The sequence below is a fragment of the Cupressus sempervirens genome, chromosome 1 (genome assembly GCF_028749045.1).
Source record: "Cupressus sempervirens isolate cs-2001-9-10 chromosome 1, ASM2874904v1, whole genome shotgun sequence".
NCBI classification, from domain to species: domain Eukaryota; kingdom Viridiplantae; phylum Streptophyta; class Pinopsida; order Cupressales; family Cupressaceae; genus Cupressus; species Cupressus sempervirens.
The window spans coordinates 83,271,304-83,343,392 of NC_143118.1; the positions used below are offsets into that span (position 1 = coordinate 83,271,304).

Sequence of the window (72,089 nt, forward strand, 5' to 3'; positions counted from 1 at the left end):
TTTTATTATTATTTAATCACTAAGGTACTTTGTTAATGATTAATTATTGAAGGCGTCAAATATAAAGTTATTTTAGGATTAGGACCAAGACAGTTCATTAGAGTATATTAAATGATTATTTTATTTGGGCACCCATATCTAGACTTCTTCTAAGTCAACAACAAAGCAAATAATTTAAATGTTTTAGAAGCCAATAGAGATCAATTAATTCTTGAGGAATATATAAAACATCAAAAAGCAGATCAACCTCATTCAATGATGAGCATTTCACTTTGCAAATTGTTGTCTTTCGGATTTGTTCAAGGGTTTCAGAAAACCAGGCCCTGAGGAACATGCACTTCTTCATTGTTCCAGCATTCTGAGGTGGTAAAAGATCCATTTAAGTTTGCAATCAGAATTGGCTTCATTCAGAAGCCATATGTGTACATAATTGGTGAAGCTTTGAGAGGTTGAGTGTCAAATCAAAGGGGTCATAGCTGTTGTTGGCAGCATTGCTAGAGGGCAGACTATTCACATTGCAGGTCATACCTTCCCAGCAATTTGTGATCTGTATGCATGGCATGGTGATTCTCCTTGGCAGAAAAAGCCTGTAACTTTGTGCCTCCCTTTGTCCAATCTTGGACGTCTTGCATCATAGAAGGTTTGGCTTACATTTTGTGGGGGTGAAATCATCAATTCGCAAGCTGTGCGACTAGTTCCAAATTTTCTGCATATTCGCAGACTCTCTCCAAAATTTAATAAGTCAATATTCTCTGCATTGTATTTATCTCTCTTTTAATAAGAAACATTTCCAGCTCTTAATTCGCAAGCTGTGCGACTAGTTCCAAATTTTCTGCATATTTGCATACTCTTTCTAAAAATTTATAAGTCAATCTTCCTCTGCATTGTATATATCTCTCTTTCAATAAGAAACATTTCCAGCTCTTAACATTTGCAATTTAGTTTCAGATTTTTCCTTTATGCAAAGCATAGTTTGTTTATTGTCGATTATCATCAAACCCTCCAAAACCAAAAAAAATACAAAACATTAAAAAGCAAAAAAAGAATTACATCATTTCAATTTGGGATAAGATTGAACCAGCGGGGGTCTTTACAAATTCCCACCACTGTAAGCTTTTCTGTCAAAGAAGGCCTGGAATATCGAGCATAGAGATTTAAAAAATTAATTAGTCAATTAAAAAATCTTAGGCTGATTCCATGTTGAAAGGGTACAGTTAACATGGCAAACCGCAAAACAACTCAAAAACAAAATCTAAATGAAACAGTCATCCATCTGCAGTTAAAGTAAAGGCTAAAAGTCCAATGCCAAGTGAGAAAATTATGACAATGGCGGCAAACCCCAAAAGGGCTTGTTTTGTCGGATTTTGATCTTGAACAGGATTATTCAATTCATATAACATCTCCCGTACCTTGTCTAGATCAGCATCTTTAGCTGCCTGAACCAACCTTCCTTCTATTTGAGCAAGTTGCTCTAATCTCAATGTTTTAGATTGATCCTTTGCAGACCAAAAGAGATTGATAGTCCTCCATAACAAAATCCCCACATATATAGCCACAATACAATCAACACTATAGTGATGTCTCTCACGTATTTCCCTTTGCGTGCTATGCAGTACTAGAAACCATATTCCTGCCGACGTCCAGCCTGGGTATGCTTCCTGCAAGCAACAGTTAGAGCATGATCTTATTAAGCAACAACACAAAAAAGTTCGAACTGGGTAATGGAAGGATGCTCAAGAAAAAGACATACTGTCCAGGCCATTGCTGTAAGTACGGCAACAAGCATGTGACCACTATAAATAAGATCATTGCAGCCACCACCAGTTCTCTTAAGAGTGCTGAACCATGATGTACCATCACCTGACAGCACTGCACTTGATGGCCTCAAAATGTTGACTAAGAATTTCATCCGCCCCCATTCTGGTATGATTTCAGCTGGATAATCACCAATGGGTGCTGCAATGTTTCACAATTAAATAATTCAGTCACTTGAAGCATGAAAAAAATTGATAGAAACTCAAGTGAAAGTTTCTCATCCTATGATGTAAATAAGGAATCAGTTTTGGAAGTGTTTCTGGTAAGACAATTAACAATAAGACATCATGATATATATATGATTAACATTGAACAATAGATGCATGCTCATCTGATTCAATCTTTTCCCCAAAAGAAGTTCTCCAATTCCAATTCAAATGGAGGTTTGCAACTAAAAGAGTCATTACTTCTATTAAAATTGAAAGATTTATAATTAAATGAAGTCAGAGAGTACAAAACGGCAAGTATTGCTATTTCAACGTGTTTTCCTGGAGTCTGGTAACATCCCAGACATTATTCTACTGTTCTCTGCATAAATGTCATCTCATGCCTAAACTATCTCATAAAGCATACACCAGAGTGAAACCGTCACTATTAACAAGAATTAAAAATACAACAGCAGCTTGACAGAAATAAAACTACCACTGTTACACGTCCACCAAACTGTGCAAATCAACAGTTTTCAAACTGCCATTGACAATTACAAAACTGCGCCTCCATAATTCATAGAGACTTATAACTTGTTGAGATCATAACTTTTGCTTAGAGGCTATAGATAGGGAGCTCTTTAAACAAAATACACAGCTATTCAAGAGTAATACAAATATATGGTGATATCAAAAGTTTGATGAAGTATAACCCATGTTTCACTCTGTGCAAGTTGATGGTGTGCAATATTGTCATTTGTAAGTTTTTCTCTCTTTTACTTATCTTGACATGTGCTTTAGTCGGAGAATTTTAGTGACTTCCAAGCGTGCATCATATCAAGTATGGGATCTGAGCATTATCAAGCAAAAGGCACATGGATCAACTATGGATGGTTAGATGATTGGTCTTGGTGTCATATTTGTAATAACTTACAACAGTCATTATCTTTGACTTCTTCTCATGTTTCAGGAGTGGAATGCGTCAAGGAGGGATGACATATTATGCAACTAAGGATATGATATTATAAAGTATTTAAGTGGATGGAGATTCAAACATGTGGCACACATCTCTGAAGTTGACCATATTGGGTCATATGATTAATTTGTGTAATTAATTATATCAAGAGTTGAGTAGGCCTTCTTTAGGATTTACCCTTCCATTGTATTAGTAGGAGGTATATATAAAGGGGTGATTATCATTGTAAGAGATACGTATGATATATGATATTATATTTGCAATCTCTAGGAAACATAGCATGGAGCAGCTTCTTCCATAAGGAGTGTTGTCTGGTATTACCCTACCAAGGGTTTACTAGATTTTTCCGTATATTGGATATCAGGACATATTGGCCCATGTATACCTCATGTCATGTAAGAACATGTGTATCTTATCAACTTTTTAGGTCAAATCCAAAAAATTCAACCTGAACCGAAACCAATAACTTAGATAAAAACAGAACAAGTACCCAAGATGTCCCCATATTTCTCAAGCCAAGTGGCAATGTCCCCATTTTTCCACTTGCATTTAGGGAAGTAAATAGAAAACAAAACAATAATTAAGCATAGTATATAGATACACATATACATATATATACACACATACACATTATAGCAAGATGAAGTCACTCCTAAATTCTCCCAGTGCTAGTATTTTTGAAACAAATTTGCAAGCTTCAAGATCAAATTAACTATAAAGGATGACATGATGCTAGCTAGGTGGGAATATGTAGAAGATCCAAGGTGTTAACGTAAGATCCATAATGCCCTATATTGATTGGGCTTCGGTAAATTCTTCCTACTTAACCATAATATTCTTGTCCCCTTGAACTTTAGCACTCACTGCATCATTAAACTCTATAGTCTCATCATCATCCTTTGCTGCAGTGTACTTCCTTGTACTCTTCCATTAAAGAAAGCGGGGTGAATTCTTGACTATTCTTCTCACTAGGGGAAAACGTGAAGGATGTCAATAAGAAGAACACACATCAATCAAGGATGCAACCATACACGAAAGCATCCACATTAATTCAACCACAAGACATTGGGTTTAGGCTAGGACTATTTTGCCCCAAAGAAGATCATTTAAGGACAGCATTTTGCTTGGAAACAGAAATGCCACCAATTCCCCCCAAGATTCATCAAATTTTATAGTTTTAGGAATCAAATAATAACTATGGAATCATAAGGTCCCTCCGTTACGCTGATAAGCCCTTTGAACTAATTCAATCAAGGCATGGCTGGCTTTCAAATGACAAGGATGTTGTTAATACAGAAACTGCAATAACAAGCTTGGAATGCTTTTTTTTTTCAGTCCAATTATGAATTATGCATATTGCTCCCCTTTCACATTCCACTGTGCTTTCTAAAGTTTTGGTTGGCAGAAAAGGGAGAAGTCTTGGTCCTTGGCTCAACCTTCATTTCGTTGTGAAGTATAACCCATGTTTAACAATAAAGTCAAACTAGATCAAGTGCTTATGGTGGACTTGGGTGATGAGGTAAGTCTTAAATTTCGCTGCAACATGTAAAGTTTCTGCAAATTTATATGATCAGACTTTGATAGTAACTTCTGTATTGTTTGCTGTTCTTGATCTTCCTTCTATCTGACTTGAAAAGAGATGTCAATATCAATTGTTATTGTGCAATGTATTTGTCTCAGCAAGTATTCGAGTATAGGCAGAATTGCTTAAAGGAGCAGACTTATTCTTCTTGTGTGCCCTTTAACTACAACCACACCTTGTATAAATATCTTAACCAAAGGGCATGTCCCTTGAAGGGACATAACCCCATCTAGGTCGGCCCAATCACTGCATTCTCATAATCAGCGCCCAAGGAGATATTGTTTTAGCAAACAAGTATAACTAAAATTAGTTAAGATAAATGCTTAACACACAATCATCTAGAAAATCGCCGATCATGCCTAGTCAAGGAGCAATGTATTTATAAGCCATCATAAGGTATTATATGAAAGATAAGGTCTGTGCGATCTGCACACTCATATCTGTATGATGATTGAAGTTATAATTTTAACACAACAGGGAGCTTTAGTTTGTAAATTTACAATTTCTGACACAATTTGGTGAAATTAAATGATCAGCACTAAAGGATGGTTCTGATTAGTGTGCACTTCCTATACAAACAGGGATATTCTTCTTAAGAGTGGTCCCTAATTTTGAGACAAAGCATAGTGAGGATTAACTTGGTTTCTAGAATTCAATCCTCAATCGACTTCTCTTCCCAACTGCCCAACATGGGTCAAGTTCCCCAGTTTTCCCCTATAAAGCTAGTCTAAAACTTGACTTTATTCTATTGAAGACTCCCTGGGAAAGCTTATTGCTATCCCAGAACTAGATAGATGTTCACTCACTTCATGTGTCGAAATTTTGGTTGGGATAGATTTCACAAATAAGTTCGCCTAAAGAAATTTATCTAAGAGAGGGGGAAATGATTTGGATACAACACATTGATTATGAAGGTTTACCCTTCAAGTTTAAATCTTGTTTGCTAGGGGTCATTCTGTGGTTTGGTATGAGTATAGACATCAATTGGTTGAGGCTGTTGTGGTTTTGCATGGTGTGGCTATTGAGGATTTTTCCTATTCTAATTCCTCTAATGATGATTCTTCAATTGCTCTAGAGATTCCTCCCAAGTCTCCTTCTGTGCAGGCCAATGTAAATAGTGAGGCACCTCCTTCTACAATGGTGGGTATCAAAGTGCAACATTCCTCTCCTAACCGGTAGCCCAACAAGTCTACTAGTTCTCCCTGCTGAGGTTCATTCATTACCTTCTTAGGGTCCTAAGGATTTTGAAGAATGGATCTCTGTGGTTAGACAAAGGAGGAAAGTTCTCTAGGTAACAATGAGGACAGTAGGATGATCCTACAGTCACATAATAAAAAGGGTTAAAGTTGTATTGCTCATATGCTTCTCTTCAGTTTATGCTTGCAGAAATACAAAAAGCATTAAGAGCTTGGGAAGGGAGCCTCTTTCTGTGACCTCTCTTGCTCAGATCCAAGTTGAAAATTCTTAAGTCTACTTATTAACTAACAAATTAACTAATATATTAGTTAATTTGTTAGTTAATAAGTAAACTTAAGAATTTTCAACTTGGATATATATATATATATATATATTTTTTAAAGACATCCATTTTAAAAAATTATATATTTGTTCCAAATTTAAATAGTTTTACAGATGTATATGTATGTATACAGTATATATATGAGAGAGAAGTAGAGAGTTGAGGTTTAATTTTACTAGCCTCCCTCCACCATTTGCAAAATCCACATAATAATAATCCATTTTGGAAATCAATTCCCCTGTACCCTATCCCAAAATTCATGGAAACATTAACAAAATGTTATACTGAAACAAATTTAAAATGGTATTTCAAAAGGCTAAAAAAATTGGACATGATTTTCATGGATTTGCTCACCATTACTCATATCTTCTTGAAGCAGCTGACGAATCATATTAGGATCAGATGCATAAGGCACATAATATTTCTGTAACCAAGGATGAGGATGGTTAGGAATTTCAAATCGAGCAGAAGCACACCACGGTCTTGCAGAAGGCAGGATTGTTGAGAGAAACGTTATAACCCTTAGTAGTCGGCCAACAGCCATAGTGATCATATACCTGGCTCCAAGCCCTAAACCAGGAGCTTTAACACAGTCAAACAAAACTGAAAATGCAAGCATCAGGAACAACATCAAGTAATGATGTAAACCAATAAGGGGAGCCCTCAACACTTGCACCACTACTGTTGGAAGCTTTTCATTCAAAGCTAAAAATAGCCACTGTCCTGTGTCAGGAAGAGGAAGTGCTGTCCTGAAACCAATAAAAATAATTATACATTAAAAGCCATTCAATAAGGGAAAATCAGAAACCAATAGAGCAACTTCAGCACTTAACTAGGAGAAAAAAAGAAAATATTGAAACATTCCATGAAACAGAAGAAAAAGAAATAAATAAGGCCACCAAAATGTTTTCCTGAGTTCATGGTCTACAGATCCAATGAGGACAAACAAGCATTTACTTGCATCAGGGTGGGACAAGTCTTAAAAAGACCCTATTTATTTATTAAATACCAAGTAAGATAGATTTCGCACATGCTAATGAATCATAGATTTTCCCCCATGGCTTGAAGAGAATTGAAGTGTCAATTCTCTTCAGGGCTTTCTGTTAGAACTATGAATAAACATAATAAACAAAGGATTGCTAACGTGTCAACCATAGACTTGCATTTCTCTGTTCTATGATAGCTTCATTAAAAGCTAAAAGAAAACATCTATGTTGTACCATTAAAATCATCTATTAGAATATTCTTGTCGGTTTATTTTTGTGAAAATCCAAACAAAATGATAAAAAGTGTAGGGGAAAACCCTGACAAACGTAGACCCCTGTATTAATCTCAACAGCCAAAAAAAAAAGGCAAAAATTGTCACCATATAAGCATAACTGGGAACTTTGGGAGTCCAGATCAAGAATTAACCATAAATGGGAAAGGGGTCAGCCCAATAACATAATAAAGAAGGCAAAATAATTCTTCTTAATTTTGATGGATCTAGGAAGATCATTTCTCATTCAAGGGTCCAAAACTTTGATACCTACCTATCTTTTAAACCTCATAATGAAAGAAAACGTCATCAAATTCATCATCCTACACTTAGTTGTTTCTCACAATTGGTGGCACCATGGTCTGATTTCACAAGGCCATCAAAACATAACATCCTATAATGACTTCACCAACAAACTCATTGAGAGATTTAATAAAAAATTCTTGGACCCGCATTTCAAAGAATCAACCCGATCAAGGCAACAAGAGACCATGGAGGACTATGTGACAGAAGTCCAAAAGCTCTATGCCATGGTCCCCGGTATAACCGAAAAGAGATTCAAATACCTGTTTACGGAGGGACTGTTGAACTATCCGGGGCTTAGTAAGTGCCTTTAGTCCTACCACTCTCCAAGATGCAATCCTAAAAGCCTAACGATTTGATACCACTAATACAAGGGATAAAGGTAACTTTAAAAATAAATCATCAAGAGATAAATCCTTCTATATGGAAGACAGGAAAAAAAGAACATTTCCTCCCAGAGATGATGGTGAAAAACTTTGAAGAGAAAATTTATGTTAGAGGTGCAAGGAAAATTGGGTGCATGGATATGTTTGTAAGCAAGAAGAACCTCAAAAGAAAGATCTGTTTAAACTGCAAAGAGAAATGGAGGCCAAAACATGCATGTGGAAAAAGAAGCCAAGTACACATTATAGAGGCATTACCTTACAAGGAAGCAGGATAAGAAGTAGAAGAAGAAAAAGAATATTGAAGCAAGAAAACAAGGTATGATAAGGAAGATCTTAAAAGTATCCAATCAAAAAGAATGAAGGACAATAAAGCAATAGAGCTTTGTGGAGGAGAAAATGTAGTAATTATGACACCCTTACATCCTCAAGACCTAGAATGAGATTATACAATCAATCTCCACAATTAAAAATTATCATATGTCAACTTATCTCTTCATTAGACCCCTAAGATTTCCTCGTCAAGCAAATGGAAACCTTCATAGAACATCACATAGATCTATGTCATATTGCTAAACCTCATCATATGTGAAAAGACTCACCCTCGCTTCAACTCACAAAGATATCCAATGTGCAAACATATGGCCAACCTAATTAGTTTTTCCAAATACAACTACCACTATTATAGGATGGCCTTGATAGTTTTACACGAAAGATGAGTGAAAACTTGTCTTAAATTAAACCTTGCCAGATTGCAAATATTAGCTATAACTTATTACCTTAGTTACCGAGTTGTGCACCCTATCCCTTCCTTCAGAATCAGATCCGTTTGGGTTTGGATCTTGGTGTGTGGTGCGCACAGATGCTCAATCAAATGCCTCCCTAAGAAAGAAGTATTTTCTTTAATTTTTACAAAAGGGGACATGACAAATCCCCTGTAATGTCCCCATTTTAGCAGTTGACCAAGTGTGTGTGCGTTAGCCTTGTTCTACATGGTCCCAAGGGCTAATGAAGGGTTTAATGGGATCCTGGAGTGTTTTGGCCTAGTCATTTCCAGTTTGGGCCAAAACGAAGTTGATTTACTCAGTTTCAGGCATACTTACTATTTTTAGTAAGTCGGCAGGACACAGTGCAAGTCAATTTTGGTGATTGGATTCGATACTCCTCGATGAGAGCTTTCCGATGAGCTATCACTAGCATTATTCGGAGTCCGATTGCTAATACATTTTAATGCCTGGAGTTTTATTAAAGTAACGTCTAATTTAATTGTAAAATATTAAAGTGTTACTTTAATATTTATTTTATGGTGATGTGTACCCAAGGGAGACATGAGGGGTATTTTAATATATGTTTTATATATTACACATCTTTTATCCCACATTGCCCAAATGAGTTGAGCGGACCCTTGGAAATAGAATAAAAAGAAGCATTTGTGGCTTCATTAGGCAGGTTGAATATGAGAAGAAATTGGTGTGTGAGTTGCAGCTCCGTTCTTGGCATTTGAGGATGTCTATCCTCTCTTGTAACATTCTAGACGTCATTCCCTTGGGGTTTGGCCTTTGGAATTCTTTGTTATTGGCTTCATTATCAGGCAGTTTAGTTGCATTTCTGACTACAGGCAGATTTGGTATTTTGCTCATATCTTCTTCACTACTTGTCCGACGCTTATGCCGCTTGGAGGGAATGGTATTATGAAGGTAGTGGACTGATTGAAAGACAAAGTATTGTAGCAGCAAGTTCGTAAGCATGGGCTGGAGTATTATGTCAATACTGCTGAAGTAATTAGTGAGTTGATAAATCTGCCATGTATTTGGTTTTATGAATTCTGAAAATAACATTTTATTAGCAGCAGTTCATTTCCACTTTGCATATCATTGTAGTTTCTTTCTTGTTTATGTTATATGATACCAATTCCATGCACGAAACACAACAAACAATAAACGTTTGATTTCCGGAGTTATAAGGGGTTTAAAACATTAAACGGAGAAATAAGAAGTTGAATGCAAACTGTTTGACATAATTCCTTTCAGCAATTTGGTTTAGTTTTTTGGGACATCCAGGGGTGCCCATTACAGTGGTATCAGAGCTATAAGTCCTGCCATCCTGTGGAGTTCTTATAGGGAATTTGGAACAGCCGGATAGAGGGAAAAAGTAAGTAAAAAAACACAGGCTAAGCATTTATGTTTGAGCATAGGACAGGGGTCTTATAATTTCCGCGATACCAGAGCAAGACAAAATAGGATTTCAGACTTGCAAAGCAAACAGTCTAGTACATCCGTACAGGTGGACATTGAATCCAACCATATAGACACAGAGGAGATATTCTTTGATCAGGACAATAATATGGGTGATCGAGATGACAGGAATACAGGATTAGGCGGAGGCAGAAATGCTGGTCCAGATCAGGGGGAGGTACTGTTCAGACAGTTACTGGATACATTAGAGCAGGGGTAGCGTATGCAGCAGGAGCAGAATAGGCGAATGGACATGATGTTGCAGCTCATGGCTAGACAGATGGGTGTCAATATTAATCCAGGTGATGCTAACAACAGAAACAATAACGAGGGAAACAATAACAACGAGGGAAACAATAACCATGGAGGCCAAGGCAACAACAATGGTCCTGAGAATAACATTAATGGTAATAATGGACACGGCAACAATGGGAATGAGGCTGATAACTTTAGACACGTTGCACGCCCAGCGCGGGCTGCGAGCTCGAGACCTCTTCTACCCACTTTCCCACCCAGAGATCCGGTTCAACCAGTAAACGAACCGCAGATTATCGAGTTACAGGATCAGTTCAGGAGGGACTGGGAGGCTAGTGGACCGGAGTTTCAGGCGGATATTTCTCTTAGAGATTATATGGACTTGAGGATGAGACACGTACCTAAAGCAGGAGGGAGGAATCAAAACTTTGAGCTGAGGAAGAAAGTTGGAAAACTTTCTTTACCTTATTATGATGCTTCAGGGAAGATGACTGCACGAGCTTGGGTGCAGAAGGTAGATACATACTTGCAGCTAAATCCTATGCCTGAGGAGAAGGCTATCAAGTATGCGGCTATGCACTTGGATGGCGTTGCACATGAATGGTGGCATCATGGCATGGTGACTTTGGGGCATAATCAGATTACATCCTATGAGGAATTCACCGAAACATTAATTGAGAGATTTGACACTAAGGATCCCGAGTTACATTTCAAGGAGCTAGCACAGTTAAAACAGTCAGATTCTGTGGATGCTTACATTGCCGAGTTTCAACGCTTGTCTGTACTTGTTACTGATATCTCTCCTAGGAGATTGGTGGTGTTATTTTGTGATGGTCTTGCTGATCCATTACGAGGTTGGGTGAAGGGACATGATCCACTCCCCTTAGCTGAAGCAACTAAAAAGGCACGAGATTTAGCCCCTTCGGTATACAAAGGAAAAAACCATTCAACAGATTCTTCCTACCGCAAGGACAAAGACAAAAAACCGTTTCAGAAAGAGTATAGCAAACCCAAAGAAGGATCAAAAGGACTAGACAATGAAACCTTGAATGAACTTCGAAAGAAGCTGTGCTTCCATTGTAGAGAGCCTTGGGACTTATCTCATAAATGTTCTCTCAAGGCTAAGGCAAATCAAATGGAGTATTTTTCAGCAGAAGAGTCAGAGTCAGAAGGGGAGGATCAGCACTCCGATTCAGATGAGGGTAACACTATAGAGGAGAGCAACATTCCTAAGGATGATAGATCGTTGGCATGCTTGACAGGGGCCCAAAAGGCAATCACATTTAAGGTCAGGGGTACTATCCAGGGGCAGAAAGTGATATCTCTTATTAACGCTGGGGCTACACATAACTTCATAGATGCATAGTTGGTAGCCAGGAGAGGGTTACAGACAGAGAAGCATGATGAGTTTAGAGTCATGGTGGCTAACGGTGATAATTTATTATGCACTCGGAAGATATCTAATCTTCGCATCAGGTTTGGAGATGGCTACGAGTTGGAGGATGAGTTCTATGTTGTGGACATGGGAGATTATGATGTCATCCTCGGCATGACATGGATGGCTTCACTAGTTGAGTTCACACTCAATCTAGCGAAATTGGAGATGCGATTCCAACATGAGGGCAGAACTGTGGTACTTAGAGGACTTTCAGATGGAGGTTGCAGAGTAGTGTCCTTGAGGAGAATGCAGAGACTTTTTCGTCATGATGACATAGAGTGGGCGGTAGAATGCTACATTATGCCAACTTTACCAGAGCCACAAGAAAACAGTCATCCACCAGATATCCAGAAGATACTTGATAGACACACTAAAGTATTTAGCGATATTCCTCATGGGGTTCCTCCTGACAGAGGGACGGAACATGTTATTGAGCTCGAGGAGGGAGCCAAACCAGTTATGATTACTCCCTATTGTCATCCTAAGAAACACAAGGATGAGATAGAGAAGGCGATTAAGGATTTGTTGGAGATGGGGCATATCAGGCCCAGTAAGAACCCCTTTGCTTCAGCAGTAGTATTGGTAAAGAAGAAGGATGGGACGATGCGCATGTGCATCGATTACAGGGCACTGAATAAGAAAACAATTAAAAACAGGTATCTCATTCCTAAGATTGATGAGCTGATTGATGAGTTGCATGGGGCATTGCTTCTTCACCAAAATTGATTTGCGATCCGGATACCATCAGATCAGGATGAGAGCAAAGGACATTGAGAAAACAGCCTTCCGATGTCACTATGGCCACTTTAAGTTCATGGTTATGCCATTTGGTCTAACCAATGCACCTGCTACATTTCAAAGTTGTATGAACCAGGTATTCAGGAAGCAGCTGAGGAGATTTGTCTTGATCTTCTTTGATGACATCTTGGTCTTCAATAAGACCTGGGAGGAGCACTTACATCATCTAGAGGAGGTGTTATCTATTCTGGAGAGAGAGTCATTGTATGCCAAGGAATCTAAATGTGAGTTTGGCATGACTGAGCTCCTTTACCTTGGGCATATCATTAGTGCAGATGGCGTTCGGGTTGATCCCGAAAAGATTAGAGCTATTGTAGAGTGGCCTACTCCCACAAACCTTACACAGCTTAAGGGATTCTTTGGTTTATGTGGTTTTTATAGGAGGTTTGTTAAGGGATTCTCACAGATTGCTACACCCTTGACAGATCTTACCAGGAAAGGAGCCTTCGTGTGAACAGGGGCAGCACAGAGGTGTTTTGAGCATTTCAAGCAGGTAATGTCTTCATGTCCAGTTCTAGCTCTACCGGATTTCACGAAGCCTTTTGAGCTTCATTGTGATGCATCAGGTAATGGGATTGGAGCAGTATTGATGCAGGAGAAGCATCCCATTGCATTCGAGAGTAGGAAGCTCCGAGGAGTTGAGAAAAGTTATTCTATCTATGACCGAGAGATGTTGGCCATAATGCATGCATTGGCCAAATTTCGATCATATTTGGTAGGTGGACGTTTTGTGATCAAGACTGATCACAACAGTATTAAATACTTCATGAGCCAGCGTGATCTTAATGACCGGCAACAAAAATGGGTGACTAAATTGCAAGCTTATGACTTTGACATAGAGTTTGTCAAAGGTAAGAAAAATGTGGTGGCTGATGCCTTATCTCAAAGACCTCACTTATGTGCTTTGGCAGAGATTTCAGGAGATTGGAGAGATCGGATTATAGCAGAGTATGTCGGAGATGCTTGGGCTTCTGGATTGATTTCAGGTACCATACAGGATGATCGCTATGAGGTGATAGATGGATTGATCAGAGTTCAGGACAGGGTTTATTTGATTCCATCATCACATTTGAGAGAGGCAATACTGAAGGCATTTCATGATGCACCCACAGCTGGACATCCGGGGGTCTTCAAGACCTACAGGCAGATCCGAGAGCGGTTTTCATGGAAAGGGCTCAAGGATGATGTTCAGAGGTATGTCAGGGAGTGTGTGGTTTGTCAACAAAATAAGGGAGAGCACACATTTCCTGCAGGTTTATTACAGCCCTTGCCCATTCCTGATAGGAAATGGGAAAGTATTTCGATGGACTTCATCACTGGTTTACCACGAGTACAGGGAAGGGATTGCATCTATGTGGTGGTGGACCGCTTGACGAAGTTTGCTCACTTCTTTGCTATTCCGTCCACTTACATAGCAGCACAGGTGGCAGATCTTTTCTTTAGAGAGATATTCAGGTTACATGGGCTGCCCAGATTCATTGTTAGCGACCGGGATAGTAAGTTTATGAGTGTTTTTTGGCAAGAGTTGTTTAGGTTGTGTGGTACAGATCTTACACCTAGCACTAGTTATCATCCACAAACAGATGGGCAAACAGAGATTGTGAATAAATGGGCGGAAGGATATTTGAGGAACTATGTAACTACACAACAAAAGGCTTGGATCAGATGGTTGCATATGGGAGAGTATTGTTATAACACCACTTATCATATGTCCATCAAGATGACTCCTTTTATGGCACTCTATGGTTATGAAGCACCTAGCTTCATGGATTTAGTTTTGGGGGACAGTAGAGTGCCTAAAGCCAAAAACTTATTGCAGGATAGTCAGGACATCCTGAAAGTGCTCAAAGAGAATATACAACAGGCCCAAAATCAACAGAAATTGTATGCTGATCAGCACCGAATAGAGCGTAGCTTCGAGGTAGGGGATATGGTTTACTTGAGGCTACAACCATATAGATAGTCATCGCTCAAGAAGAGCGGAGCTGAAAAGTTGAAACCTAGATTTTATGGTCCCTACAGGGTGATTCGCAAAGTGGGCAAAGTCACCTATGAGCTTGAGCTTCTAGAGGGCAATCGAGTGCACAATGTGTTTCATGTGTCTAGGCTTAAGAAAGCCATCGGTCAGAGTGTAGTGCCTTCTGCAGATTTACCCCCTTTAGATGAGGAGGGGAAGCTTGTGTTAGTACCCGAGGCTATTCTGGACACCAGAGAGAAGAAGCTTAGAAACAGGATAGTGAAGGAGTATTTGGTCAGATGGAAAGAACTGCCGGAGGAAGATTCTACATGGGAGATTGAGCAGGTTATTCAGCAGGCTAGACTGAGATTGCTTGAGGACAAGCAATTTCAAGGGGGGCGGACTGTAATGTCCCCATTTTAGCCGTTGACCAAGTGTGTGTGCGTTAGCCTTGTTCTACATGGTCCCGAGGGCTCACGAAGGGTTTAATGGGATCCTGGAGTGTTTTGGCCTAGTCATTTCCAATTTGGGCCAAAACGAAGTTGATTTACTCAGTTTCAGGCATACTTACTATTTTTAGTAAGTCGGTAGGACACAGTGCAGGTCAATTTTGGTAATTGGATTCGATACTCCTCGGTGAGAGCTTTCCGATGAGCTATCACTCACATTATTCTGAGTCCGATTGCTAATACATTTTAATGCCTGAAGTTTTATTAAAGTAACGTCTAATTTAATTGTAAAATATTAAAGTGTTACTTTAATATTTATTTTATGGTGATGTGTACCCAAGGGAGACATAAGGGGTATTTTAATATATGTTTTATATATTACACATCTTTTATCCCACATTGCCCATATGAGTTGAGCGGACCCTTGGAAATAGAATAAAAGGAAGCATTTGTGGCTTCATTAGGCAGGTTGAATATGAGAAGAAATTGGTGTGTGAGTTGCAGCTCCGTTCTTGGCATTTGAGGACGTCTATCCTCTCTTGTAACATTCTAGACGTCATTCCCTTGGGGTTTGGCCTTTCGAATTCTTTGTTATTGGCTTCATTATCAGGCAGTTTAGTTGCATTTCCGACTACAGGCAGATTTGGTATTTTGCTCATATCTTCTTCACTACTTGTCCGACGCTTATGCCGCTTGGAGGGAATGGTATTATGAAGGTAGTGGACTGATTGAAGGACAAAGTATTGTAGCAGCAAGTTCGTAAGCATGGGCTGGAGTATTATGTCAATACTGCTGAAGTAATTAGTGAGTTGATAAATCTGCCATGTATTTGGTTTTATGAATTCTGAAAATAACATTTTATTAGCAGTAGTTCATTTCCACTTTGCATATCCTTGTAGTTTCTTTCTTGTTTATGTTGTATGATACCAATTCCATGCACGAAACACAATAAACAATAAACGTTTGATTTCCGGAGTTATAAGGGGTTTAAAACATTAAGCGGAGAAATAAGAAGTTGAATGCAAACTGTTTGACATAATTCCTTTCAACAATTTGGTTTAGTTTTTTGGGACATCCAAGGGTGCCCATTACATCCCCCTCCCTAAGATTGTTTGTCCTTAAGTAATGTAAATCGGGATGCTTAAGTATCTTCAAGCTGATCTGTTCAATCATAATGAACTGTTCATAGAGCCTAGATCCCATACCTATTAAATGATGCATCTTCTGCCAAAGTATCCTATACAAACCTGAATGTGTATATCTCTCCATGCCAATATCACGAATCCTATAGTAATCCTCATATACTTTGGATATTGTACCTTCCCATCTTCTACTTGGATCATGCAATGACAACAACCATCCATTTGTCGGTGATCCACATGCTCACTCCCATAAGACCAAGTGTTGCTCTCTGCATTTACCACATATTTTTGTTGTGCCCCTCTAACCTCCAAATGGTTATGACAATAACTATTATAATTTCAAATGGATCCAATCATTTTACTCTAGGCTAGAATTCTCATGAGGTTGGACCACTCAGCTTGTATGGAAGGTAGAATGAGGTTGTAGTGAACAAATGTTTCTCCAAATCTCATCCAGAACATTAGTGTAGTAAGTGAAATAATTATTTCCTAGGAAATAAGCAATATTAAAATGATACAATAGCCGCAATACAGAAAATCCCTAGCAAAAATTAGCAGGACAGGAGCTAAGAACAGCCATACGATGCCTAAAAATATTGCAACAGTAGCATCTGACTGGTACTTACTGAGATCTGTGGTTGAACAAGTTGGCAATATGGTCTGATAGATGTCTTGATGGTTGTGATTTATGGCAACACATATTCAGTATTTCATTTATGCATTTAGAGATAGAAAATTGTCTAAGTGTTAGACAGTTTGCAGCAATACAGAGATCAGATCTTAAGGGTATGGACGACTCGTTGAGAGTTAGCTTATGTGCAGTTAAAGAAAGCTTCATGACACTGTTATGATGATGTGGTTAAGTGTGCAGATGTATACAGGCAGTACGGCGCAAGATATGATTAAAATACCAATGCGGGTATTTAACAGAGCATATCAGCAATCAGAGTTGTACGGCTTGAGGAATTATTTTGATTACAAAATAATTACTAAGTTATGATGAGCCGACTATGTGGATATTAATCCATAAGTTATTTTATATCATGTCAAGCGTGTGAACACATGAAGGCCGACTAAGCAGAGTTTTGTGAATGTGCAAGGTATAAGTAAAGATCTTATATTGCGCAGTTAGGGTGAGGTTGTGAGAAGTCATAAGATGATGTAATTGTGATACGAACTATTATGCAAGTCTTATGTGATGCGAGATCTAATGTTTGATCAGAGCAAGTGCGAGTTACAACAGTAAAGCAAATATTGTATGTATACCTATCTTGTGAAGAACTGAATTGTATTATTGCATATTAGGGCAATGGGCTCTTCTTGCATACACTGTATTTGTTCTACCAACTCCTAACAGGTTTGAGGCTTCTAACAAGGACTAGTCTCCTAACAGGGACTCGAGACACTATATGTATTTCATAGACTCCTGGGATCCTATTGTTTAGTGAATCATCTAGTGGGTATCATCCCCACCAGGGTTTTCCCTTGGCCAGGGTTTCCCTAGTTAACAAATAATGGTGTTATGAGTTATCTATGTGCATAGTTATATTTACTATTCAGCATTGTTGGTTTACTTTCATATGCGAGTTATAAAGTAATTAAAAATATATAGTTGTGAGCAAAAGTTTGTAGAATACTGATTCATCCCCCACTTCTCAGTATTCTCTATCTCTAACAATTGGTATCAAAGCAAAGTTACTTTTACTTTGAAGAGGCTTAATAGCTTAAGTAAGATCCCAATGAATATGGAACAGTCGAAGAAGAATATTGAAGAAGCTCTTGAGCAAATTGACCTTACAGAAGAAAGAGACTTGAAAGATAGATACAAAGATGCAAAAGTATACATTGGCAAACTAAAAGATGAGATTGATGAGTTGAAATCTAGCAAGGAACCAATTGCGCAGACTAGTGACAATGATGAAGTAGGAGATCTTCAGAAGGAAAATGAGATCTTGAAATATGAACTGAGAATAGTTGAGCTTAAGTTAAGTCTTAAGAAAAATGGTGGCATTAGTGAACCAGGACTGAAAACTAAGAATGCAGATCTTAAATCCCAATTAAGTCAAGTTACATCTAAATTAGATACTATCAAGATTGAACATGCTGAGTTAGAGAAATACAACATTATTGTGAAAGGAGAATTGACACAAGCTAACAACAATAGAGAAACTTTATTCCAGTAGTGAGAAGATAAATCAGCAGATATTTCATCAGAGACCCTCTTATGACAAGATGGAACTTGGATATCTAATTAGAGAGAGATCAGCCAAGAAAGTTGAAATCAAGAGAGAACCAGATCCAGTTGTTGAATCCTCTAAGGAATCTGATCTAAGTTAGGTAGAATCAAGCACATCTACTGAAGTATCAAAGGAAGTTGAGTTAATTAATTTGACAATTAAACCTTATGAACTTAAGAAAATAGAGCAAGTTGATAAACCTAAGCAAGATGAACCACCCAAGGAAGTAACACATGAATTCAGAGGTAGATGTTTCATTTGTAATGAAGTTGGACATATGAAGAGAGATTGCACAGGTAAGTCTTTTAAACCCATTACTAATTTTTATTGTTATAATTGTCATGGTTATGGACACAAGGCAATAGAATGTAAGATACCTAAATTTGATGGTAATAATGCAAATAGTAGAATCTCCAGGAATACTAACCCTGTAGGTAACAAAAGTGAAAGATCACATGACAAATCCAATAATCGAGAGACATCTATTAGAGAAAAGAACCACTTCATATTACAAGTGTAACAACCCTAGACACATTGCAAGGAATCGCAGAGCATCTAAGAATCAAAATGGAACCAATTAAAGGAGGAATGCATCTGTATGTCAGTTATGCAATAACTTTGGACGCACAGCAAAATTTTGTAGAATGGACAGAAGTAACCTTAACAAGAATCCTAATCACAAAAGGAACAACAACAAAGATAATAGAAGGAATGGGAATGGAAGTGATAACAGTCAAAAAGAAGCAATTAAGGAACATGTCGATGAGTTCAAGGAAGCATTTGTGAAAGCTTGTAACCCAGAGAGTTCACGTACAGTATTAAAAGAACAATACTTTGATGCATGTGATGGAAAATTGAAGTCACTGATTGTTTGTGGCTCATCCTACTTGAATTGAGCAGTTCTAGCAGAGACAGAGCATTAGTTGGTCAAAACTGATGTTAGAGAGCGAGTTAGAGGTTGCACAGTTAACAGAAGGTAGAAGACAGAGAGGAAGCTATGATCGAGTGCGCAAGTCTTGATATGATCGCAACAAGCAGAAATTGTGAAAACAAGGTTACTGGTAAACAGAGACAGTATTTTGAATTTGTGGTAGATACGCATTTAATGCGCAGTATGATTTGAAATGATTTAAGGATCGAAAGCAAGATTGAGTGTACCATTTGTTCATGTGAAGTGTCTTGAGTGAATTGAAGAGCAATTTGACAATGAATTGAAGTGCGAAGTAAAATTTTTGAGAAGCTGAAAGTTGCAAAAGCCCTAAATTGCAAATTTGAGGTATTTTAGAGAATATTGAATCCAGTTTACTCCAGTATTTACAGATTACAAAGCTATGGCTAGTCAAAGATTGTATGATGTAAGTGATAGACTGAGGTACGAATCCAAGAAACGCCCATTTGTTTCTTTATTGGATGATCCGTTAGGCGCATTTTCGCAAGTTCCGGAAAATTTGTTACACGTAGAAGATATCAAAAGTTATATACACTATAAGATTGAGAGCATTGGTGATGATGAGATTCATAGAGATTTAGGTGATATGTGTAACAATGATTTATCCTTGAAATCTAAGTATGTGCACTTGGAGGAGTTGAATTAGTGAAGTATATGTTTTATACGAAATTTGACAATCATGAATGGACCCGAATCATATTGAGTAGGGTACATGATGATATATTTTGGTTAGGTGATGCGTTGATTGTAATGCCCCGCCAAGGGATCCAAAGAATTAACCCTAAGTTTCACTAAGTTTGGTAACATTTTTTTTTTTTTTAAACATGAAAGATAAACCATTCACATCAGACACATAGTAGCGGAAGTAATAACATACATTCATCTAAAAGGATACATAAGCATACATAACATATTACATTCTTTAAGGATCCCTTAACGTTGAATCACATCTAAATCAACTAATAAAAATGATTCCATCTAATACTACATCCACATGAAATAATACTAAAAAGTCCAATGTCCATAAATTACATTTCTGATTGCTCAAACATCCACTGTACATGCCACAGCGTATAAAAGGCATAAAAGAATATACATCCACGTAAATAAAGTACATCATCATACTAACTCTAATCCATAATGCAATAACATAAGGCCCCGTTTGGTTGTTGGCATAGGAATAGAAAATTAGAATAGAAAAATGGAATGGGAATGGAGATGAGGAATGGGAATAGAAATAGGCAATTCCAATCATGTTTGGTGCACTTGGAATTTCACTGGGAATATGTTAATCTATTGTTTGGTTGTACAAAAATAGAATAGGAATAAGGTTAAGTTTTGTATTTTTAAAAACATTTTTTCTAAAAAAAAATTTAATTTATTATTTTTTTAGTTAATTCATTTTCATTTTCATTTTTTTAAACAAATAGATATAATTTTAAAAAATGTTATTAAAAAAAAAATTTAAAAAAATTTAACAAAAAAAATTCAAAAAGTAATAGTAAAAAAGAAAAATTCAAAAAAAAAAAAAATCGAAAAAAAAAAATTTTAAAAAAAAATATTTTTTAATGGAAAATCGGAATGGGAATGGAAATGGCCTATTCCAATAACAGATATTTTTTGGAATAGACATATGCTCATTTTAGGGGCAAAATTGAAATATGTCTTCCTATTCCCAATTTCGATTGAGCTTACCAAACAGCGAATATAAAACATATTCTAATTTCGTTTTCCTATTCCACTCATATTCCCGCAACCAAACGGGGCCTAAAAGAAACCACAAACCATACATGATACATCATCATAGGAGATATAAACATCATAATAGATAACCATTTTTCACAAACATAATTAACTAAGTGCACGGTTCCTCCCAACCGTAAATAGCATCATTAGACCATCATGGATCCTAGCCATCCCTCTGTGCGTAACATCCCAAGTCACCGAAGAGATCATCAGTATTAACATAGTAGGAATGTCACTCCTAAATCATACTACATCATATGCAGAAATTAATCTAACATGCAAAGTAAAGCATAAGATAACATCATCTAACATATGCAAATCATCAATGTGAGGATACATGTCCACCATCATAATCCATGAAAATAGATGCCAACAAAGAATGCATCAGCCACGATGTCTTAGACGGATCTCAAATGATAAGAGTGATAAGCACTACCACCCAACCGCGTGGAACCTAAATGGTCCACTCCCACCGCGCTGAGAAGATAATCTCAAGTCCCAAACAGGTTATCAAATCACATGGAACAAATACTCTCTAAGTCCAAGAATCCTAAAAGTATACTAACTCAAAAGTTCCAACCACAAATCGACATCTAATCCCACAGGCACACAATGACATGTAGGAAACCTACTCTGTAAGCAGGCAAGTGTCATCGCATAAATCATGTAGAAGTTACCTTGGCAGTTAGCTTAGGACTCCAAGGTCCCTACTGATTCTTATGCGGCCACTAGTATCCTCTCATACTGACAAGGCATACTATGGAATGCAAGGTCCCAACCAAGCATTCTCTCTACTCCCATCCTAGTCTGTACTAGCACTCGAGGCATGGGCGAAAACAAAACAATTATCTTATTAGGTTTATTTAATCCCCATTTAGTGTAAATGTTTTCACTTATTAAAACAACTTACAATGAGTTACCCTGGCAGCCACTTAGGGCCCCGGCCTCCATTGCAAGCCACTTCCTGACACTACAAGTAGATAACCTACCCTAAGCTCATGGAATCATAAATCACAAAATCACCATAGTCCTGTACAAGCGACTGGAAAAATACCAAAAGAATAATCCATAAAAAAGAGCATTAAATCTCCATGAGCAAATGAAAAGCATCCATAGATAATCATGACCACAACAGTTCTCTATTGGCAACTGAAGGTATCACTGATAATCAAAATAATCATTGGTTCTCAATAACCAAAATATATCTCAAAATCATACTGATCGAAGACTCCAAAATGGTTGAGTCAAAACATGTCACAACATGACATCATCAAGAAATAAATCAACATTTCAGTCCCATCATGGCGACTAGAAAGTAATCCAAAGATAACTGATCGATGACTCAAAAATGGTTAAGTCAAGTGTCTCATACACATACATCTCAGCTTCACACATGAAGACTGAAAAGCAATAACAATCAGTAAATACAACATCTCATAGAGCATACCATCACATTACCATGGTTGGGTTTATAAAAATCGAATTCAAGACATCATCATGACATCACAATCATAACCCTCGAGCCTCTGGTAGACATCCTATAACTGGTCAACACTAGTCAACCCAAAAACCCAAAACAAGAAGCATAGAGAAAACACAATGCAGACATATGTTTTGGTTTGCTAAAATTACATAGTTGAATTGAGTATGGAGGTTTCAGTTTCTGTTTGCAAGTATACTTCAAATATATAAGATTAATCATTTGACCTACAAGTCAACCCGTTTGTTCCCTCGATAACATTATCCTTCCATTATTCAAAATTACATTCTAACAATAACTGAAGGATAAATATTTACTCAATAATTCTTCTAATAGGTTTGATTATAAATTTTTAATCCTAGTTCATAGAATTCTCAGATCTACGCTTGTGGGGTTTTCTCACATAAAGAATTTAAATATCCATGACAAGATTAAAACAATTGGAATATTTACACATAAAATCCTCGATTCTAATACAATTCGAACCCAAACCCGATTTAAAACTAATTTCTTTCCCAATTGGAACTAGGGTTTATCCTACTTGGGCACTCTATTGATTTCTTCGCACAAAGAGAGAATCAACATGCAAATCTGAATTAAACATTCATCACAAGAATTATCCAAGCAATCATCTAGCAAACATGATGAAGACAGGAAGAGAAAGCGTGCAAAAAAGGACTATGCGAAAATCACGAGTGCACCTAGATATTGATGCTAAATCCCTTCTCCTCAGAATCCGCAGAGCAAGTTCCTTCCTTCTCCCACGTTCCCGATCCTCCAACCATGCTCCAAACGCTTCCCCCTAAGCTTCTAAGAGTGCCTCCTTATAAAAAACTCTCAGGAAGCACCTAGAATGTCTCTAGAAACAACCAGAAGGTGTTGAAAACTAAGCATGGATCTTTTCCAACCTTCTAGATGAGTCATAAGGTTGTAGACACCATGTGCTTAATTTGTGTGCTAACCCCTGTGTTGTTGACAACATGAACACAAATAGAGTGCAAACTCCTGTGTTGTCTACATAACAACTCCCGAAAATTCGCAAACTCCTAAATATTAAAATAATGCACATTAATTAATTTAATATTCACTTTACTCTTTTCAATTTAATTTATTAATTTTTAAATCTTATGCACTCACTTTAATAACTCCACTTGTTTTATCTTAATATATTTATATTTTAATCACATGCACACATCATGCAACCTATAATCTTTTAATAATTTTAATACCTTTTCCACTTTTACATTCATTTTTCGAAACTTAATTGCTAAAATATTTATTAATTTAAATAAATATTATCACATTCCAACTTTAAAATTATAACTTTTATCTTCAAATTTAATTATTTTATTTAATTAATTTCCCAATTAATTAAATAAAATAAATATTAAAATAACATATTAATTTTCCATTAAATTAAATCTTTTAATTAGGCTTAATTAATAGAAAATACACCAAAGACTCATAAAATAAAATACGAAAAATCCATTATAGCAAAACACATACAAAATCAAACCAAAAGAGTTAATATCACGAATTACGTCATCTGACGCATTCAGAGGGTACTCAACTCAGATATTTGTCCTAATTTCCAATTAGGACAAATGGCTTAAAGGGTTGGGATTTGGACTTGAGAATTTATCTCCCCTCTCTTACCATTGAGATAATGCGATAGGGTACGCTAATCCTGGCAATTCAGGGAAGTCGATACCCGGTACCTGCAACCTGCATAAAAACCATGCATGTACATACAATATATATATATATATGCTAAACTAAATAGGCAATGGCAGGAAGTGGTGCATCGTGTAGATCCCGACTAGCAGGTGACTACGACTCCCTTCTTTAACCACATTAGAAACGCCATCCAAGAACAAACACACACACCATACACATGCAAGTATGGGGTAAGTATCCATAAGAAAACACATGTGATAATAAACCATCTAACTAATCAATAACTAAAAATAATGTAATAATCATCATGCATACATGAAACGTAGAGTCTAAGTAATCTCATCACATATCAACTGAATCCATAGCACAATATCTGATAGTCTCAAAACAATGCTGCTAACCATCAACATAAAACTAGTCCTAAAAGAGTTTGACAATGATAACAAAAATGCGACCTAGGGGCAGGCACTACATTGATTGTCATTGACAATGACCTGATTCACAAGGTCACAATATTAAGCAATGAAGGTTGTAATCCTGTCAATGAGAAGAATGTCAAAAAAATGGTTGAGACGAACCTAAAAACGAAGTTCGACGAAAGGAATATTAAGGTTGAACCTATTCAAAACAAAGGAGTTAAGTTGTTAACTAAGATATTAGGGTACAAGTTGAACCATGGATCAAGAGTTAACTCTGTACTAGCTGAATTTCTTCATGCCGCATATCTAATGGTTGTTGAAGGAAGGAAAGTGAAATTGTGTGACATTATCAGATTGCAATTGTTGGACAACATTGCAAAGATCAAGAGAACGAAGAGCAAAATGTTTAGATTTGAGTCCCTATTGACTAACTTATTTTTCTATTACAAAGAAGTTTCCTAGATTAATTAATTGGGATAGCAGTGAGTGTGCAATGAAGTTAGTGACTCAATGCTACAGATCAAAGCCTAAAAATGTCAGAGATAATGACATAGACAGAATGATGAGGAGTTTCCAATATGAGATTAAACTGAGGTATAGGATACCTCCTTCTATGGTAGAGAAATATAAGGTTGATTTATGGTTCATGGTGGAGATTGACAACACCTGCATGGAAGCAATCATTCCCTAAGTGAAATTCATTGAGCCTATGGGCTATGAGATGAGCGTAGAACTAATAGAAGGGTATGTGCAGATCATACTCAAATCTGAATTGGATGTAGAATGTCCCAAAAGGGGAACCTATGATGAGAGATCAAGAATAGTTCAAATTGAACTTCATAGCAAAGAGAGCAAGAAAAAGGTTGAAAAGGAGATAGATTCCATTCTCAAGGGATTTGGCATGACAAGGGAAGAGTTTAACAAGATTAAAAGAATTGCGTTGGAGATGAAGGCTAGAAGTCAAACTGAAGTGTTGGCAGCAACTCCCATTGTTGTGGCAGGACCATCAGAAGAAGTAATTGTGGCACAACCTTGTGCGCAAGCTCCTATTGCACCTTATGCAACTGTTGCGCAAGTGCAACCAATAAGAGCTAGACATGAACAGACAAGGAGACAACCAAAGGTGGAAGCACCTTTTTCGTAGAGGAAATCTGGTAGATTCGTGAAGGTTAAGCAAGAACCTACATTGCAAGCAAAGAAAAGGGTCAAGCAAAGTGCTAGCGAAGCAGGAAAGAGGAGAAAGACCATGCAGATGAGCAGTTCTGAGAGTTCAGAAGATGATGCTGAAGATAAACCTGTTGAACAAGATGCGCAGGAAGCAAGGACAGTAGCAAGCAAGAAAGCATGGAAACCTAAGATAGAAAATCTGAATATGCAAATTATTAATGATGATAATTTTGCTCAGTTAAATAAATTTTATAGTATGTACAATAATATGGATAGAAGACAGTTAGAGAATGATGTTATAAGAAATATGATTTTGAAGAATAAAAGGTTTGAGAGTATACAAAATAAGATTCCTGAAGACCTATACAATAGGTTGGTAAATGGGAAGAAAAGGGTATTAGAAGAAGATCTGAATATGAGGATCACATCAATAGTTAAGCTATGTGATGTTGGATCAAAAGAAGAATCAGGCAGAGTTTTGAAGGGTATTAAGCCCTTGCTAAAGAACAAAAGAAGAGCAATTCTTCTGATGGGAGGCAATTATGAGAAAGTTAGGCAAGAGACAGAGGAAGCTATAGTAAAATATATGTCCTCAGTACCTAAGGTGAGTGCGCAACCCAAAGCTGATAGTCCAGTATATGTACAAATAGAAGATGTAGAGGAGACATGGAAGGCACTTTCAGCGCCTCACATTGTTATGGGCACTGAATCCATGCAAGTGGATAGTATGCACATAACAATAGATGTCAAAAAAAATCCCTTTGCGGCATTTGGCCAATCTATTGTTGGCAATATCACTGCATACAGTGTTACAAGATTCAAGAAGAGTTGGCAGATTAACGGATTTACGAATGATTGATTGATTAACAGAGGAACAAATGTGTTCCTTATAAAGAATTACAAGGACGTTGTTTCTTTTTAGAAACAACGTAGACTGAAGACGGAATTAGAAACAAAACTAGAGACAGGATAGGAAACATTCCTATTTGGACTAAAGAAAAAAGAGACAAGATAGGAAACATTCCTATCTAGACTGAAAGACGGACTACAGACAAGTAGTTGACTATTATAGAAAGTATAAGATATTATCTTAATACCCTCCCTTAATGGTCAACGTACGGATGTCGGAACATTCTGTGATAATTGAGACCCTCCCTGGATCTACAGAATGCTGAAACCAAGAAGCTTTGCCAGAAGAGTGCTATGACTCAAATAAGTTGCATTTACAAAACTTCGTTTTTGTGGAAAAAACGGTAAAACCCAGAATCTCACACAACCTTGCGTGTTACAAACAACTTGAAATGATTTTTGAGGAGAAAATCAACAAACCCAGAATCTCACACAACCTTGCGTATTACAGACAACTTCAAATGATTTTTGAGGAGAAAATCAACAAACCCAGAAAAACAGAAACAGATTCAGAAGGCGAAAAATGCAGCTTCGCCTTGATCAGGAAGCTCGACAACTTGTGCTGTTGGCTGGGAAGCATTTTGCCTTGCTTGGGCAGCCAAACGTTTCCGGCACTCGAACTTCATATGGCCGAACTTGTGACAGTAATTACACTGCACATTTTGCTTCGTAGAGCCATCCAGGGATTGAGCAGAAGGTTGATGCTGGAAAGGCTGAGAAGACTGATGGTTGCCGATGTTCTGTTGAAAGGATTTTGCAGCAAATGCCTGCTCTGAGGAGGCTGTAGAAGCACTGCTGCCAAACTGTTGTTTCCAACGATCCTGCTGCAGAAGTTTGGTGCATAATTCTGGAAACTTCAGATCAACATTAGTTGATGTAATGTTGAGTGTTTCTATGAAGTGCTCATAGGATGATGGTAGACTTTTCAGAGTGATGACTACCATATCCTCTTCCTCCATTTTCCGACCAATAGCTTCGAGCTGATCACGGATGTCCTTAATCTTTGTCAGAGGCTCTTGTAAGAACATATGTTCATCCATCATAATGGAGAACAACTGATTCTTTAGAAAGAATGCTCGACTTTTGTCAGATGTTTCATGCAGCTCCTTCAGATATTTCCAGATTTCTGCAGCTAACTTGCCTGAAGGAATCTGTGGTAGCTGATCATCGATAACAGAGAGCTTAAGAAGCATAACAGCCTCTCGATTGCGATCATCAAACTTGTCCTATTCTGCTTGGTCAGAGGTCGGACGAGTCTTTGTGCCTAGAACAAGCTCATCCAAACGACGATATTCGAAGATGGTTAACATGCGCTGCTTCCAATGATTATAATTGTGGCCATTGAATCATAGACTGCCCTCCAACATCAGATTAGTCAAAGATGCCATTTGCACGAAGTTCGAGGCAATGTTGAGGCTGACCCAGAAAAAAAAAATGACAAGTGCCCAGAAGAGTAGACAGAAAACCCAGAAGGAATCTGCAGTCGCAATGTAAATCCGTCGGCTCGAAAATCGAGGCACGAAAAATGAGGTACCCAAAAAATTCTGACGAAGACCCAGATGAGGTCTCGAAAAACCCACAAGGAATCTGTTATTTAAAAAGGAATCCGATTTTGAAAAGCTAGGGTTTCAAGCAAAAAGGCGCCAAGTCGCTAGCTCAAGAAAAATAAATTCTTACTTCAACTCAGCTCATACAAAATGCGAAACACCAATCAGCAATGTGAATGCCCAAGACACGAATGTAAGGCACAGAACTCGGATGCCTAACTGCGAACACTAGTTGTTTGTAGAGCCCAATGAATACAGGTCGCGCTCATAAAAAAATTGGTCGCAAGAAAGAAACAAACGTAACCCTTAAACAGGTTGTGTGAACAATAAGACACAACACGCAGGTCGCGAGTGGAAAAGAAGCGCAGCTTGGTCGAATGCGAACGTGTAGGGGAGCAGAGAACAGATAACCAGAATGTGAGCGCGAGCAGAGAGAGGACAAAACACGCGAATGCGAGCAGAGCGAGAACACCAGTAAATCGCAATTTTAATGGTGCAATTTTCCAGTTCGGGATTTTCAGATTTTGAAAAAAAACCTTAGTCGAAAAAATGTGATGATCTCCAAGATTCGAATACCCCCAAGATTCGGACAGACGAAAGTCTTCACAACAAAACTGAAACCCTAGCTAGGTTTATGTGAAAAAATCTCAGAAATTTGAAGTATTTGTTCAATACTTATACCAAGCTCTGATACCATGTTACAAGATTCAAGAAGAGTTGGCAGATTAACGGATTTCCGGATGATTGATTGATTAACAGAGGAACAAATGTGTTCCTTATAAAGAATTACAAGGACGTAGACTGAAGACGGAATTAGAAACAAAACTAGAGACAGGATAGGAAACATTCCTATCTGGACTGAAGAAAAAAGAGATAGGATAGGAAACATTCCTATCTAGACTGAAAAATGGACTACAGACAAGTAGTTGACTATTATAGAAAGTATAAGATATTATCTTAATATACAGTAGCTCAAATGATGAGGAAGAAGATAAGAAGAACAAGAACAATAAAGGAGGAAACAAGAAACAGAAGAAAGAAAAGAAAAGAAAATGAACAAAAGAAGAAAGAAGAAGAGGAGAAGAAAGAGAAAAGTAGAAGAAGAAAAGGAAAGGAAAGAAGAAGAGGAGGAGAAAAAGAAAGCAGAAGAGAAGAAGAAGGAAGAAGAGGAAGAACAAAAGAAGAAAGAAGGAGACGAAAAGAGGACGAAAGAAGAGGATGCAAGGAAAGAGGCTGAGTAAAGGAAGAAGGCAGAGGAAAGAAAAGCTATTGTACCTTCAGTAGTATCAACAGTTGGAACATCAATAGCAGTACCTATTCCTTCTAATGATGAAGATCAAAAAGAGTTAATGGGCACCTTGAGCAAGTTGTTTGAGAAAAACAAATTTGTTAAGTCTTTGGAGAAGACTCTTGCTGAAGTCTTGGAGCAGATGTAGAAGATAGTTTCCACAGCTGTAGCAAATCCAGACTTGCAAGTTAAGGCAAAAGAGTTGGTGAAGACCTTTGATAAGGAGTTCACAACTTTAGCTGAAGTAAGTAGCAATGCAAGTGCAGACACAGCATGATGCATCACTATTTGACACAATATGCACAAATGTTAGGAATGATATGAAAACCTTAGATGTATGTATAAAGGAGCTAAGGAAGAGCTTAGATGATGGTAAGAAGTTGTATGGGCAATGCGCAGTGTCTTAAAATTACTTATAAGATTTTGATGCAAAGATCAAAGGCCATATGAGTGAGCTTTAGTCACTCACTACTAGATTGCAGCAACCAAAGGTCAGAATTGAAGATTCTGAAACCGAAATTGAGAAGATTCATAATGTTGTCAAAGACATTGAGTCTAGCAAGGATAAGGTAATAAGGAGATTCTCTATTCTCAGAGAATATTTGACACCCAAAGTTGTCATTTTGTAGAGGCAGTTGGAGGAGTGTCTTGTAGCAAAGACATCTGATGACAAATTTGCTTATATTGACTTTAGCGCAATTGAAGTGGCATCTTATGCACTTTGCACACTCATCAGTATATCAGATATAGTCCAAGGCAACTAGAAGAAGGACATAGACAGACTGAAGATTGATTTTGTAAATTGTATATCCAAAATGGCAAGCTGATAATTAGCAGGCAACAAGTTTTATGATACAGTTTTTGACACTTTTGTCATTGATGTCAAAGGGGGAGTATTAAGTAGAGAAAATTGTACAGATGTAAATGTACATGTAAGGGGAGCTTATGTATGTATCAATGTAAAGGAGTGATAAGGAATGTATGATCCATCAAAAAATGAATATAACTATTATGTTTTGAAGGTATTTTTCGTAGTTATTTTATTTTTGTTTTTTATATGTATGACATCATTTTGGGACTTAGCCAATTTTTCCAATTGTTGTCATCAATGCCAAAGGGGGAGATTGTTGGCAATATGGTCTGATAGATGTCTTGATGGTTGTCATTTATGGCAACATGTATTCAATATTTCATTTATGCATTTAGAGATAGAAAATTGTTTAAGTGTTAGACAATTTGCAGCAATACAGAGAACAAATCTTAAGGATACAGGTGACTTGTTGAGAGTTAGCTTATGCGCAGTTAAGAAAAGCTTCATAACACTATCATGATGACGTGGTGAAGTGCACAAATGTGTATAAACAGTACAGTGCAAGATATGATTAAAATACTAGTGCAGGTATTTAACAGAGCATATTAGTAAATAGAGCTGTACGGCTTCAGAAATTATTTTGGTTACAAAATAATTACTAAGCTATGATGAGCCGACTATGTGGATATTAATCCATAAGTTATTTTATATTATGTCAAGTGTGTGAACACATGAAGGCTAACTGAGCAAAGTTTTGTGAATGTGCAAGGTAAAAGTAAAGATCTTATATTGCACAGTTAGCGCAAAGTTGTGACAAGTCATGAGATGTTGCAATTGTGACACAAACTATTATGCAAGTCTTATGTGATGTGAGCTCTGATGTTTGATTAGAGCAAGTGCAAGTTATAGCAATAAAGTAAGTATTGTATGTATACCTATCGTGTAAATAACTGAATTGTATTATTGCATTTTAGGCCAGTGGGCTCTTCTTGCATACATTGTATTTGTTCTACCAACTCCTAACAAGGTTGAGGCTTCTAACAAGGCCTACTCTTCTAACAGGGACTCGAGACACTATATGTAGTTCATAGACTCCTAGGATCCTATTGTTTAGTGAATCATCTAGTGGGTATCATCCCTACTGGGGTTTTCCCTTGGCCAGGGTTTCCCTAGTTAACAAATAATGGTGTTATGAGTTATCTACGTACATGGTTATATTTACTGTTCAACATTGTTGGTTTACTTTCATATGCGAGTTATAAAGTAATTAACAATGTACAATTGTGGGCAAAAGTTTGTAGAATACTGATTCAGCCCACCCCCCCTCCAGTATTATCTATTTATAACAGAACACACCCGTATGGACTCCTTTCCTTTAAGCCTTACCTCTACACTATACTTTTCACATAAATGTGACCAATGTATGTCAACTATGATGTTCTACTCTCCCAAATTGATGTTATAAGGCTTATAACTTCTCAAGGAAGGAATAACTAGTAGATACATCATATTATGGCTATGACATTGCATTTCTTTTCTCTAAATCAGAAACGTAACGGCTCAGAACCAACCTTGTTCCAACTACAAACTCCTCAACAATCTTAAGGGCTTGTAGACTCCATCGCACAAATTGAAAACTTTTCGTTGGCTGAAATGAAAGTGTGTGTAATGCTGGACATATTGTGTCCGACTAACATCTGGAACCATACTTAACTGGCCCTTGGCTCATGTCTATTGCAACCCAAACTTGTCATCCTTATGTTAAGTGGGTGGTTCTCAACAAGGTTTGATCTTCCAATTTTTTCATTTGGTAGCCACCCTATGATATGATTGTAAAGCTGAACTCATCCATATTAGATCAGAAACCATTTGGATCAAGTATCTCACCTTTAGAAGGCAAAATGTGGGTGAGCCAATGGTCTTCCATCATGACCACTATAAGATCTCCTCCTCCAATGCTTGTAACTTCTACCTCCTCTGCCTTAGATTTCAACTCCATCATGGGCACTCCAATAGGATCTTTCCTTGGCTATAGGGTATAACCTCCATCTCTCTAACATCAATAGGGTTTTAATGATCAACTTGCAATTCCACTAAATATTGAGCTGATGTCACTTGGACATCATTGTGATTATTGACACATATTAAACACACAATATTGTTTTTTGTCAAAGACGATGTTGTGCTAATCTTGGACCTCACTACCTTCTATCATTGAAAAGCTCTCTTGCTTTTCCTCTCCGACATCTTCTGAGACTGATATTTCTTCCTACTATTACTGTCACAACTTCCTTCTCGACCTCCTCTTGTGATTCTATCTCCAATGTACTCTTCACCATTTCAATTTCCACCTTTTGAGGCTCTCACTCTTCCAAGAATGATTATTTTTGCTTCTGCTCCCTGCAACTTCTCCTCCTTGGCCCATTTCATCACACATAGCTACCTATTTTCCTTTTTCCCCCCATAGGTGTCTGATATTCCTACAATTTCTTTGCATTCACCTACAACAGCACACACACCTAGACTCGTAACAACATTGTGTGGAATTGTGGATACCACTGTAATGTCCCTTTCCAAAAACTTTACTGAATAATAGATTTGAACATAACCAATGATATTCAACCAGCTATTTTAATGACAACAATTTTTCATACTCAAACAGGGAAGGAAGAGAAAGTAAAGGTATTATTTACTTCTTGTAGAAAGTGTATTATAAAATAAGTGACACGTAAGACAAGAAAATATATGATTCAGGTGAACGCAATAGGAGTTCAAGATAATCTTATTATAGAGATCATAGAAAAAGAGTTTCAAGGAATATAGTCAGGAGTTACACTGAGTAAAGATGAAATTATATATTAGCTTTGATGAGAATCTTACAAAACACCTTAGATGTCACTACCATTCCACGTGGGAAAAAAGGGGGTTATAAAAAGGCTTTAATGCTTAAAACAAAAGGGAGTCTTAGAACTTTTGTAGATTGATAATGGGTGGAAGAATAGTTCTGTATCTGTAACCAAAATGTGACCCAATGAAAAAATAAAAATCAGACAAATCAAGTATCCATAACTGCTTTTCAGAAGAATTGACTCTGGCCCAGACATCAGAATAATCATTCAAAGTCAATCGCTTCTTTTTGTTATTTTGTATTTGAAAGAGACCAAGCAGCTAACCAGGTGACCAAGTGAGATATCTTCCATGAACAGCCATTCTTTTGGCATTTAGATAAGATTGTACTGCTATAATGCTAAGTTGCCGGTTTGGATTTTGGTACCGATGTGGGTTCGAGATTCGAATTCGAAATTCGTCTAAATTTATTTGGGTTTGGGTTTGGATTCATTTTGGGATCATCCGTACAAAAAATATATATTTTTTAAAAATATGTATATGTGTATATATATATGCAACAAAAATTAAATCCATACTTGAATCTGCTAATAGTAAAGGAACATAGCAAAATACATCACCAAATCTATGTTTCAGTTCAGTAGGATATTAATTGCATTATTTAGCAATACATACAGCTTGATACACTTGCTTGGTCACATGCATGGAACCTATTTCCATATCATGGGGACAGTTTGAGAATGAAAGGAATTGTCAAAAAGATAAGTGCAGTTATCTGAATTTTTTATTTCGTATTGGTTAGAGCATTTCTAACCAGGCTATATCAAAAGGTGAGATACAAATTTGAAGTCCCGGATTTAAAGATATCATATCTTTTTAAAGACATTCCTCTATAATCATCAATTTAGATGTCACCTATTGTCAATTTGGATTTCCTTTCTAGGCAAGTTTTCATTTTCATACACAAATGCATAAATGAGATATAGACATCTGTTTTGGTCTTTTTAGTGGTTACAATAGGGTTGAGAGGTCAAAAAAACACTTTAAAAAGTCTTACAAAAAAGTTCGGAGACCAAATTCAGCCCAGGTCTAGACAGCAAATTCTTCAAAATTCACTGCAAATTCTGCCCGGGTTCATCTGACAGAATTTGCAGCAAATTCGTAGCTCTGCAAGAGAATTTGTCAAGGACCAGACTTTGTACAGAATTGAACCAGACTTTAAGGGTTGCTGGAGAGAATCTGGTAACTTAGCTATAATGAATTGAATTTTCACAATTCCCTAGTTAGATTTACAAATTGCAGGAAGATTAAAAGAGAGAGAGAGACAGCGGGAGGCTACGAAAAAATCTAGAGAATGATATAAAGGGAAAGGAAAGATGCAATTCAAAGGGACTCTCCCTCTCATCCTAAACGACAATGGTGTATGACTATGGCAGTTATGCAATCGTGCTTCGTGAAAGGAATTATTTTAATTGTTGAAACATTGATATGCTGCTACTGCAATAGAGTAAAGTATCCAAATATAAATTGAGCTCTTATTCTCCAACTACCCAACACGTCTGCAATTCCCACTTTTTCTGCTGTCCAGAACACAGTTTAGGGTGTGAAATGGGATGAGCTTATATGGTGGATCATAGGAGCTTTCTAGTAGAGGCGTGTGTTCAAATCTATAAACTCACATTTCATATTGCATATCACAATGCCCAAGGTCAAGGGAAAGACCTGAGTGAATTTGACCAAAAGCATACTTCTTTTGTAACAGCAAAGTCAAAGGAAACCCGCAAAGAAAGTTTGCAAATAAGGAAAATCAATTTCCAGTAGGCATTATCGCAAGCTTAAATTCATAAGGCCGTATAAGCAACAATAGGATCTTGCGAAATGGAATTAGAAAAGAAAATACCTGTGCCAATCGAGGCCGAGCAAAGCTGTAACGAAGTGCACAGAGGTGGCCTCGAGGGCCAAGGTTACGAGCATGAAAAGTAAGGATCCGAGGAAAGGCAGTACGCTTCTGAGCTCTGTGGACCAGTGTGTGTAGAATGGCGCTCGGCATATAGCAGCCAGTGCCAGCACAAGCCACAGCTTAGGCTGAAGTGTAGCATGCCATGAGGGAGATATTCTCCGCAAATAATCTATGCCCACATAACACAATGCTGCGATTCCCAGCCCCCCTCTCAATCTTGACACCCCACTTATCGCCATTATTTGCACACCTCTATCACCTATCCATTTTTACCACATTCTCAGTAGCCAGACTGAATTTTCGTTGTGTTTACGAATAGCCCTGCAACCAACCCTACCAGGTATAACACTATTTTTATACGCTATACATCAACTCTGTGTATTAATAAATGAAAATAGGCCGGGACTTCCCACGGTTAGGCCTAAATTCGAAGAGGGATGCATTGAAGACCTTAAAGACTTTTAATTCAAGTTTATTTATTTGTATAACACAAAATCTTTTTTCCTTTTTTTGTGAAACTAATTTTCAAGTTAAAAGGGAAGCTCTCTAAATTAAAAAATAGTCAAATTTTGACTTTTATTTGAAATATTATTTTGTTAGTTTTTGTTATGGAGGTAGCATTGAATTATAAAGGTCAATTTATATAACTTATTTTAGTTAAAATAAAATAATGAACAATTTTAGTCATACATAAGGTTTTTAATGAAGTACCATTTTTTACATGTGAAAATATGGGAGGGAAAAAAAAAATCATCTTCCCAATAAAAAGAGAGGGGCAAGCCCTAAGATCCGAGTCATATGGGTTGCACTAAAAAATTTGAAACAACCTAAAACAAAGTCATATGGGCAGCACCTAGAAACATGGAACAACTAAAAATAAAATCATATGGGCAATTACCAAGAACATGATTTGATAGTTTAAAGGGTTAAGCCCAGAAGTGGAATACTTTCGAATCATAACAATAGTGGCAGAAGGAGACAAAGGGTTTGGTTCATCATTCTTTTCTCCCCAACTAGTTTCCTACATTGATTTGGGGTCTAGAAGCGTTCATCCAATAGCATTATCCTTGGCTTCATTGTATTTTCTATAATGATAGATTGTCAATGTGAGTTGAGGGAAACCTTTGGAAGAGGAGGGTTGTCTTGAAACATCGTCATCAGCCAACCAACCAAAGGTTGCAAGTGGGAGCTAATTGAGTGCACTTGCCACTGTCTGATCTAAGATAACCTCATGGGCATGTAAGAATAGCAAAAACTGTGGTGAATGACGACAAGGGGGAGACTGGCGACATAGAGGTTGAGAATGAGAATCACCCCACCTGTTGGAGTCACTTCTATCACAACGCTAACCATAATAAGTGGAACAACCTCTAGAAGTTTAGGCGTCTTGAGGAACTCAGGCCACAATGCGTAGAGCATTTCCCCAATGTTGAAGGAACTCCTATAAATGGGAAACCTGCAAGGCAATTTTATCTACCTATACCTAAATCTATAGCATAACATTATTACAAATATAGGCTTTAGCAAATAAAGATATATTAATATTAGTTATTGTATTTGAAAAAAGCACTATATTTCTTTCTTTCCAAATTACAAATAAAATCTCCATTCTACAAGTGTGCTAAAGTTGTTGTAATGGAAATGGGAATTTAAGATTGTTGTTGAGGAGGACCATTTACTAGGAAAACATGTGGCAAGACAAAAAAGGTGCAAAGAAATCATGAATCCAAACCCATTAATTGTGAGCTCTTTGACAAAATCGAAAGAGATAAAGGAAAGATTTGTGTTAATTAAAAAAGGGATGGCCCTTGATATTCTCATCTCCACCATTTCCAATACCTAAATGGTGGGAATGGGAACCTAAAGGTAAACCTTGACACATAATACACTAGCTAGAATGTGCATTTTTGGGCTTTGTAAACTAAACTTGATTATAATGAAATGCAATCTCCATACAGAATGAGAAGATTGCAAGTGTCATAGTTGATTCAAAACTTCCACCATCAACAAATGGTGAGAGAGTCATTGATAGCCTCGCATTGGTCGACAACATTGGAAGTTGTGTTTGGGTACCATAATTAGTCCTTCCACCATGGGGGATGACTTGTTATCCCAAACTTATGCAAAAGATCTAAAGGAAAAAGAGAAACAAGTAATTCAAACATCTCTTGATCTTGACATTTGAGCCTAAATTGGGTTCAAGCATCCTCCCAAGTGCAAAGAGACATTGTGGATCTATACAAAATATCTTATGGAGTCTAGAGGCCATGCTTATGAAAACACAAAGAGTGGAAACTGGGAAACTTGGGCAAGAAGAAGCCCTTGCATCTAAATTAAGGGTGTCCAGTAGAGATTATGTTGATTAAAAGAAAGATCATCTCAAAAAATATAATCATGTCATTAAAAGAAAGACCATCCCAAAAAATAGAATCATGTCACCTTAGCCAAGGCTTGACAACCTCCTATGCACACCAAATGCTCCTTGTGACAAAAGACCCCTAGAATTTCTCTAGGTCATTTATGCAGAGGGTAGCTAGAGGAGATGCAATGTCTCAAAAGATATTCCCATGCCTTATCCCTTGCGATACTTTGAAATACCCACTTGAGATAGATGGTCTTGCCTGTATGTAGAAATTAGGCCAATCCCACCAGAATGGTGAGGGGGACAACAATACTCCGAAGAAACATGGTGAAAGTAGCACATTTCAATAAACGAGGTCCATAAGAAATCCCTCAATAGACGCTCTTACTTGGCATGGGCTACTTTAGAAGAAGATTGACATGATGAATAATATACATGTATGGTTGAAAGGATCTTTGAACAAACATAAAATTTCTCGGCCAAAGAAAGCGGCTTGGTTATCTAATAGATCAACTTGGCCTCAATATTGGAGAGGACCATATTTTAGAGTTCTGTAGAAGATCCATGAAAAGGTAAAATGAATTCCCAAAAAAATAAAATGCATGTCCATGTTAAATCCATTCCCAGTCATATTTAACATCCATAGGGAAGGTGGGAGGAAGTACTAGTGGTAGCAAAGGGTCTTATGTCACTAAATGGTTGAGCCAAAAGCCAAGAAAAAAGTCTCAAGGTAATGAAGTGCTTGTTTTATATTTGCTTCATCCTCTATAAGGGTTAAAAGAGAATCATCAGTGATGTGGCCATTGATAAGTTGAGAGGGGGAACTGGGAAATATAATAACATGAGCTCTTCTAGTTGAAATGATAAGAGCTAGCCAAAAACTCAAGACTTTAGTGGTTAAAACATACTAAGTTGGGGCCAAAGGACAACCTTGGTGAATGGACCTATGTAAGCCGAATGTGGTAGACTGATTTCCATTAATGGTAATGTAGGCATTGGAATCAAAAAAAGCATTATAATAGAAGAAACAAAGTAGGGACCAAAGCCTACAACTAAAAACATAACAAGAATTAAAGGCCACTCAATTCAATCATTGGATCTTTCAAAATCCATTTGAGAAAAATAATAGGTCAACCAAAGTGAGGATCCCATTCCATGCCTTTCCAAATGATAATTATACTATGAAGTATGAATCTATATTAAATAATCTAGTTTATTCTAGACTGATAATTTGGGGAGGAAAATGGTAATTTTTAAAAGTAAGATCCTCTATAATTATTTTATAGGAGACATTGAGTAGGGTGATGGGGTGCAAATTGCAAATAACCTTAGGACCGCTAAGTTGAGGTGTGAATTTTTCGATTTCCTTTATTTATTTACAGACATAATGATCTCAAATGGAATGCTTCTAAATATACATTATGAAGGTTTGAGCTTCAAAGGGCTTTATAAAATTCACATGGAAAATCATCACAACATGGGGATTTATCATCTGTAATTGAGAAAATTGCCTCCCTAAGTTCTTGTATAGACAAGGCTTGCTCATAGATGCTTTATGAGAGTCAAAGAGATGATTGGGAACACATGACAAACAATTCCCTAAATATTTTTGAGAGGCTAGTGTAGGACCTTGGGTAGCAAAAACTTGTTTGTAATGAGAAACAAAAGCTTGCAGAATATTTGGAAGCTCAATTAGAACTTAATACCCTTCTTTGATATTTTTTATGTCTAAGTTGGAATGTCTTGGGCATAGATAAGTAAATAATTTTTTACTAGTGCAATCTCCCACCTTCAACCAATGCAAACATGTCTTAAGTTGTGCTCCTTTCATAGCATAAGTGTCAGCTATCTTATTTGCATGATGAAGTTGTGTCGCCTTAAACTGTAATTCACTTGAAAAAGGATGAGTTACCAAGTTCTCAATGGTCCCATGAAAATCCTTGGTGGTTCTAGCATAATGATTGAAAAAAGCCACCTGTTTTCCATAAAAGTGGAGAAATTCAATGGTGTGAGTGTTGGCAACATTCCACCACAAAATCCAACTTGTTAGTGGAGTGGACCTTAATTTCATGTTTCAAACATTCCTTATGTCAGCCAAAGTAGGCAAATGGTTCAAAAATGATGTGTTAAATTAAAAGGTAGACTAGAAGGAATATGACACTTGTACACTCTATTCAATGGAAAATTTAATGGGGCACTAGTTTGACAAAGTAACATGTGAAAAAAGGTAAAACCAATATATATTTTTTGTCTCAAAAGAGAGAAAAAATGATTGAGAAGATATCAAGGCATGATCTAGGTATTTAAATACCCTATTAGATCTAGCTCTAAAATTACTCTAGGTATGCCAGATTGCATGTGACAATGAATATGAACACAACAAAATAAAAAATGGGAGAATGATCTACACACAAGTTTCTTAGAAGATTTATATAAGCTCATTATTAAACATTACATAATCAATTGATGTCAACCTGCAAATGACAATTTATGTAGCATAAGTCTAACATTAATTATTATTCACTTCACATAAACACTTAAATAATATAATATGTTTCAAACTTCAAAGACAATTGTGTAGCATAAGTCTTGCATCAACTTTTACTACATTATACGTATAAATGGCACATATTTATAGTTTTTTTTCACTATAATTTATTAAATCTAGATAATAAGATGAATAATTATTTTGAAATTAATTATACTATTGTCCTCTAAATATTATATTAATTGTTACTTTATTTTCATTTATGCTTGTTATCTTCACTATCTCTAAATTTAGGGCTCGATCTTATGAGTTTAAATTAAATTAGCTTTTACTAGTCCCATATATTAGCTCAGGAGTCATTCTAAATGAAAGACTTAGATTCAATGATTTTCTCCTTGATTTCACTTCTTTTTCTCCCTTTTGTTAGTGTAATTAAGATATTTTACCTTGGTTAATTATCACTTGGGTAATAATTACACTTTAATTAAGCTTTCTTATGGACCACGTGGGATATCTTTTAAGATCATTTTCACTCTAGATGATGTTATTATGGTGTAAAATAAGGAGAGAGAAAAATATTTTGGGTAGACCCCCTATATTGTATTGTGTGACCGGAAGTAGGATGCCTTAATTGGCTTGAGTAGGACTTAAACTCTAAATGAATCAATCATCCTTCACTATCTTGAAGTGATTAATGGGGTGTTCTGATGATATAGAATATAATGCTAAATAAGAAAATATAGATAGTTTAAAAAAAGACATACTAACAAAAAATAGATAATAAGTGATAATGGCCTAAAAAAAAACCAAAGAATTGTATTGGTTTAAAAGATGAATTTAAAGGTGATTTTTCAAGTACAAAATTGTTAGAAATAGATAATACTGAGAGTGGGGGTGAATTAGTATTTTACAAACTTTTGCCCACAACTGAATATTGTTAATTACTTTATAACATGCATATGAAAGTAAACCAACAATGTTGAATAGTAAATATAACCATGCACATAGAGAACTCATAACACCATTATTTGTTAACTAGGGAAACCCTAGCCAAGGGAAAACCCTGGTGGGGATGATACCCACTAGATGATTCACTAAACAATAGGATCATGTCAAGGATATTGACCTTGTTAGGAGTCTATGAAGTACATATAGTGTCTCAAGTCCTTGTTAGATGATTAGGCCTTGTTAGAAGCCTTAGCCCTATTAGGAGTTGCTTCAACCCTATTAGGAGTTGGTGGATCAAATACAATGTATGCAAGAATAGCCCACTGCCCTAACATGCAATTATACAATTCAGTTCCTCACAAGAATAGATATACATACAATACTTTTTGTCTGTTGTATTTTGCACTTGCTCTGATCATACATTAGATGTAGTTCGCATATCATCAATCACAAATCTTGCATAGATCATATATATGTCGCACAGTTCATCACATATCACACTCTTATCTTCGCAAGATAAGACCTTTACTTATACCTCTCATATTCATAATTCACTACTCAGTCGACCTTCATGTCTTCACATGCTTGGCATAATATGAAATAACTTATGGAATAATATGCACATAGTCTGATCATCATGACTTAGTAATTATTTTGTAACCAAAATAATTCCTAAAGCCATACAATCCAATTCTCTAATATGCTCTATTTAGCTCTGTAAAACACCCGCACTATTATTTTAACTATAACTCGTGTTGTATTGTCTGTACACATCTGCACACTAACATATATCATCATGACACTGCCATAGAGCTTTCCTCAACTACACATAAGATAACTCTCAATGAGTCATTTGTACACATCACATATGTTCTCTATGTTGTTGTAATATGTCTAACACTTAAACAATTTTCTATCTCTAAATGCATAAATAAAATGTTGAATATATGTTGCTATAAATGATAACAATCAAGACATCTAGCTGACCATATTTCCAACAATCTCTCCCTTTGGCATTGATGGAAACATTTTGGAAAATTAGCTAAGTCCCAAAATGATGTCATACATAGTAAAAAACAAATAAAAGTAACTACACAAGACTGCCTTCAAAACATAACAATTTTATTCATGTTTTGATGGATCATTACATTCCTTATCACTCCTTTACACTCATACATATGTGTACTCCTCGTTACACATACAATATACAACTCACAACTATACAATTTTCCTTTACATATTACTCCCCCTTTGAAATCAATGGAAAAGGTGTCAAAAATTGTATCAACAAAAAGTGGGTGGCCTATTGCTGATCAACTTGATATTTTGGAAAAGCAATCTACATATACAAGTTTCAGTCTTTCTACTTCCTCCTTCTAGTTTTTCTTCACTGTATTTGAAATACTGATTAGTGTGCATAGTGCATAAGATGCAACTTCAACTATGCTTAAGTCAGTATAGGCAAAATTGTCATAGGAAGTCTTTGCTACAAGAAATTGCTCCAATTACCTTTGCAAAATGTTGATCTCTACTGACAAAATTTCTGTAAGTCTAGAGAATCTCTTTGTTGCCTTCTCCTAATTAGATCCCAAGCCTCTGATCACATCATGTATATTCTCAACTTCTGCTCCACAATCCTTAATACCGGTCTCTGGGAGTTCTAACTTAGCACTAAGTGTTTCAAGTTCACTCAACTTACCCTTTATTTGGCTCTCAAAATTAGTTAGGTACTTGTATGATAGTGCACACTATCCATACAACCTTTTTCCTTCATCAATGTGCTTTCTCAGTTCCTTGATGCTTCCATCAAGCGCCTTTAGATCATCCCTCACATTGGTGCATATTGTATTAAATAGTGTTGCATCATGTTTAGCTTATGCTTGTGTTGAAGCTACATGTGCTAGATTTGTGAATTCCTCATCAAATTTTTTTCACCAAGTCCTCGGCCTTTGAATACAAGTCTTGATTTGTTGCAATTGTAGTAACTATCTTTTGCATTCTATCCAAGACTTCAGTTAATGTCTTCTTCAAAGACTTTACTGATTTGTGTTGGAGTTGAGGAAAGCCAACTCCGAAGACGCCAAGATCACCTGCATGCGAAACCTGTCAAAGAGAAGCCATAGAAGGGAAGAGCATGGAGCATGGGCAAAACCCTAAACGGACATGAGAGACACCATGAATGCAAACACAATGAGAAATGTATTTACAATAAGAAATGATGTTGTTATATTCTATATGTTATTATACAATGAGAGAGAGCCCGAATATAAAGAGCTCATGGAAGCTTGTAGAACAAGCTGGAAGGTGGTAGAAGATAAGTGTGACAACAAGAAGGGAACAAACTCCCGTGTTGTCAACAACTAACCACTACATGCATTAAATATGAAATATTAAATAAATGCATGACCTAAGTAAGCTTAAGCAATAGAATAAATAATTAAATATTAATTATTTACTCTAACACCCCCCCTTAAGTGCAACTTAGGGAAATGCCTTAAGCTCACAAAACAAAGATGAAATGCATAATGGGTCCCGGCAACGAGGCCATGTTAGGTACCCATGTACAATGCAAGAAGAATGCAACCTCTGTAAGCGAGGAAAGAGAAAAAACCACATGGGAAAAACCCTCCCCCAAAAAGAGGTAAGAACCCAGTGAAGAGCTGAAGAAGTCTCCAACTAGGGAAATTGTCCCCTAAAACAGGAACAAGGAATGATCATGAAGAAGAAGCATCACTGAAGCATGAAGAAGTCGCAAATCTGCCAAACTGCTGATCTAAAGAAACCTCCATGGAAGAAGAAGGCACGAACTGAGCATGTCTATATGGTAGATGATCCATCTCACCGAAATGCATAGGTAGCCAACCACTACAATCGCCTTGTATATAGGATCAACCACTAAATACATAGTTCACACTATCGAACCATCGAACCATGGATGCATTAGAACACAACATAACCCCCCCTTAATGCAGACGGGGTGTGATGACAGGCAACTGAGAAGGTGAGCCAAAATCTTCTGCAAAAGAACCAAGAACGAGGAGAGAGGGAAAGAGGTACAAACACCGATAAAGACACGGTCTAACTGACTCTGCATGGGCTAATGTCGTGGAAGGGACACTCACTTGACAAAGGGAGAATGCCTAAAACAGCAAACAAATAATCCCCCCCATGGTGCTTTATGAAATAGTGCATGCACAGCTGACTCAAAACAACGTTCATGACTCCCGAAATGCAAAAGTGACACTTTATCTCAGTGCGAAAATAAGAAATGCTTCAAAATGATAGCTACAATGATCAAAAATGAAAAAGAGCTGAACCAAAAGAAAGTACAGCCGAAAAGAAAGCAAACCATGCCAGGAAAACGATCCTCGGGCCTAAAACACTCAAAATATCCACCATAGAGCAAAAATGCCAAAACTATGATAGAAAGAGCAGAGGCCAAAAACAAAAGAAAAAGGACTACATTTCTGAAAAGTACATAGAACCAACTTTCCAGAAATATAAAGTTTTCAAAAAACAGGCATGGGACGCAAAAGATATGCATGCCGGAGTCAAAAATAGGACTTCGGACTTCAACAAAAAAAACAGGCAATAAAAAGCATCAAAACCTAAAAATACCTGCACCAAAATCTCCGTCTCGGAACCAGCTTTTCGGTGCTTCTTTCGGATCGAAAAAATACCTCCGTATGCAAGAGTTATGGCCAAAAAACCACAAGTAGGTCCAAAACCAAATCAGGAGAGGTGCAAGGCAGGTTGATGACATCGCGCTGACGTCAGCAAGTCATGCGATTAAATTTGACGGCTTGGAGGCCGTCACCGCAAAAAAAAAATGCCATGTGGCATCGCCACGTGGCAGGTACAGATGATGACGTGGCAATGTGCCACGTAGCACGCTTGCCACGTGTCACGCGCGGATTGGATAACCTTCCGCTGACTGTGCAGTAGTGCCAACTGTCTGGCAGGCTGAGCTGTTGGGCTCTGATTGGATGAATACAGTCCACGTGTCGGACAGTGGGCAGAGCGGAGTGGGCGGCCGGGACCGGGCGGAGGTGGCCGCAGGGGCGGCGGAATCAGGTTGCGCCGCTGGTGGAGGTGGCCGTAGAGCGGCGCCGGAGTGGCCGGCGGGCGGAGCCCAGCCGCAGCGGCTCAGCGGCGGCGCTGCTGGTGGCAGCGGCGGCGGCCACTGGGTGGTGCGGCGGTGGCCGCTGGGTGGCCGCCCGACGGAGCGCGCCGAAAACCCTTGTTTTTTTTAAAAAAATTACGCTCTGCGTCCGTACGATCCGTACGGCAGCGACCCTGAAGGCCTCAAAAAATCGCCAAAAATGCCCTGTCTCCAAAAATGACAAGTTTTATATGAATCCTGACTGCAAATGGCCTTCCAGATCCAATGGTGATGTTCGTTTGGTCCCAAAGTGCTCCGAAAAATCGCTGATCCCCTGATTTGAAGAAAAATTGCACAAACAAACTAGGGTTTGTGACTTCAAATCACGGCTTCAAAATTTCTTCAACGAAGCAGCAGCAGGAAGGCTCTGATACCATGTTGGAGTTGAGAAAAGCCAACTCCGAAGACGCCAAGATCACCTGCATGCGAAACCTGTCAAAGAGAAGCCATAGAAGGGAAGAGCATGGAGCACGGGCAAAACCCTAAACGGACATGAGAGACACCATGAATGCAAACACAATGAGAAATGTGTTTACAATAAGAAATGATGTTGTTATATTCTATATGTTATTATACAATGAGAGAGAGCCCGAATATAAAGAGCTCATGGAAGCTTGTAGAACAAGCTGGAAGGTGGTAGAAGATAAGTGTGACAACAAGAAGGGAACAAACTCCCGTGTTGTCAACAACTAACCACTACATGCATTAAATATGAAATATTAAATAAATGCATGACCTAAGTAAGCTTAAGCAATAGAATAAATAATTAAATATTAATTATTTACTCTAACAATTTGTTCTTCTCAAACAACTTGCTTAGTGAGCTCATCAATCCTTTATGATCTTTATCATCTAATATTGTTGTTGATGGGCTAGTTGTTGGTACTGGAACATATATAATTGTTGGGGCTATATAAGGTATGCCAGCCTCATGCTAGAACACTACCTTCCCAATTTCTGACTCCACATGTTTTAGATTGTGCAATCTTCCACTTATGCTTAAGTTCAGAATCTTCCTTTTTCTTCTCCTCTTCTTCTTTCTTTTTCTTTTTTGCTTCCTTCCTCTTTTCTTTTGATAACCTTTCAATTTCTTTCTTCTTCTCTTCTTCTTTCTTCTTCTTGTCCTCTTCTCCATCATCATCTAAGCTAGAGTAAGTTGTTATATTACCAACAATAGTTTGGCCATAAGCTGCAAATGAGTTTTCTTTTGTGTCCATAGTTATGTGCGTACTACCCACTTGCATGGATTCAGTACCCATAACAATGTGTAGTGGTGAAAGTGCATGTTGTGTCTCCTATACTTCTTCCTCTTCACTGGAATATGTACTTGCTTGTACATAAACTGGACTCATAGGTTTGGACTACGCACTTACCTCTAGCACTATGGTCATTTAATTTACAATTGCATCCGTTGTTTCTTTTCTAACATCTTCATAATTGTCTCCCATCAGAATAATTTCTCTTCTTTTGTTCCTCAACAAGGGCTCAATACCCTTCAAAATTATATTTTAGTCCTCCTCAGAGTCAACTTCACAAAGTTTATTTATCATAGTAATCCTCAAATTCATATCCTCTTCCAATACTCTCTTCTTTCTGTTTATAAGCCTATTATATAGATCTTCTGGTATCTTATTTTGAATGTTCTCAAACTTCTTATTCCTGAAAATTATATTCCTTACAATGGCATTTACTAACTTCCTTCTATCTATATTATTGTACAAGTTATATACTTATTTAATTGAACAAAATTATCATCATTTATTACTTGCATGTTAAGGTTCTCTACCTTTGGTTTCCATGCTCTCTTTCTAGATGCAGTTCTACCTTCCTGTGCATCTTGTACTACAGATCTATCTCCAACTTCATCTTCAGGACTCTCAGATTCAGTTACTTGCATTGTCTTCCTCCTCTTTCCTAGTCCATTGGTGGTCTTCTTAACCCTTTTCTTTGGTGATGGTGCAAGTTCTTGCTTCACCTTCACCAATCTCTCTAATTTTCTTTATGTTGTAGGTGCTTTCACCTCTTTTTGCCTCCTTGGCTACCCACTGCTTGTCCTTACAAGTTACATTTGTGCAATTGTGGCATAAGGTGCAATGGGGACCTTCACACATGGTTGTGTTAATATCACACCTTCTAGAGGTCTTGTTATAATAATAGGAGTTACTGCTAGCACTTCATACTATTCACTTGCTCTCATTTCCATTGCAATACCTTTGATCTCATTGAATTCCTCTCAGGTTATTCCTGATTCATTAAGGATGGAATTAATTACTTTCTCTACTTTCTTCTTGCTCTCTTTTTTGTGTAGGTTTGATTGAACTATTCTTATTTTCTCCTCATAAATTCCCCATCTAGGGCACTCTATGTCCTCAAATTGGAGTATGATCTATGCATACCCTTCTATGAGCTTTGTTCTCATCTCATATCCCATGGGCTCTATGAACTTTACCCTTGGTATCATAGCTTCCATATAGGTGTTATCGGTTTCCACCATGAAGCATATCTCATCCTTATATTTCTCCACCATGGAGGGAGGTATTCTATACCTTTGTTTCATTTTTGTTTGAAAACTCTCCATCATCTTATCTATGTCATTATCTCTAATATTCTCTAACTTTGATCAGTAGCATTGAGTCACCATCTTCATTGCACACTTGTTGCTATCCTAGTTTGTTATTCTAGGAAACTTCTTTATAGCATAAAAGAATAAACGAGTTAGTAGGGAGTCAAATCTAAAAATTGTGCTCTTTGTCTTCTTCAACTTTGCAATGTTATCCAACAATTACAATTTGATAATCTCACATAAATTAACTTTTCTCCTTTGAATTTCCATTACTTTAAAAATAAAAATAAAAAAGAGGGGTAAACGCTTTGACCTAGAGCTATGAACCAGTGAGGCCACAAATGAGGGACCTCATCCCCATTAGATTTGAACCTTGATGGGAATGATAACAACTCAACAACTTAACCATCACAACATGCCACTATTGGCAAAATTTTCATTACATAGGTTGCATGTAAAAATCCAACTAGTATTGGGTTAACCCTTGATCCATGGTTGAACTTGTACCCTAATATCTTACTTAGTAGCTTTACTCCTTTATCTTGAATAGAGTCTACCTTCATGTTTCTTCCGTCAAACCTTGTATTCAAGTTTGTCTCAACCATCTTCTTGACATTCTTCTCATTAATAGGATTACAACCTTCATTACTCAATCATGTGACCTTATGAATTAGTTCATTGTCAATAACTATTTGTGCATCACCTAGCCACAACATATCATCATGTACCCTACTCAAAACTATTCAGGTCCAATTGTGATTATCAAACTCTGTATAAAACATATGCTTCACTAGATTTAGGCCATTTAGGTGTACATGCCTAGACTTCAATGTTAGGTCATTATTACACATTTTTCCCAAGTCCTGATGAATATCATCATCACTGATACTTTCTATCTTATAGTAAATATAGCTTCTGATATCCTCAACATGAAGCACATTCTCCAGAATTTCCAAAAATGCACCCAATGGATCATCCAAAAGAGAAGCAAACAGATGTTTCTTAAACACATATAGTGATCTATCACTTACATCATGCATGGTCTAACTAGCCATTGAAACTATAACTGTAAATACTAGAAAGTTGGATTCAAATTCTATAAAATACCTTTAAATTTTGATTTAGGGCTTTTGCAACTTTGCACTTCACAAACTTCTCTTTGCACTTCAATTTGCACAAGACACTTTGTATGAACAAATGGTACACATAATCTTGCTTGCAATCCTTAAATCATTTCAAATCACACTATGCATTAAATGCATATCTACCACAGATTCAAATACTGTATTTGTTTACCAGTAAGCTTATTTTCTAAATTCCTTCTCACTGAGATCATATCTAGATTTGTGCACTCTAACTATGTCCTTAACCTTCTATTAATTACACAACTTCCAACTCTCTCTCTCTCTCTAACATCAGTTATGGCCAAATGATGCACTGTCTCTTCTAAAAATGCTTAATTCGAGTAGGATGAGTCACAAATGATATGTGACTTCAATGTCTTATCAGGTGCATCAAAATGTTATTCCTCTAAAACTATATAAGAGATTTCTAGATCCTTAGCTGTCATAAATGCTTCTTTGAGTTCATCAACATATTCCTTAATCAATTCCTTCTGACTATTGTCACAGTCATTATCATTCCTTTTGTCATTTTTGTTGTTGTTGCTTCTATTATTAGGATTCCTATTAAATTTCCTTATATCCATTCTAAAATATCTCGTTGTATGTCCGAAGTTATGATAAAACTAACATATAGGTGCATTTATGCTCTGATTAGTTCCATTCTGATTCTCAAGCACACTACAATTCCTTGCAATGTGTCCAGGATTGTTACACTTGTAACACACAAACTGGTTCTTCTCTCCATTAGATTTCTCTCCATTATTGGATCTATTATGTGATCTTCCTCTTTCATTACTTATAGGGTTAGTATTCCTAAACATTCTACTATTTGCATTATTACCATCAAACTTAGGTTTCTTACATTTTATTGCTTTATGTCCATAACCATGACAATTATAACAATAGAAATTAGTAATAGGTTTAAAAGAATTACCTGTGCAAAAAAAATTAATATGTCCAAGTACATTACATATGAAGCATCTACCTCTAAACTCATGTCTTACTTCCTTGGGCTATTTATCTTGCTTAGGTTTATCAACTTGCTCTGTTATCTCGGGTTCATCATGTTTCTCTGATAAATCAATTCATTATACTTCCTTTGATACTACAATAGATGTGTTTGATTCAACCTTACTCAGATTAGATTCCTCAGGGGATTCAATAACTAGATCTTTTTCTCTTCTAATTTTAACTTTCTTGGTTGGTTTCTCTCCAATCAAACATCCAAGTCTTATCTTGTCATAAGAAGGTCTTTGGTGAAATATCTATTGATCTATCTTCTCACTACTGGAATAAAGTTTCTCTAACTATTGCTTAGCTCATGTCAAATATCCTTTCATGATGATATTTTACTTTTCTAATTTTGCATGCTCAATCTTGATAGTATCTAGTTTAGATGTAAGTTGACTTAGCTAGGATCTAAGATCTACATTCTCAGTTTTCAATTCAGGTTCATTCTTGCCACCATTTATCTTAAGACTCAACTTAAGTTCAATGATTTTCAGTTCATGTTTTCAAATCTTAGTTTCTTTCTAAAGATTTCCTCCTCTATCATTGTCACTAGTCTACGTGATTGATTCCTTGCCAGATTTTAGATCATCAATCTTGTCTTTCAGTTTACCAATGAAAACTTTTCCTTCTTCATATCTATCCTTCATGTTATCTCTTTCTTCAATAAGAAGGTGAATTTGCTCAAGGGCTTCTTCAAGTTTTTTCTTCAACTATTCCATATCTATAGGGATCTTACTCAAGCTTTTATACTTCTTCTGAGTAACTATGCTTTGATACCAATTGTTAAAAATAGATAATACTGAGAGGGGGGGTGAATCAGTATTCTACAAACTTTTGCACACAACTAAACATTGTTAATTACTTTATAACTTGCATATGAAAGTAAACCAACCATGGTGAATAGTAAATATAACCATGCACATAGAGAACTCATAACACCATTATTTGCTAACTAGGGAAAGCCCGGCCAAGGGAAAACCCCAGTGGGGATGATGCCCACTAGATGATTCACTAAACAATAGGATCCTATTAAGGATATTGACCCTGTTAGAAGTCTATGAAGCACATATAGTGTCTTGAGTCCTTGTTAGAGGACTAGTCATTGTTAGAAGCCTCAACCCTATTAGGAGTTGCTTCAACCTTGTTAGGAGTTGGTGGATCAAATACAATGCATGTAAGAAGAGCCCACTAGCCTAACATGCAATTATACAATTTAGTTCTTGGCAAGAATAGATATACATACAATACTTATGTCTGATGTATTTTGCACTTGCTCTAATCATACATCAGATGTAGTTTGCATATCATCAATCACAAATCTCACATAGATCATATATATGTCATGCAACTCATCATATATCACACTCTTATCTTCACAAGATAAGACCTTTATTTGTACCTCTCATATTCATAATTCACTACTCAGTTGGCCTTCATGTCTTCACATGCTTGGCATAATATCAAATAAATTATGGAATAATATCCATATAGTCAGCTCATCATGACTTAGTAATTCTTTCGTAACCAAAATAATTCCTAAAGTTGTGCAATCCATTTATTTGCTATGCTCTGTTCTGCTCTATAAAATACCCGCATTGGTATTTTAATTGTAACTCAAATCATATTGTTTGTACACATATGCACACTAGCATACATCATCATGACACTATTATAGAGATTTCCTCAACTATGCATAAGCTAACTCTTAATGAGTCATCCGTACACATCACATCATATTTAAAGGTGATTTGTCAAGTAAAAAATGTCTTGGGTTTTATATTCCTATTTTATTCTTGAAGATTCTTCTTGAATCCAATTGTAGACCTCTCAATTGTATTGTCTTAAATTGGAAGCACTTTAACTTAGGACCTTTTAGTTCCTATTTAGTATGTTGAATCATTGTACACTTGCACTTAGAACATAAACTTCTCCTTTCTCTTTCTCTCTCCTACGCATCATTAAGATAATACTTAATACATCCTTCTTGATTTCTCTCTTTCCCTTCATCCAAGATCGAGGTAGGATCTAATTTCTAGGCATCCTCCCCTTTCTAGGTCATATTCCTAGATTTTACTCTTAGTTTCTCAATCCCTAATGCACACTACACCCATACATTCTTAATCCTGGGATCCATAATATTTCCTTGAGAATATAGAACCTCAGGGTATACTTCAACTTGGTCAACCTATTCTAGTATAAGTCAACCTATATTTCTAAGGTTCTAACTCCCAGGCCCCATTTCTAGTTCACATTTTAAGTGGTTTTATGTGTTGGAGATTGTTAGCATTTCATGAGTATGACGATGAAGGTATAACATACAAGTTTTTCTTTGATGTCAAATACCTAAGGACTATTCATTGAATTAACAAGTAAACTTTCTATCGATATTTTAATCTCCAGATGCTATCAGAGTATATGTATAGTTATCAAAGATATAATTATCAGAGTAGACTATGAAAGACATTATTGAAATACAATCTTTATACTAAGGAAGTTTTGTTAGGTATATGATAATAGAGAGGAAAGGACATAAAATCTAAGATCTAAGGTCAAGCTTGTGTATAGGGTTAACTAGATAAAGTGATAAAAGAATGAGATATGAAATACAAGTAGAGAGAGATGAGGAGAGACAATGAATAAGGAGAACAACATAAGACCATCGCAGAGAAAGAGGCCAAAAAAGAGCACAAAAGGGATATGACAAGCTTAAGGTAGAAGTAAGAATAAGTCAAGTTATCTTGTATAAACACTTAACCAAATTTCTACAAGATTTGTAAAATCCTTAAAATTAAGGTAATTTTTCATAGGACTGATAAGTTTGTGTATGAACTTTTGTAAATCCTTTAACAATATGAATTCCAAGAAAGGAGGGATGGAATCTCATTAATGAGTAGTCTTATTGGAATAAGGATACAATTAATAGTGTTTCAATCACTTTTCATCAAGTGAGTTTTTCATAAGGAAGCAATATTGTAAGCCAAATCAGCAACCTTTTTTACTATAGTGAAAAAGTTGTGGGTATCATCATCACTACAGTTTTGCCCTCTAACCAAGGATTTCATGTGATACCAAAATTTGTGTGTTATGAATTTGTGAAAATCTTATGTGTTAGTATTATTTACTTTCATGCATATGAATATTCAAGTTATTAGTAACACAATTAGTTACATAGAAGGTTTATTCATTTAGAGATTTGATAGACTATGTATTAATGTGGAGAAAATGTTTTAACTATTGAAGTTTAATAATTATTGATTCACCCCCCCTCCCTCTTAGTACTTAATCTTTCCAACTAAAACATTTCCATTGGTGTAAGAGCTTCATTCTCTTGAAGGAAGTTTGACAATTTGAGAGTAGATCTAGGAACATGGAAATGTATAAGAAGAAAAAACAACTTGAAGAAGCACTAGATGAAGCCATAGCTCAAAATGAAGAATTAAAGATAAATTTGAAAGTCTCATTTTTAAAAAGAAAGGAACTATCAGAAAGATTATAGACAAGCCTTGAAGATCTTGAAGAACTTTCCCAAAATAGTACAAGTTCTGAGGAAGTTGATGCAATAGTAGCAGATCTATTAGACAGATACACTATTCTAGAGGAAAACTTACAATAAACCAAAAGAGAACTTGAAAGTTAAGCTTTAAGAACGACTGAACTATTGGAAACAATGAAGACTACCTATTAGAGTAATAAAGTATTTTCGTATTAACTAAATCATATTGATTTAATTATTAAGTCACTTATTATCTCTAGTCTACTTAAGCTAAAATTTGGGCATATAATAATTAATTCTTTTATAGGATTTGATCTCCTTTTATAAGGATTGATCTCTTTGTAATCTACTCATTCACTTTTGATTATAGCAATATCTCTTTTTTCTCATCAAGAATGTCTCATCTAAGGATCTGGGAATTCCAACATCCATAGCTTTTGCTTCTCTCTTTTTGTGATAGTTGTTTGCATGCAGGTGATTCCTGGGAGTTGTGGGGTCAATCTTTCATCAACTTCAACATGGTATCAAAGCACCAGATCTTTATGCCCCTATTCTATTCGTGAGAGATTTGGCATCGATTTTTAGATTTGTGTCTTTCAGAGGATTTTGTATTGGATCTGGGAAGGACCTATTTTTTTGGATCACTTTGAACGTAAACAGACATCATTATTGAGCTTAGAGCCCTTGAAAATGCCCATTTCCATATAAAATATGTTTAGTTTGGATATTGTTGAAATCCGAGACAAAAAAGTTTTGCACTCAGGTCCTTTTGACCTGGGCACAATTTTCAAGACATCGATTTTTTTTGATATTTTAAAAATAAAAATCTTTTAATAAAACTTTTTTGTGCAAAGTGCATGAGGAAGCACTTTTTTAGAGGGTCTTTATTGGATCAAATTGCTCTATCCACCTCAGGCCTCACACAGATGCACCTATGATTTGACTTGTGTGGTCCCTCTGTCTACCCTAGGCTCTATTTGGATGGGATAATGTGAAAGGTTTTTCAGTCAGTGCGACTCATCCTTTTGTTGTGCATGCTCAACAAGGTTCCTTTGGCTCACAAAAATCATGCCTTGCACTAAGGTGGATGTGTTGATTTTGGAGCCTCTTTTTTGGCCCCTACACTTGTCTATTTTGGGCCCATGTGCCACTCAATTTGGCACTAATTGGTGCAAAAATATCCTTTTTATTTGGCCGACATTATTTTAGTTTTGATTGGTCCATGATTTCAAACCCTACTGATCAAACCTTCAAATGAGCAAACCCCACATCATGGGTTGCTTTTCGATCAATATTATTTGAAAGCATTTTTGGTATATATTTGGGCTCTTTGGAAGTCTCATCCAGTGATCAAATCACTCATGTACGATTTTGGAAGCTACTGGGGAGTTGTGGGAGATGTGATAGTTTTTTATTTAATTTTTATGCCACGTGGTTGACCTCCAACCTCCATGTTTAGTGCCTCCATGTGTGCTCCATATGGACAAGTGTTAGGAATTCTCCATGTAATGGATTGGCCACCTCAACATTTTTGGAGCATTTTTTTGGGTGGGCTATGTGCTTGGAGAGCACATTGATCATGCATAGATTTGGTCTTCGTACAACCCTTTTTTGGCCCTATCTTTGTTAGCAGCACAACTCTAACAACCATTTTATGAGCCTACAAATCAAACTCCAGTGATTTTTCCATATTGATTAGCAGTTTGGGATTTTTCAATTAAGTGGTTTCACTTTGTTGAGTGGTATTTTTAATTGTTGTTTATAGAAACTTCTTTTTTAGCATTCCCTTTTTGGCCATTGAATTTTTCTTCTGGCATTGACTCTTCATTTTCCAGCCTATTTCTGGTGATCAAATTTTATTTTTTCAGTAGGGGTCATTTTCTGACATATTTTTTGTCTCGACGACCATTTGACCGTCAAATTTATGCTCATCATATGCTAACATCAACAATCTTGTGACCTCTTCAGGCCTTTCTTCAACCTACCTTCATTATTTTGCTCATATCTTAGGCATCCAAACTTCGCTTTTGCAAATGAGATATCATCAAAAACCTAGTTCCAAGCCTCTTATAGTGGTACAGGTTTTTCAATTTTAATGCTTTTTTATGGCATTTTCTACTATCAAATTCAAGGATTCTATTTTGCACTCTGGGAGACATATCTTGAGCATCTAATCTCTAATTTGGGATTACTTTATATTGTTGCAAAGATCTTTCAAAGCACTTTCTAGTGATGTTGGTTGTTCTTCTAGATTTTGCTCCAGGCATTTTTTTAATTTTTGCATTCTGTTGGATATCTTGGTTATTCTAGGTATGGGAATCAATTTTTTTTATTTAGATGATTCATCATGGGTTGTTTTAACCATTTTATCCCCCTCCTAAAATTCCAATGTTGCCACCTTCATAAAGGCCTAGGGTGATAGTCATGTTCCACATTCATCAAGTTATTCATAATTGCTATGCAAGCATAATAAGGGATACATAAAACTTTAGTTCTTTCTTTTTATATCCCTAAGTCCTTTAAATTCTTTGCATCATATAACAAAATCTTATAAGTCTTCAAGTTGCGACGATGTGAACCCCTTCATTGCCCTGTTGCTCCAGTTTAAGGCTCAACTGTCAAATGGGCCATGAAAGCATGAAATAGTTAAAATTCACAATTAGCATGGCTTCACAGTTATTAATACTAGCATTCAAATCCAAGTCACAAAGGAGTGACTAGTTATGGATCACATAATCATAGGTAGCATTATACTTAAATGGATTCAAATTGCGACAACATGAAGGCTAATCACAACAGTTCATTTTAGTTTTTTGACGTCATCACAAGTACTCAAGGATTAACCTGAGATCAAGGTGGCAAGGTTACAAAATGCATTGTCATTGCATTGTCCCATGTGGTTTAGAGAAAAACCTAATTTAGGTTGTGATGTGGTGAAAGCAGTGTTGTCGCTTCATCACACAGTTGAGTGATTGAACCAAGGTTAAGGTTGTGAAGCTATGCAAGCCCATTGTTTGTACCATCGTAGGGTTATTACTAAGTTGATGATCTAAGTTGTAAAGGTGCAATGGCAGTCAATTATGCTATTATTGCAATGTCACCATTTGAAGAGCATCGAAGACTTTTCAAATTGCGAGGCTATGAACAAGGAAGTGTTGAAACAGTAAAGGGCTAGGTGCAACATCACAAGGATTCATTTGTGATTATGAATTTTGGTTATGAAGTTGCGAAGAGAAAAAACTAGTGTTCGTGACATCGCACAATTTCAGACAAGCTTGTGTCTAGTGGTCGCAAAGTCACAATGAAGTAAAAATTGATGGCTTCACATCATCGCAGGGACAAGAGATGTTAAATCCATGGTAATTGTGATAGTGTGAACCGGTTAGTTTGGTAATGCTCGCAGGGTCACAATGGTTAGTGAGCTAAAGTGATAAAGAGTTGTGAAGTTGTGATAAGGCATAATATGAGAGGTCATGGTTTTATAGGGTCATGCAATTAATAGAGACTTTGGGTTGCAAAGACACAAATAAGTGCATGTGTAAGTCAATATAATAGATAGAAAATTGTGTAAGGTAGCAAAATGCTTAAAGAATATAGGGCCATGTGGTGGGTTGGATGGTTGAATTTGATTGACTTGATGAAATGGTTGACCTAGCACGTTGTGAATAATATATGATGCAGCAGTTGGAGAGATTAAGGAGAAATTATTTGTTCACTTGCAACCATTTTCTTTTGATTTCCTTGATGCCATTGCATCCCATGCTCCTTAAATACATATCATGATTGATTCAGTTTTGATTTGATCTCATGTGGCTAAGTGCACTCTTTTCCTTGCTCATCCTGTCATTTCTTGCAGGTAGTTGCACTTCATGACCATATTTTCTTATGATTCTCAGTGATTATCCTCATTTGCAATCCAATCCCATGGCCATTGGAGTTTAAACTCAAGGTTGTATCTAGGTTATGCCTGTACCCTATAAAGGCAAGTTTTGTTGTTGTTTGATGGATCTCTCTTTTCGGGTCTTCTGCTGATATTCTTCATAAATGTTCTTGCCTCTTACTCAATAGAAATCATTGTTGTCATATCCATTCTTAGCCAGTTAGATTTGTGCAATCTAACTATACCTCATTTCTTGGATGTATTTTCAAAATTACAATACCATATGATTATGTTAATTTCAATCAACTAATCTATTAAGTGAATTTATTGTATTGCTTGCATGGTTATGTTATTTTCTTGACTTCTCTATGGTGATTAAGATTAAAATAATATAGATAGTAGTATATCTTGTGATATCTATTAGATTTTAGTATAATTATCAGGAAGAAGTAGATCAACATACTATTTGGTGTATCACCCCTATAGATTAGATTAGGTAATTTGATTTTCATGCATTTCCTTCTCCATTTCCCTCTCAAGAATTAGTTAGATGCACCCTGATAGGAAGGAAGATGACCTTCTCCAAAGATTCAATCTCTGATTGCAAAGTCCTACACTTTTGAGATTGTTTCCACATTACATGAGGTCACTTGAGGGTCATATCTTAAGTAAGGGTGTCGACTTTTGTGTCAATAGTTTTTGGCATGCCTAGTGTGATAGACATTGAAGCACTTCTTAAGTCTATTGGTTCACTGGTGTCAAAGAAAAGAAATTCAAAGTAATATTAAGGAGACAATGTTGCTCTTAGCATTTCAAGCCTTTAAGAGGCTTGCATTCAAGCACTTGGAAAAGCCATTTCTACATCTTGGTTTCAATACCATAATTCTTGTTATTCATGCTCAATGCTCAAACAAGGGCATCTTCTAGAAGTTTTTTTTAGTAACTGAAATTTCATTTTCAAATCCTAGAAGGAAAAATAATAGACTCTCTCTATCACCAGTTAGGAGTTCAAAAGTAACACATACACCTATTAGATCTCTTTCTACTCCTCTGATTGATAGGTCACAGCCTAGGGTACCATCTTTTCATTTGAATAGATCACTATTTCACATGGCCCTCCCTAAAAATCAAGTTTTTGCCACCTTCAAGGGTGGGAGTCCTTTTATTTTAGGCCAAAGACATGATATCCCAGTCGCTTATCTTAAAAGCCTACTAGATTTTACTAGTGAAACTTCAATTTCCCCAATAGAACACATTCAAGAAGTCTCAAATATCTATAATAAACATGGTACTAAAGAGGATGATATTATTGTTAGACTTTTAGCTTTATCTCTAAAGGGAAAAGCCTTACAATGGTATAGAGGATTGCTACATAACTCTATCATTAAATGGGATGAGCTAGGAGAAAGATTGTGCAAATATTTCAAAGATAAGAGTGATCATGTATCACAACTAGAGAAATTAACCAAAATCAAAAGGGAACCTCATGAGTTTATGAAAAATTTCAATTATAGATTCTAGAAAACATGGAATAGAATCCATGTTGTAGTGAAGCAAACTCCTGGTAATTCTTTCTTGCATTACCCTAGTAATTCTTTCTTGCATTACCTTAGATCTTTTAACAGTAACATTGCTGCCACACTACAAACCATGGGAGGGGACACTTTGCCAGCTACTTATGAAATTGCTATAAATGTAGAGAACACCTTGATTCAAGGAGGAAAGCTAGCTCCAAGGCCTCCAATGCTACTATTTCCTGACATGCCCACACACTAACTTGCAATCGCTCCCATCCCAACTACAACTATATGCATACCTCTTATTGTTTCCCCTTCAACTTCCACATCTTTGAATGGGATAGATGAAATTAAGACCCTAATGTAGGTTGTGATGCAAATTATGGATAACATGAAGGATCATAACTCTGATAGAGATAAAAGATTTTAGGATCAAAATGCAATAATGCAAAAAATGAACAATGAAGTGGTGATTCTAAAGAGATAATATACTTAGGGTAGTAGGCCTTTTCAAACCAACTATCATAATCATCCACCCAATAGGAAGCCAAACTATGGTCAAGGTCCATTTAACCAAAATAAACTTATGGGCAATGTAGCCCCTACAAGTGCAAGTATAAACCCAACCCAATAAGGACGATAGTTGCTCAAAATAATTTGGCTCAATAACAAGAATAGTGTTCAGTTTGTAACTTTTCATATAAGAAATGTATCTGTCATAGAGTGCAACCTTCTCAAGCCTTAGCTACACAAGAGCAAGCAACAAGGCATCAATATGATACTAATCAACCCACTATTGGTTTTCAATCCTAACAACAAGGGGACTACACTTTCATGAATTATCAGCTTGAAGATTACTGACATGTAAATCATGGTGGTAATGATGGAATATCTCATGACACTAGAAGAAAAAAGAGATTTGTAGAAGAGGCTCCATCCTCTTCATCAAATCAAGCGGCAACCTTGAAGGCTATTCCACATATCACAAGTACAATTGTACAACATAATGTCCCCACTCCATTGCAAAATCATAATAACAAGAGGACTAACAGCCACATGATGTTCCCATTCATATACCAAACCCTAGCCAAGTCAACATACACTCCTCTCAACATTGTAGATCAAATGAAGAAAACTAATATAAGGGTTCCTACGTGGGATATTCTTGCAATGCCATCTCAATTAGAATTGTTGCAACAAGAATTAAAGACTGTCAAAGTGCAGAATGGATCAGCTACCATGGATGGAGTAGTAAGCTTTTTGCAACCTACAAGAGAAGAAGAAACAAGTAAGAAGAGCAAGCCTTCTCCTTTTTATCTCTCTTTGATTATAGGAGATAAATTAGTTCACAATTGCATGATAAACTCTGAAGCTAGCAACTCAATTATGCCAAAGTGTGTTGTTGATGGCCTTAGCATTCAATATGAGCCAATAGCTAAAGGGGTTCTCTAGTTAGATGGTAGTTCTGTCACAATAGTCAGAGTGTTTAAAAATATACAGATGACATTACATGCATGTCTTGGTTGTACTGTCATACAAGACATACCAGTTGTTGAGCTCCCTCTACATTTTTCTATTTTCCTATCTAGAGACTTTATGACGCAAATTGGTGGTTATATTGTATCTGACTAGACCTACATGTTCTTCAAGACAAGATATGGAACAAAGGATTCTATAAATTCTAAACCATTAGATCTTAAACACATAGAAACTTATACTCCTAGCCTCATATATATATGAATTGCACAATCTGGGAAGAAGATAATGAGTGCATATCTCATGAGCATGCTACACTCTTAACAAGGGTTCCTGACTATCTTTTAGATGAATGGTGTAATGCTTTCTAACCTGACCCAATACAAGAAGCTAAGGAGACAGGTCTTGGAACTTATTGTATATTTGAGGAGGGTGCTCCTATCCCTAATCTCATGAAAGCAAAAGAGGATACAAGTGGATTGTGGGATATGTTCTTTGATGGCTCAAGGAACAAAAATGGTTTAGGTGCTGGTGTAATGCTCATTTCCCCTAGTTTGGAGAGGTATTACTTTTCATATTGACTTCAATTTAGCTACACTAATAATGTGTTCGAGTATGAAGCCGTGATCCAAGGCCTCCAACTTGCACAAAGAAGAGACATTAAGCTTTTGAAAGTATTTTGGGACAATGAATTGATTGTCAATAAAATTAGAAATCAGAATGTCACAAAGAACAACCTTCTCAAGTCATACAAAAACAAAGTCTTGGATCTACTTGAAGGCTTCCAAGCATTCAACATTTAGAGTGTTCCTAGGAATAAAAATAAACATGTTGATAGACTTGCAACAATCGGTGCTCATTATGACATACTAGAACATGTTGCTGATGTAAAGAAACAATAGATCAAACTTTTTGTAGGGCTTGTTGTCGCAGATAATTGAACAAATTGACAAGCATTTGATTTTTATTTACAATTTGTTATAAATTCCTGCAAAATGAAGTAATAGTCTCTACTAAAAATCAATTTAAGCTACAAAGTCACTATGGAGATTAGATTGTGAATTTTAATTCCAAAAAATTTCCTAAAGGTCTAGTCACTTTAGAAGGCATATTAATCTCTGATGATCAGGCATGAAGAAAGGGTTTGAACTTGACTACATACATGTCACCATTATTGATGGAAAGACTCTTAACTTGGGAAAGGTATGCACTGAAATTGAATAAGAAGTTTTCATTAGTTTATGTCAAGAATCTAGTGGTGTTATTTCTTGGACACATGAAGACTTAAAGGGTTTTGACCCAAGCTTATTCCAACATACTATAGATTTAAACCATGATGTAAAGCCTAATAGAAACAAACAAAGGCTAGTTAACCCTACGGTTGAACCATTAATGAGAAAATAATTGTCTAAGCTTATAGAGGATAATATCATTTAAGTACTCTTCTTGGGTAGTTAATCTTATTCCTGCTAGAAAGAAGAATGGAGAAATCAAGTTATGTGTAGATTTTAGGGACCTTAATAGGGCTTCTCTTAAAGATCACCATCCCCTTCTTCTATGGAACAAATTTTGTCCAAGGTTAGTGTTTTAGGGAGGTTTTCCTTCTTAGATGGTTTTTCAAGTTATAACCAAGTGTTAGTCCAAGAGTCAGATCGATAGAAGACAACCTTCACCACCAAATGGGGTAATCATGCCTATTGTGAAATGCCATTTGGACTAACCAATGCAGGTGCTACATTTTAAAAGGCAATGGAGATGGCCTTCAAGGGCGTACTAGAGAATTTTGTGCTGGTATATCTTGATGGTATAATTGTTTTTTCAAAACATGTAACGGATCACTTAAATCATTTGAGGTAGGCGTTCATCAGATCGAGAGAAAATGGTGTGTCCCTAAACCCAAAAAAAGTGTGTGTTTTCCACTGATCAAGAAAGCTCTTAGTACACCTTTCATCAAGAGATGGTCTAGTAATAGATCTAAAAAGGGAGGAAGCAATTCTCTCTCTCCCACTTCCCAGCCACAAGAAAGTATTGCAATGTTTTCTTGATAGGATCAAGTTTGTGAGAAGGTTCATCTCTGGTCTTGCTTCCATGCAAGTGAAACCCCATTACAACCATGTTGAATAAAAATATGATGTTTACTTGGATCAAGGAAGGAAAGGCCAAGTTTGAGGAGGTCAAGAAATCAATTTCCTCAGCTCTCACTCTTGTCAATCCCAACTTTGAAAGAGATTTTATCCTTTACTCTCTTGGAGGAGAGTCAAGTATATCAGTTATTCTAACACAGTTAAAATGAAGAGAATTCTGAACAACCCATTGCTTTCTTTAGTGAAGGGTTTAAATATTATGAGGGAAGATATAGCTATGTAGAGAAGAAAGTTCTTTCTATTGTAAGGGCTCTCAAAAAATTTAGACATCTCGTATCTCATAATAAGGTCCAGCTCTTGGTCCCACATGCAAGTGTAAAGGAGTTCCTTTTGAACAAGGATCTCAATGAAAAGAGAGTCTAATGGATCACCAAGGTCAAAAAGTATGACATTGATAGTAAAACCACCAAGCTTGTGAGAGGAAAAGGATTGTATGAGCAAATGGCCTCATCTTTAGAGACACATGAGGAGGCTACTCTCTTAATAGAGGGTGAGCAACCAATAGGGAATGAAAATCATAATGATTGGTTTCACAAGATGAATACCTTCTTGGTATAAGGTGTAGACACCTAAATTTGATTACACTATTTTAGTAATCCTATTTAGTTATCTAAAAAGGCATTATTAATTAAATTTATATTTAATTAATCCTTTGTCATCCCCTAGTTGATTAATTTAATTAATCATCTATAGTCCTAATTGATAAATCAAATAATCTATTATTTATCAATTAAATCCTATTCTTCTATCCAATTCCAAAAATCCCCATTTATTAAATAAATCTATTTGATAAATGAAATCCTCAAATTCAAAAACCCCTAACCTATCTCTAATCCTCCATTTAGCCTAATCCACCCCATCCACCCATACTAACCAAGCTTAGCCACTAACTCACCCACCCTCATTAATGCCATCCACTTGCACATCTCTAACATCCCTAATCTAATCCTAAAACCAAGCCTAATCCACCCCCTAATGTTGTCACATTCCTTAAACAAGTTTAAGACTTTCCTAAACCAAACCAAAGTCTTCCCTCAAAAAACCCAACCACTAAGTCATGAGTGCTCTTACAAAACATAAAGACTCTTACAAGCCCACTCATGACTCTTACACCCATCTTCCACACTCTTCCCTTTTCCACACTCATTCCTCTTACATCCCTCTTACATACTCAACCCCACTCATCATGACTTTAACCAACCCTTAACCCTACCCTCTCACACTCATCCTCCTTGTGACAAGTGTCACCTTCCCATTGGTGCTAAACAAGCACAATCCATGTGCTCCCCTTTGAGTGCATCTTAGCCCTCCTTAAGCCTTCATCCATCCTTGCATCTAAGCCCTCCATCCCTCTACCCCTTAGCCTATAAATTGAATCCCATCCCAAGCCATTTCATCAACAATCTTTGAGCTAAAGTTACCATGCTATTTTGAGAACCAAAGCCATCAACCATACCCTTATAATGCCAAATTGAGAGCTCACAAAGCTACCAATTTGCCATTACCCATCTCCATTGAAGCAGCTTTTGAGCATCTTGAGCATACATCCACAGCAAAAGGACACATCTACAGAATCAAGAAAGCATGGAGTGTTTTCTCTTGTGAGGTTTGCACTTCTTATTTTCTTTCTTAGTCTAAGCATATATTTGAATTTAGTTTTTGGTTTGTGAATGTTTACTTCATTTGTTAATGTTCTTTGCATACTGATTCTGGTTCTACATAAGGAAGATATCCCCAAGGTCTAGATAGGGCCAAGAGAAGATAGTTTAGATTACAATCTATTCCTTATGTCCTAGTGGATGGAATATTTTTTAGGAAGGATTTTGATGGAGTCCTATTGAGGTGTATCAAATAGATTAGATCAACAGGTTGTTAAAAGAATTCCATGATGGCATTGTTGGTGGTCATTTCTTAGCTAGGATTACAATGATGGAGATAATAAGGGTTGGTTATTTTTGGTCAGCCTTATTTAATGATTCTCATAAGTGGGTGGTGAAATGTGAGAGATGTGCGTTCTTCTTAGGAAAACAAAGATTGGCTACCCTTCCTCTGCCTCCTATTTATGTAGATCAACCCTTTGCTTAATAGGGTTTTGATTTCATTGGTCCAATAAACCCACCCTCTAGTTCTAGTCACAAATGGATCTTGGCAGCCATAGATTACTTCACAAGGTGGGCAGAAGCAGTAGCTTTGAAGGCTACAACAGAGGTTTTAGTGGTTGAGTTCCTAGATAAAATATTCACCAGATTTGGTGTTCCTTCAACTATTATATCAGATAACACCAAGTCTTTTGTTGGAACTCATATATGCTCTTGGACTATTGAACATGGAATATATTTGAGCACTTCCTCAAATTATTATCCCCAAGGGAATGGCTTGGTTGAATCCTCTAACAAGAACCTCATCAAAATAATGAAGATGACAATTGAAGATAGTCACAGGTGTTGGCATGCTAAGTTGAGGAATGCCCTTTGGGCTGATTGAATTACACCATAGAGAGAAATTGGGAACTCACACTTTATGCTTGTATATGGACATGAAGCAAGGCTTCCTATTTTTCTTGAGTTCCCCTCTCTTGAATTTGCTCATCAATTGGAGCTAACTAAGAATGATGCTATGACAGTTAGGCTAGTAGAACTAATTGAACTAGAAGAAAAAAGATAGGGTACTATGCATACACTTGAGGCACATCAGCAATAGGTCAAAAGAAGTTTTGATAAGAAGGCTAGATCCAGAGTTTTCAGGGAAGGAGACCTTGTCCTCAAGTGGGATGCTGATAGAGATAAACCAAGCATATACTCCAAGTTTTTTGCTATATGGAGTGGCCCATTTGTTATCACCAACTGTAAAGAGGCCAATGTTTTTCAGTTATCTAAGCCTGATGGTGATATGCTACCAATTCTAGTAAATGGAATTTACCTTAAGCCTTGCTTCTAGATAAAGTTAAGGTTTTTTGTACATAATAGAGTAGTTTTCATATTTTCAAAGAAGTGTATGAGCATAAGCTATTTCTTTGTGAGATAGAAGTTTTGAGATTTTACAATTGCAAGGGTTACAATTTTTGTTGTAGGTCTGGGTTCATTTTTTTGTGATTCCAACCCAATGGATTGCTTAAGGCCATTGGTCCATGCTTAGTAGGCAAGCATCCCTTCTAAGTCACCAAAAATGTTAACCATTTTAGCCACCGTCCTAAAATTCCAATATTGCCACCTTCATAAAGGCCCAAGGTGATAGTCATGTTTCACATTCATCGAGTTATTTGTGATTGTCATGCAATCATGATAAGTGATACGTAAAACTTTAGTTCTTTCTTTTTATATCCCTAAGTCCTTTGAATTATTTTTATTGGATAAAAAAATCTTATAAGTGTTCAAATTGTGATGATGCAAACCCCTTCATCACCCTGTCATTCCAATTTAAGGCTCAACTGTCAGATGGGGTGAAAAAGTGTGAAGTAGTTAAAGTTCATCGTTAGCATGGCTTCACATTTATTAATGTTAGCATTCAAATCTAGGTCATGAAGGAGAGACTAGATATGGATCACATAATACCAAGAAACATCATACTTAAAGGGATCCAAGTTGTGACAACACGAAGGCTAACCATAATAGTTCATTTTAGTGTTTTTGCATCATCACAAGTGGTCAAGAATTAACCCAAGATCAAGGTGGGGAGGTGGAAAAATGCATTGTAATTGCACTATCACAAATGGTTTAGAGAAAACTCTAATTTAGGCTGTGAAGTGGCAAAAGTAGTGTTTTCACTTCATTGCAAGGTTAAGTGATTGAACCAAGGTTAAGGTTGTGAAGCTACGCAAGCCAATTGTTCGCACCACCATAGGGTTATTAGTGAGTTAATGATTTAAGTTGTGAAGGTGTGATGGCAATTAGTTATGCAGTTATCACAATGTTGTGGTCTAAAGAGCATTGATGACTTTTTAAGTTGTAAGGCTATGAACAAGGAAGTAATGAAATAGTTAAATGTTAGGCACAACATCTCAAGGATTCATCTGTGTTTATGAATTTTGGTTGTAAATCAGTGAAGAAAAATTATAGTTATCAAAACAATGTTTGTGATATCATGCGGTTTCAGACAAGCTTATGTCTAGTGGTCGCAAAGTCATGGTGAAGTAAAAATGGATGGGCTAACATCATTGCAGGGACAAGGGATGTTAAATCCATGGCAGTTGTGAGGGTGCAAAGCAGTTGATTTGGTAATGCTCATAGGATCACAATAGTTAGTGAGGTAAAGTGATAAAGAAATGTGAAGTAGCAATAAGGCATAATGTGAGAGGTCACAATTTTGTAGGGTCATGCAATTAATGGAGAATTTGACTTGCAAAGCCATGAAAAAGTGTAGGTTTGGGTCAATATAACAAATAGAAAACTACGTGAGGTGGTCGAATGCTTAAAGAATATAGGGCCACCTGGCAGGTTGGATGGTAGAATTCGATTGACTTGATGACATGGCTAACCTGGAATGTCATGAATAATATCTGATGCAATAGTTGGAAAGATTAAGTAGAAATGATTTGTTCATCTGCAACCATTTTCTTTTGATGTCCTCAACACTATTGCATTCCATGCTCCTTAAATGCACATCATGATTGATTATTTTTTATTTGATCTCTTGCGACTAAGTGCTCTCTTTTCCTTGCTCATCCTATCATCTCTTGCAAGAAGATGCACTTCGTGATCAAATTTTCTTATGATCTCAATTATTGTCCTCATCTGCAATCCAATCCCATGGTTGTTGGAGTTTAAACTCAACATTGTATCTAGGTTATGCCTGCACCCTATAAAGGCAATTTTTGTTGTTGTTCAATGGATCTCTCTTTTTGTGTCTTCTGTTGATATTCTGTATACATGTTCTTGCTTCTTACTCAATATAAATCACTATTGTTATATCCACTCTCAGCTAGTTTGATTTGTGTAATCTAATTATACCTCATTTCCTGGATGTATTTTGGCAATTACAATACCATATGATTATGTTCATTTCAATCAACTAATATATTAAGTGAATTTGTTGTATTCCTTGGATGGTTATTTTATTTTCTTGACTTCTCTATGGTGACTAAGATTGAAAGAATATAGATAGTGGTATATATTGTGATGTCTATTGGATTTTAGTGCAGTTATTAGGAAGAAGTAGATCAACATACAATTTGGTGTATCATCCCTCTAGATTAGATTAGGTAATTTGATTTTCATGTATTTCCGTCTCCCTTTTCTTCTCAAGAATTAGTTAGATGCACCCTGATAGTAAGGAAGCCAACTTTCTTTAGAGATTCAATCTCTGATTGCAAAGTCTCATACTTTTGAGATTGTTTTCATGTTATACAAGGTCACTTAAGGGTCATACCTTAAGCAAGTGTGCAGACTTTTGTGTCAGCAATTTATGGCACACCAAGTGGGATCGACATTGACACACTTCTTAAGTCTATTGGTTCACTAGTGTCAAAGAAAAGAACTTCAAATTAAAGTTGAGGAGATAGTGTTGCTCCTAGCACTTCAAGACTTTAAGAGGCTCACATTCAAGCACTTGGTGACTCCATCTCTACATCTTGGTTTCAACACCAGAATTGTTGTAATTCATGCCCAAGGCTCAAACAAGGGCATCTTTTAGAGGTATTTTTCAGTATATTGAACTTTCATTTTCAAATCCTGGAAGGAAAAGAAATAGACTCTCTCTATCACCAATTAGGAGTTCAGAAGTTTAATACATACACCTGTTTGATCTCTTTCTACTTCTCTAGTTGATAAGTCACAACCAAGGGTACCATCTTTTCATTTGAATAGATCACTATTTCACATGGCACTCCCTACAAATTAGGTTTTTGCCACCTTCAATGGTGGGAGTCCTCTTAATTTAGGCCAAAGACATGATATCCCAATAACTAGACTTAAAAGCATACTATATTTTAATTGTAAAACTTCAATTTCCCCAATATATAACACATTCAAGAAGTTTCAAATATCTATAATATACATGGTATTACAGAGGATGATATTACTGTTAGACCTTTAGCTTCATCTCTAAAGGGAAAGTCCTTACAATGGTACAAAGGATGGCCACACAACTCTATCAACAACTAAGATGAGCTAGGTGAAATATTATGCAAACACTTTGAACATAAGAGTGATCATGTATCACTCCTAGAGAAACTAACTACAATAAAAAGGTCACCTCGTTAGTTTATGATAGATTTCAATTATAGATTCTAGAAAACATAGAGTAGAATCCTTGTTGCAGTGAAGCCTACTCCTGGTAATGTTTTCTTGTGTTACTTAGAGCTTTTAACAATGACATTGCTACCACACTACAAACCAAGAGAGGGGACACTTTGCTAGTTTCTTATGAAATTTCTATAAAGGCATAGAACACTCTAATTCAAGCAGGAAAGCTAGCTCTAAGGCCTCCAATACCATTGTTTCTTGACATGACCACACACCAACCTGTAATGGCTCCCATCCCAACTACAATTACATGCCAACCTCTTGTTGTTGCCCCTTCAACTTCCATATCTTTGAACGGGATAGATGAAATTAAGACCATAATGTAGGTTGTGATGCAAAATATGGATAAAATCAAGGATCATAACTCTAATATAGATAAAAGATTTTAGGATCAAAATGCAGTAATGCAAAAAATAAACAATGAATTGGTGATCTAAAGAGACAATAGACTCAAGGTAGCAAGCCTTTTCAGACCAACTATCATAATCATCCACCCAATAGGCGTCCAAACTATGGTCAAGGCCCATTTAAGCAAAATAGGGTAATGCAACCCCTGCAAATACAAGGGCAAACCTAGTAAGGATGGTAGTTGCTCAAAATAATTTGGCTCAAGAACAAAAATATTGTCTAGTTTGTAACTTTTCATATGAGCAATGTATCTGCCATGGAGTGGAACCTTATCAAGCCTTAGCTACACAAGAGCAAGCAACAGGGCATCAATATGATACTAATCAACACACTGTTGGTTTTCAATCCCAATAGAAAGGGGACTACATTGTCATGAATTATTAGCCTGAAGATTACTGCCATATAAATCATGGTTGTAATGATAGAATAGTTCATAACAGTAGAAGCAAAAGGAGATTTGTAGAATAGGCTCCATCCTCTCCATCAAATCATGTTGTAACCTTGAAGGCTATTCCACATGTCACAAGTGCAACTGTACAACATAATGTTGCTGCTCCATTGCAAAATCATAACAGTAAGAGGACTAAAGAGCCATATGATGTTCCCATTCATATACCAAACCCTATAATCACAAAGGTTCCAACCACATCAACATACACTCATCTCAACATTTTAGATCAAATGAAGAGGACCAATATTAGTGTTCCTATGTGGGGTGTTCTTTTAATGTCATCTCAATTAGAATTGTTGCAACAAGAATTAAAGACTATCAAAGTGTAGAATGGACCATCTACCATGCATGAAGCAACAAGCTTTGTGAAACCTACAAGCGAAGAAGAAACAAGTAAGAAGAGAAAGCCTTCTCCTTTTTATCTCTCTTTGATTATAGGAGATAAATTAGTTCACAATTGCATGATAGACTCCGGAGCTGCCAAAGTGTGTGGCTAATGGCCTAGGTATTCAGTATGAGCCAATGGCTAAAGAGGCTCTTTAATTAGATGATAGTTCTATCACAATAGTTAGAGCATTTAAAAATATAAAGATGGTAATACATACATGTCTTGGTTGTACTATCATACAAGACATATTAGTTGTTGAGATCCCTCCACTTTTTTCTATTTGCCTATCTAGAGACTTAAAAACACAAATTGGCGGTTATATTGCATTTGACTGGTCCTGCATGTTCTTCAAGACAAGATATGGAAGAAAGGATTCTATAAATTCTAAACCACTAGCTCTTAATCACATAGAAACTTATAGTCCCATCCCCATAAGCATGAATTGCACAATCCAAGAAGAAGATGAGGAATGCATAACTCATGAGCAAGCTACACTCTTAAATGGGGTTCCTGAATATCTTTTAGATGAATGGTGTATGCTTTCCAACCTGACCCAATACAAGAAGTTGAGGAGACAAGTCTTGGAACTTATTGTATGTTTGATGAGGGTGTTCCTATCCTTAATCTCATGAAAGCAAAAGAGGATACAAGTGGATTGTGGGATATGTTCTTTGATGGCTCAAGGAACAAAAATGGTTCAGGTGCTAGTGTAATGCCCATTTCCCCTAGTTCAAAGAGTATTACTTTTCATATAAACTCCAATTAAATTGCACTAATAATGTGGTTGAGTACAAATTCTTGATCCAAGGCCTCTAACTTGCATAAAGAAGAGGCATTAAGCTCTTGAAAATATTTGGGGATAGTGAATTGGTTGTCAATCAAATTAGAAATCAAAATGTCACAAAGAACAACTATCTCAAGTCATACAAACACAAATTCTAGGATCTAGTTGAAGGCTTCCAAGCATTCAATGTTCAAAGTATTCCTCAGACTAAAAATAAACATGTCGATAGACTTGCAATAATTAGTGCTCATTATGACATACCACAACATGTTGCTGATGTAAAGAAACAATAGATCAGACTTGTTGCAAGGCTTGTTGATGCAGATAATTATACAAATTGCAAAGTATTTTTTTGAATTACAAATTATTAATTTCTTGCAAAATGAAGCAGAATTCTCTGTTAAAAATGAGCCTAAGTTGCAAAGTCAATATGGAGATTAGATTGTGAATCTTAATTACAACAAATTGCCTAAAGTTCTAGTCACTTTAGAAGGCATGTTCAATTTTGATGATTAAGAAAGAAGCAAGGGTTTGACTTTGACTATTAGGAGACATAACTACATGCATGTCACCATTATTGATGGAAAGACTCTTAACTTAGGAAAGGTATGCACTGAAACTGAACAAGAAGTTTTCATTAGTTTATGTCAAGAATTCAATGATGTTATTGGTTGGACATATGAAGACTTAAAGGGTTTTGATCCAAGCTTATTCCAGCATACTATAGATTTAAACCATGATGCAAAACCTATTAGGAAAAAACAAAGGCCAGTCAACCCTAAGGTTGAACCATTAATGAGAAAAGAATTGTCTAAGCTTATAGAGGTTAATATCATTTTCTCTATTAAGCCATCTTCTTGTGTAGCCAATCTTGTTCTTGTTAGAAAGAAAAACCAAGAAATAAGGTTATGTATAGGTTTTAGGGACCTTGATAAGAATTCTCTTAAAGATCACCATCCCCTTCCTTCTATGGAACAAATCCTGTCCAAGGTTAGTGGTTTAGAGAGGTTTTCCTTAGATGGCTTTTTAGGCTATAACCAAGGGTTATTCCAAGAGTCAGACCGATACAAGACAACCTTCGCTACCAAATGGGGTACTTATGCCTACTATAAAATGCCATTTGGACTAACCAATGTAGGTGCTACATTTCAAAAGCCAATGGAGATGGCCTTCAAGGGTGTACTAGAGAATTTTGTGTTGGTATATCTTGATTATATAACTATCTTTTTAAAACATATAGTAAATCACTTTGATCATTTGAGGCATGTATTCATCAGATGCAGAGAATATGGTGTGTCCTTAAACCCAAAAAAGTGTGCATTTGCCATTGTTCAAGGAAAGCTCCTAGGATACATTGTA

General features: G+C 36.5%; 1 protein-coding gene across 1 annotated transcript; it reads right to left on the minus strand.

Annotated features, from left to right (window-relative positions):
* Nucleotides 1–1,153: 1,153 nt before the first annotated feature.
* LOC149576340 (Sphingomyelin synthetase family protein) lies at nt 1,154–35,745 on the minus strand. The gene is made up of 4 exons (XM_089816907.1): nt 35,233–35,745; nt 6,393–6,787; nt 1,751–1,956; nt 1,154–1,658 (listed from the first exon to the last, which is right to left on the minus strand). Exons 1-4 carry the CDS (start codon nt 35,529–35,531, stop codon nt 1,266–1,268), a joined length of 1,293 nt encoding a protein of 430 aa, XP_089673033.1. The 5' UTR covers nt 35,532–35,745; the 3' UTR covers nt 1,154–1,265.
* Nucleotides 35,746–72,089: the final 36,344 nt, after the last annotated feature.

Excerpts from the sequence above, each read along its gene's own strand:
- LOC149576340 (XM_089816907.1), bottom strand. The coding sequence starts at position 35,531 with ATGGCGATAAGTGGGGTGTCAAGATTGAGAGGGGGGCTGGGAATCGCA. Across the intron at positions 6,788-35,232 it reads CTCGGCCTCGATTGGCACAG|GACAGCACTTCCTCTTCCTG; the intron begins GTATTTTCTTTT and ends TATTGGTTTCAG. Across the intron at positions 1,957-6,392 it reads TCAAGAAGATATGAGTAATG|CACCCATTGGTGATTATCCA; the intron begins GTGAGCAAATCC and ends GAAACATTGCAG.